The sequence below is a fragment of the Tasmannia lanceolata genome, unplaced genomic scaffold, assembly GCF_043159265.1.
Source record: "Tasmannia lanceolata isolate RefF3 unplaced genomic scaffold, GAP_Taslan_0.1 ptg000037l, whole genome shotgun sequence".
NCBI classification, from domain to species: Eukaryota; Viridiplantae; Streptophyta; class Magnoliopsida; order Canellales; family Winteraceae; genus Tasmannia; species Tasmannia lanceolata.
The window spans coordinates 6,070,407-6,141,488 of NW_027518714.1; the positions used below are offsets into that span (position 1 = coordinate 6,070,407).

Consider the following 71,082-nt stretch of genomic DNA (forward strand, 5'->3'; position numbering starts at 1 on the left):
GATGAACCGTGGAAACCAAAGGAAATATTTTTTATATTCTAATCCAAACTTTCTTTGCTTTTCTTGCAAGTTTCATATATTTATAGATCTTAACAACTCTTTAAATTTATTTGGATTGGGTCCCGCCGTGGTGGGGACAATTTGCAATCTCCATCTTGGTGGGGTCCCTCCTTTCTCGGATTGGATATGGCTCGTTGGTCATTACACTAATTTTCGTTAGGTCTGTATCCAGACCTTATAATAAATTTACTTTGGCACGTAATTTACTTTAATCGATTCTGCCTATATAGAAGTAAGGGCTCTTTATTAGATCTTTCAGTTACATTTTAAAATAGTTTGAAAAGTAAAATCAGTTACATGGATCCAATCAAGAGCCCTTTTTTGGCTCTTTATGCAAGGGCTCCCTTGTATCTATCATTCCTCAGTATGTTATAAAAACCTTAAAGTCATACACTTTTTTTTCCATATATTTGTCACCAATTTGGTAGATGGTGACATGCGTGTGTGTGACTGTGATCGTTCATCTTCTTGTCCCCGTCAAATGGGTGGCAATTCTAGCCACCTATTCGACCTTATTGAATGTAGATTGTTGGTCAACTTCTGTATAAGGAATCCAGGAGGATTCGTTTTGGATTTTCAGAATTGATTTTTAGTCCAAAGCTGATTATTGGGCTAAAATTCAAAAGCCAACTGTTTGTGAGTCCATTACTGATTATTGAATTCATGGTTGGAAGGCCACTCTCCTCAGCCGTGGAGATTTTCAGAGCTCATTGATGAGATCAAGGACCGGGTAGATAGTCACTTGGTTTGATTTAATCACGTCAGGAGGTTGGCGATTGGATAAGGGGATGCCTCGTCCGTGAAGGAGTATCTAGAAGATTGCTTGGGATATTTGACTTCCGTTCCCCCTCAAGAAATCTTGTAATTGTCTATTTCCTTTCTTTTGTTTGCTCTATATTATCTCCACGAATGTCATGGTCATGGTAGCTTCTTATAATAAAATCCTACCATTTAAAAAACAAATTATTGGATTCAAATTCATGTTTTGAGTTTAATAATTGGTTTCAGACTCACAATCAGTTCTCAAAATCGAAACAAACAGGGTTTTTGGGTTCGTGATAGTTTTTTGAACTATCAACATTCCATGATGGGGCTCACCATATCACCATTAGGAATTTTATGTGCACACTCGTACGGGTAGATATGGCCAATCTTTATATGGTGCATGCTCGTGCAGCCTAAAAACTTGTCGTCTGGACCACGTGAATGAAGAATTTAAATCTGTCGGTTTTTGCTTTTTATTGTAGATAGGCCGGGCCCCAAAATTGAAGTCCTAGGATTATACTAAGAGAGATGATAAATTCGCACCCCTGTAAGATAATTCGCGCCCCTTATAACGTGAATTGTGTTGTGGCAGACTTTCAACGCTTTTTGTCTTTTTGACGTCAAATCACGTTACAAGTGGTGCGAATTATCCCCCAGGGGGTGTGAATTTATCATCACCTGATATTAACCCTCCCATTTGTTGAGTTATTTGGCTACAAATTGAAACGTTCGTTGTTAGGCCCAACGAGAGAGGTTTTAGAGTGAAAAAAAAGATGAAGTGATATATTTGCCCCCTTTTCTTCCCTGGGCCAACCCCCTCAAGGAATAAAACGGGGCTAATCTATCATTTCCCAACACTGATGCAACATAACGACAACCAAGGACGTGGATTAACTGGTTAATGGACTGCCCATTTAAGGTGTTAGCTTTTCTTTTTTCGGGATTGATCACACCGCATTGGTAGCCTTAAACAAGCTTAAAACATAGGATTATTTTCTACCCTGTCAGTGGGATTCTAATCGCTATAAATAAGTAAAAGGAAGAGGAATACAAGCACATGCAACTAATGGGGAAATCCACTTGTTAAATGCCCATAGGAAATGACTTTGATAAAAAAAAGTTGAAGATTTTCATGATCGACGGTCGGCCCAAATGGAAGTACATTAACAAATTAATCAAATATTGTATTCAAAACATCAATAAAAAAAATTCCATCACATGATTAGAATAATAGTATCATGTAAAAACAAAAGTGGACTGATATCTGTCGTCATCATGTTTTTTATAATGGGAGTTTTGTTTTACATGTTTCAACCACCTATCAAAACCTAGTTTAATTTTACAATTATCAAAAAGCTCTAAGAAGCTAATTAGAGAAGTGTAAAAAACAAAATGAGTAATCCCATTATCAAAGCGTGGTCGTGCATAGGGCTGCAACTCGAGCCGGGTTTTACCCGACCCGCATCAACCCGACCTGACCCGAAAATAGCCTGGGTTGGGTTCAGGTTTCATGGGTTTCGGGTCGAGCCGGGTTGAGCATTCAAAAGCCCGCATGAATCTCGGGTCGAGCCGGGTTTGAAGGGGCCCGACCCGACCCGACCCGAGTTACATAAGTTATAGTATGTACATTTTTTTCTATTGTTAGTTAAAAGTTAAAAGTAAAAACCCACGTACCCACTGTTATTGTGTGTGAGTGTAATTTATGCTTCTATGAGTTGAGTTGATTCAAGTGTTTGATTCAACATTGATTGTAATTACAACATTGTTTGATTCAAGTGTAATGTGAGTGTAATTACATCATTGTTTGATTCAAGTGTAATTTCTGCTTCTATGAGTTGAGTTGCCTTGCCAAACAAGAATTTTCCTTAAAAAATTGCGTCAACGTGAAAAAACCCAAACCGACCCGACCCAACCGGACCCGAGATATTTCTCGGGTAGGGTTGGGTTCTCCAAAACCCGACCCGAGTTGCAGCCCTAGTCGTGCAGATATCAGTAGTCAAATTAAAAAAAAAGGAAAATAAAAGTGTCACTTTCCAAGACATTTATTAATTGCAAATTTTCACAACAAGAAGAAATTATTCGGTAGGTTTTTTCCTCTTACGTTCAACTCTTCTTTTCCTTGGTTTTTTCTTTACATTCCCCACTTTTTTCCCATTTTTTAAGCAAATAGTAGAGAAAGTGTGATGAGGTAGGTTTGTTTCCTTCTTTTGCTACTATCCTTAATTAGCAACTTATTGAGTTGTTAAGTTTTGGGTAGGATTAGAATGTTTATCATGTACGCTAAGTTCATCTATTTAGTATTCTAGATAAAGCCCTATAAGGAATAAATATAGTCTAAATTCTCACAACTTTGCATATTCTGATTTCTTACAAGGTATTAGAACCATGATTGGGGCTGAATCCTAGAAATTTTGCACCCCACCCACCTGCTGCTGCCTTCACTCTTGTTAGGACAAATTTGAATGATAAGAGATCAAATGGTGGAGATGCAAATAATCAAAGAAACACAAAGATAAATATAGAATGAGGTATATAAATGAGATGGGCAAGGCATGTCAAGTAAGGCTCTCTTAAAAGACTTATTTCTCTGCATATGGAGGTAGCTACCAAAAATTAAAATCACAGAGGACACAATGCGTCAAGGGCTGCACCAAAGTTCAATACCAACTATATATAGTATGCCCCTACTTAGAGGAAAAAAGAAAGAAGAGTTTTTCAATATAAAGAAGCTAGAGGAAAAATATTTGTAATTGCCCAAATTAAAAGATAACTTGAACCAATCCCATTCGATTTTTACTTGGATGGACCTTAATTTATAATGATATCCCTCTAATTTAACCAAACTCATTGATTTCCTTCTAAATTATGGAAAGCGTAAGTTTTCCTAAGAAAAATTGAATATTTTTCTGGCAATACAAACAGGGCTACCTCTCTCTAGCTATCTCTAAAACATGACACTTAAAAACTAACACCCCCGCTCTTAACATAAATAACTATCTGATAACTACTTTGAAACCATATCACATAAACCATAACAGGTACATATCACTAACATTATAACCTGCTTTCACCTTTGCTAAGCACATGGACCCGGTCTTCTCTTAGGACTTCAACCACACCAACTTCCCCAAAAAAGCACCCCCAAATTTCAAAGGCGACGACGGACCAACCGGTGTCTCTATGAAGCCGGCACTCATTTCCTTCATAAAAGATTACGCTAACATCCACATGAAGGACCTCACCCATGACATCATCGATCTCTCCTCTTCCATTACATCTTGAAAGAAGTAACGTGTGCCATTTGTGCATGTTAGATTGTTCACCATCTAGGGGCCTCTTTGTATACCCCTAGAAAATATTTGCATATAATTTTATATGCAAACGGTTTTGAAATTAAATATAATTATTCATAAATAATGATTAAAATAGTTTTAGAAATAATACGGTAAAGGAGCTCCAAAGAGCATCAGCAAATAAAGAGAGATGCTGCTTAGAGAATGAGATCGTGATTTGCATGGGTCCCATTTGCTTCAGCCAATGAGAGCTCCCGAAAGGGTGTCCCTTGAACCACCAAGCCAAAGTCTTCTTTGTCAACAAAGAAAATCAGAACTGTGCCAGCTTACCTTTCCAAATCTCCAATGGATAAGAAGAAGGGGATTTGAATCTTGTTTTCTACGTGAAATGTCATCGTGAACCTCGTGATTCTTCATTAAAGATAAAATAATAGAGATATACCATGCCCCAAATCTCGTTCTTTACAGTTCCCCATAAGATACGAAAAAAATATAATATAGCTTTTCATGGCTCTGGATCTAATCTACTCCAGAAAAGGTAAGAAAATATTTCAACTTACCTTCATTTAAATAAAGGACAACCAATTTTTTTATTTTTTGGCAGGTGAGATGGGGATAGAACCTCCGACCTCAAGGTTGAAGGCTATTGCCTTTAGCATTTAGCTAGAGGCTCAGTCCCACAATACTAAACTTGTAAAAGAAAAAAAAATCATAATTTACTAATTTATATTACAAGCCTCATTTTAGAGAAGTCGTTATGTGCAAAACATCATGATTTACTAATTTAGATTAGTAGACTCAACTTAAAGGGAAATGGGGTTTTATGCGAATAACATCATGATTTACTTATTTAGATTATTAGCCTCAATTTACAGAAGAACTCTACACTGGAGGGCCTGACTACATGTCAGTTTATTTTTCTCTAAAATGCAAAAAAAGATTTTGAAGTAATTACGGGTAACTATGCTTGAATTTTTTTCTAAAGGATTCATTTAGCCGACCCGAACTAGTTTGGGACTTGAGCTGAGAGTTGAGTTCTGGTAACTATGCTACACATTTTTTTTCTAGCTATGAAACACGTAAGGGATACTTGACAGCGTCTATGTCTATCAGTTAACAAATAGGATGTGTTCAATTCAAAAACCCCCAACAAACGACAACTTAAATGTCATCTTGTGTTGAACTACAAACATGTCTGAGGGCTTTGTTCATGAACATAAATGGACAAAGGCCCACACATTCAACGCCTATTCGTGTTTAGGTGGGCCCCACATTGCTCTTTTACCGACCATTCTCATGGAGAACCCACTCCTCGGATTGGACATGATCCAAAAAGTTGGTCTTACCAAACATTCCTAGCCATCTGATCTGCTAAAAAGCTTGCAAATGGACAGAAAAAAAGAAGGCTTACATCTATTGGCAGGAAACACATTGATTGGATGGTTAGCACTGCTAGATCAGCGCAATTATTAAATAATTGGCAATCTAAGTGGGCCCATGGAGATACAGTTTCTCATTTAGTACAGTTACCACTCACACAACAGAGGTCATTCTAATTGTTGTTATTACAGAGATGCTAGAAATATACTATCCGAGACTTTTTGGGACAGCACTAAACCAAGCGTGGCTTCATATCAATATATCATCTTCCAATTGTTTGTGTAGCCAGTGTCATTGTCTAATTCAAACAGAATGAGAAGGGGAATGCAGCCTTTTTCAAGAAACGACAAATAAAATGAGCGGAAATGCCGCCATTTTCAAGAAAATACAAACAAAAGGGAGTGAAAATTTTGGAAATGGGGTGGAAATATCAGTTACTATGTAATCATTTACAAATAATGTGTTTTATAAAGGAATGCTAAATGAGAACACAAAATATATTGGGGAGTGATAAATCGACTCCCGTATATCTTAAATCGACTTCCTGTGTGTCTGTCTCTCTCCTCTTTCTCTCTCTAATCCAGAGGAGAGAGAAAGACACATAGGGAGTCGATTTAAGATATTTGTTAGTCGATTTATCACTGGCACTGCCCAATATATTTTGTCTTTTCTTGGTAAATAAAATGAATTGAAAAATAAAATAAGCACCAAAAGACAAATGCTTGGGTCAAATAAATGAGATTAGAGAAACAATAAACAAGTAATGAGCAATAATGTAAGAAAAAAGTAGTAAATGAGAAGTGCTTGGTACTCCCATATGCGTGTGATATGTTGATCCGAGTATTCATCGTGGATCCGACGAAAGCGGATGTGAATTAAGTGAAGGTGGGCCACGTAGGCCTTGTCTGAAGATCAAGTTGGACTTGGGTGATTGTTGTGTTGCCCCAATTTGAAATTGTAGGGAAAAGAAAAAAAATGGTATAGTGGAATATTTGGTAAAGTGGAGGATTTGTAAGAGATTGAGAGGAGGTGAGGGAGAATAAGAGGAGCCTCGGTTCTTTCGGAGAAAATAAGAGAAGGGGGTGCTTTGGGAAGAGAGAAAAGAAAATCCTTGAGAGAGGAGCCCTTTTGTCCTCTTGTAAAATAGGAAAAAAGGGAAAAGGAGAATGGTCTCTTGTGTTGTAGAAGATGAGAGAATGTATCTTTGTGTCTTGTGGTATTAATTGGATGTGAGAGAGTGGTTTTGGGATTAGGACTTTTGTCCTTTTGTAGAGAGAAGGGGAGAAAGAGACGTTGGGGGAGTGCAAAGTTTTGGGAAAAGATTCCCTAATTTTTGAATTTGTGTGTATCTTTCCTTCTGGGGGAGGAGAGAAAGATATCTTAATTGCTAAAATAAAAGAAAAGAGATAAAGGGTGGGGAATGATTAGTTGGCAAAAAAGGAGAGTGAGAAGTAGACCTGGCAAACGGGTGGGTCGGGCCGGGTCAACCCGCGGGTGATGCGGGTGCGGGTCCACGGGTCGGGTGAGGAAATGACCCGCATTTTTTGTGGGTCAGAATTTAGGTGACCCGCACGGCCCGCGGGTGGGACAGGTCAACCCGCGCGGGTCACCCGTATGGCGATTGTAATAATTCTCTTATTTGACCGCATCTGTTTTTTCGTAATTGTCATAACATTCTATATTTTATTGGTATTTTTTTCGTAATTTTACAACTTTATAACCATTTGTAGGTAATTTTCCATTTAAAACTTTATAACTTTAGCCATTTTACTTTTTTGGTGTAATGATTACTTTTTTTTTTTTGTTTGCTATCAACATTTGCCAACATTTGCCATGCCATGTGGGCATCTTTGCACCACGATGGCCACATGCCGATAAGTTGTCATAGGAGAAGTTTGGTAGCAAATTCTTATAAAATAAAAAACAGAAGGAAATGTTATCAACACTATTGTTTCTTATGAGCACACTCTCACTTTATTAAAAGTAGGGTATGGCCCACACCATAGGATGATCCAAACCGTCCATTAGATGGGCCATAGCCTAAATAGGTTATGCTCCAAAAATCATTTCCATAGGATGATCCTAACCCTCCAATCTGAATGTTAGAGGGTTGATCCTAACCCTCTATAGATCGGAGGGTTAGAATCAACCAATGGAAATAATTTTGGGGCATAACCTATTTAGGCTATGGCCCATCTAATGGACGGTTTGGATAATCCTATGGTGCGGGCCATACCGTACTTTTTATAAAGTGAGGAGTTCCCTCGTAAAAAACAGTAGGGCTGATAACATTCTCAAAAAATACGGTAAAAATGCGGGTGCCCGCGGGTTGACCCAACCCGACCCGTGTTTTTGCGGGTTGGGTCACCCGCGGGTTAGATTTTGACGGGTCACTAAAACTTAGACCCGTGCCCGCAAATTTGCGGGTGGGTCGGGTCGACCCGGACCCGCAGGCACGGGTCGCTTTTGCCAGGTCTAGTGAGAAGAGAGAAAGTAAAGATTGCTTTTGAGAAATATTGAGTAGATTTTGAAAATAAATTATTCTTATTTATAGATTTTTTTTCAAATTTAGGTGTTTACATGGACACCCTTGCAAAAAGAAAAAGAAAAAGAAAAAGAAAAAGAAAGAAAAAAAAAAAAACCAGCCTGAAGGGCACACCACTGGGTCTACGTCACTCACCTGCTCGCAATAGCTGTAGTGATAGATGGAGGCGAGTCAAATAGGTCGTCCTTGCGTCTTATTTTTTTGAAAGAGGCCTTTCACTTTAGCATTACTCTGTGCTTTTCAACATTTTTCACTCTGTTTTTGTATTTTTTTTGGGAAAAAATGGTAGTTATAAATTTATAATAAGGTTAAATAAATATTTTTAATAAGACTAAAGCATTTCCACCCATTTTATGTGAGTTTTCATGAAAATGATTGCATTTTTGCCCGTTGTTATAATAGTTTTAGAGATGATATAGTTAGGGAAACCTCAGTCTTATTTGAAAGTAAGATGAAATTGAAAAAATATTTATTTACAAATAAGTACCAATTTTGGTGGCATCCAAAGTGGCCCTAAGGGGGCGATCAGTGCAATTATTGCCACGTCTGCAATCTAAGGTGAGTCGACATGGTGATTTGGTGTGTCACCGTATGTGGGTCGTGCTAGTAATTAAATTAATTATAAGAAATGATCTTGCTTTAAATATCTCATTTCTTGCCTTTTCAATCAATATGTAACAAACATAAATATATGCATTAAGTCAGCCTTTTTTTTTTTTTTTTTGAGGGGGGGGGGGGGGGGGGGATCATAAATGGGCCCCTTTTCATCACTTGGGACACCCAGCTGCATGTATATGGCAATCAGGTTACTTCATTCCTTCACATATGAAGTACATCAGTCCCTTTGCAGTCATAGATACACTGTAGCTGGGACTTCATTCCTTCACATATGAAGTACATCAGTCCCTTTCCAGTCATAGATACACTGTAGCTGGGTGTCCCAAGTAATGAAAATGGGCGCATTTATCATTTCCCTTTTTTTATATATAATTTTAGTCATCAAGTGACAAGTGATCTTAGGTTGTAATTTTGGGAATGTAAGCTGGGATTGAACCTTGGGTTGAAGAACGGAGCCTTGACCATTGAAGTAAAGAATAAAAAAGGATAGGAAGAGGAAAAAGCGGTTATTTGTATGGCAAAACTTTCTTTCTCGCTTCGAAGACCCTAGTGTTAAATGCTGAAATTATATGCTTCGAAGACCCTAATGGTAAATGCTGAAATTATATGATGCCCGACCGTCAAGTCCTGGGAAGGTAGCACTTCAAAAGTACCAAGCTTGATATTTGATCCAACAGCAGCCTCTTAAAAAGTGGGCTGCTGTTGGATCAAATATCACGGGTGGTGCCATTTTGACGGTACTTGAACGTCGGGCACCATATAAAAACTCTTTAAATTAAGCCTAACCATATAGGAAGGGATTTTCTAGGGAATTTATGACTTTTTCATGAGAGAATAGCCACAAAGGCTCACCTTTCAGCAGGTTTTGTCTTGTTCATTTAATTTATCCGAGGTGGCTGTTCTCTCATGCAAAGTCAGCCACATAATGCCTTTCCGCAAAATTCCCTAGCAAATCCCAAAGCGAAATGCTAAACCCAAGGGCACCCTTGAGAAAACCTAGCCGCAAAAGCGCCTTATTGAATCCATGCCACCCAACCACGTTTATGATTCCTTTTTTTTTGCATATTTCAGTGGGTTATATATTAATGCAGTTGGGGGACGCAGATCCAATGGAGATGATGGGTTTTCGGGAGGCTCCCTCGAGTTTAGCATTTACACTAACTCGGGAGGCTCCCTCCAATCCAAACGGGCTCTTGCGATTTCAATGAGCCCAACACAATCACCTTTCTGGTCGAAATACATCAATTACAAGGAAAAAATTGGATTTGATTAGCATGTGTGTCTTCCCGTTGACACCGCCCTTCAAATAGGCGTCTCGGACTTTCATCTAAAACTCTATAATCCATGAGAGATTGACCGGAAGATTATGACCTACAAAAATTAATGCTTTATCTGAACCCTAAGCCAGGCTTAATAAATCAAGAATCAAGGTGGGTCAATTGGCAATTTGAAGTTTAAAGTCGGTGGAGACAAGAAGATGTCAGTTAACACGCCAAAAGAAAGTGGCTTCATTTAGTTCATTTCCACCATAACTATAGCAGCCAATACCATGGTTCATTGAACCCCGGAGGGTGGCCGTTATGGTTAATACCACCTACTTGCCTTCTGATCATTTTCACTGTCTCATTCTTTGAAACATTTTCAATGGTGAGCGTACATGTTTATCAATTGTTAACGAAGAAAATCAAAATAAGAGGAGGAACATGCTACAAAGAAAGGGTGTGTTACACTATTTCCTAATAGACATTTATTGGGCCCCACTCTCCCTCGTGATCTGATCCGTTGATCCAATTGGCAACCATAAATCTGTCCAAATACTGTTGGGAACGCCTTGATGGGATGATCCTAGACCATTGATCCATTATACCTCAATTAGTGTTCCTCCAAGAAAAGCTAAATTGTTGATTTTTTTTATTGGCAAGCTGGGGCTAAGCTGGACCCCTACCAGATTTATCGGAAAAAAAAAGGGCAAAAGCCATTACAACCTCAGGTAAGTAGAGCCACTGTCGTCTTTTACATAAATTGTTGATTTTTGTAGTCTTCCTATTGCATGAAATGGGACGAAGATCATGTGGGTCACTCATGATGTTCTGTAGGAGGTGTTTTGACATTAGTGTCACCCAAGGTTTGAAATTTTGTCCGAAATCCGAAATTTCGATTGGTCCAGACCGAAACCGAAAATTTCGCCAATTTTGGAAAAAAAATATATTAACTTTTGATTCCTTTCCCAAATTTCGGCCCAAAAAATCAAAATTTCGTTTCTTTACCGAATTTCGGCTGAAATTTCAGTTTCGGCTAGGTCCAAAATTACCCCCGAAACTGAAATTTAAAACCTTGGTGTTACCTATGACTCTATGAGACCCAAAAAATTTCTACATATTCGTTTTCATATAAGAAATGAGTGGAAATGACCGAAATAAATGGGCAACGTTGCCTTTTACATTTTGACTTGCATTATAGGTTAATAACCGTAAATGTGAATGTTATTCTCGTCGTACATCTGATATTTAGGTGCTTTAGGAAGACTAATGAAGTGTTACGAGTTTATGAGTCTTTGGGCTATATGTGCTTTTGACAATTAAAGACTGTCAACATATTCTACTCTTGTTGTGCTTGTTTTAAGTTTTGATATCAAGGGTATCATGTCCTTGTTTGTTCGGCTCCCTTCCTTAGCCATTGTTCAAAGGATCAGGGCGTCGTCTTCTTCCTTTTATTGTATCATCTTTCTTTAATCAATATACTGGTAGGGGTCCGCCTAACCCCAGCTTACCGATAAAAAAAAACATACATATTCTATTCTTTCTGTCATAGTTTCCTAGAATTATACATTGAAGAACGTTCCTTCCTGTTCTTGTTTGAATTCAAATCTTCATTTGTCTTTTTTTATTTATATTTTTAGGGAGGTGAGTAAGGAAATCTAATTTCAAAATGGGGAAATATCATGCTTTGGACCATGGGATCATCTTATTTGCATGGCACTAAGGGAACAACACACAGAGATGGTAAACACCTATTTAATTTGTAGGAAATGATCGTCTTCAACTTATAGTTTATTTTGGATAGTTTATAGGTTGTTTGTCGTGCAACTATCTAAGATATGATTTTGTTACGTAGGGGTACGAAATATGTTCAAGAGGTGTAATTCAAAAGGATAATATAAAGTGTTCAAATTAACCGCGGTTGAAGTGTTAACTACTTAAAATTTGATAAAAATAAATTAAGAAAAGCAATTAGATTTGAAAGTTTATGAGGCACATCAGTAGTTGAACGTTACTGCCATCTATGTTTTTTGTACAATTGGGTTGCATAAGATGAGTGCAGCGGAGATGCGAATGCTTAGATAGATGTGCGGCCACACAAAGTTAAATCGAATTAAAAATGAACGCATCCGGAAAAAGGTGGGGGTGACACCAATTGAGGAGAAGATAAGAGAGCACCACTTAAGATGGTTTGAGCATATCCAACATAGGCCTTTGGATGCTCCAGTGAAAAGAAGTGACTCGTGCCAAGTTGATGGAATTAAAAGAGGTAGGGGCAGACTGAAAATAACTTAGGTATGAACAGTGAGGAAAGACTTGAGGGCTAGAAATATAACAGAGAACATGACCTTTGATAGGATAGAATTGAAGAAATTGACGAACCCAACTAGTGTCGGGATTAGACTTAGTCAGTTTGAGCCGGATAGATCCTTTCACCTTCTTCATGAAAATTTTCTAAAGGTTTCATTAACCGATCTCAACTAGTTTGGGACAAAGGCTTAGTTGAGTTGAGCTGAGCTGAGCTGAGATGGGTTGCTTGACCTATTTGTAAAACTCATATTGCATTGAGTGATAAATCATAAGCATGTTATTGAACAAAATAAGCGTGAGTAGAGATCGGTCATAAATACCTCTATTTTACTATTCTCAATCATAAATACCTCTATTCCAAACGTATGCAAAATGAATAACGATTTGGCAGTCTTCCACTTTCTGTACTTCATTATATGTAGTCCAATGGGAAGAACTAATAACCTTATGTGTGAGAGCAGGGACTAAAACCTAACAGTAGACACAACTAAAATATTTGCTTTAAATCTCTCAGGGCACCAAAAGAATGCCAAAATGCCAAACCCGGAAGGGTGTGGCTCTCTGGTGTAAAGTCATGGGTGTGCTATGAGCGTGGTCTTCCGCATCCGTAGGACTAGTGCCGCCCTACAAAAGTGGCGTGGGATACCCTATGTCAAAAAAAAAAAAGAAAAAGAAAAAGAAAGAAAGTATGAATGCCAAACATCCAATCTTACCACCGGTCTGATTTTCGTGCCACAGGAGATCTAGAGCAAGGCTTATCAAGTGGACGTTTTGGATCAATCAAAAGATGGGACCCACTATTCCCTAACAGGTGCGTCACACTGTATTATAATGCAACGTCGCCCTAACGAAACATTCTTCCCTCCTTAAGCCCAAAACCCCAACCTCTCCTCTTCCAATAATCTCACAATGGTTTATTTCAGATCCTTTCTCTCCATTCATTTTCACCGATTTCTCAAACCCCAAAATGCTTCACCAATGCCTCCACTTGGTTCCTTCATTCCCGCTTTTCCAGTTTTCCAAAACTTGGACTCTAAGGTTCGTTTCTCTTCCCCTTCTTTCATCTCTCAACGATTTTCATCTGCTTCAGCTCAAGAGATCGATATCCACGATGAAGAAACTGAAACCGAGTTAATCGATTCAGAGAGCTGTGAAAATTCAATGAAATCGGGAAAAAGTGAGAACGAATCGGGAAAGAAAAAGAAGAAGAAGAAGGTAAAGAAGCCTTTGGAGGTTTTGTTCAAAGAGTCAGTTGGATTGAGTGAGAGGATTGAAGAGAGTGAGCGTTCAGAAGAAGATCTGAAGTCAGAAGAATCAAAGGAAATTAAGGAAATAAAGAAGAAACTACGGGATTTGGAGAGAGAAGTAAGAAGTCTGAGGGAGAAAGCAAACCCTAGAGAAACGCAGAAGAAAGCAGGGAGTGTCGATAACAAAAGTCTGAGGGAGAAGGAAAAGCCTACAAAAGTAGGGAGTGTCAATTCCAAAACAAACAGCCTGCATTCTCTATTTGCTTATCCTTCCCATTTGAATAAGACAACTGTAGAATCAAAACCTTTGAAAGAGGATGCTAGTGGTCCGAAAGAACTTTCCCCTGAGTTGGTTTTGTTCGTGAATCATTTGTATAAAGAAGGCTACTTGAATAATCCGAGTTTCTTGAAAGCGGGAGAGTTCGATCTCGATCGCCTTTCGAACAATTTTTCGCAAAATTTGGTAAAGTCTGCAGTGGAAAAGTTTGGTCAGGACCATCAAGAGAATGCAAAGTAAGCAATTTATCTTCTAATTATTCTCTCTCTTTTAAGTTCTGTAGAAAGTTACGGTTTTAATCATCTTTTCTCTTGTTTTTTGGATACATATGCTAGAATTGGAATCTAACAGGATTGGTTTTTGGCTTTATAAGACCTGTTTTGGGTCATTAGAGAATTCATTTTGGTGTTGGAAAAGGGCCCATAACATGAGTTAGCGTCATCTATGGTAGACTAAGTTGCAGAGTTTTCTAGTTCTGTTTTTTTTTTTTGTATATGAATTGATTTGGTTTGTCTTTTCTGTAGTGTATTTTAATTATGATATATGCAAAATTATGCAGAATTATTATCATCTCAAATTTGTTATTGTGACTGTAGGTATGTATCTGGTCCTTTGTATTTACCCTCAACCGGTTATTAGTTTATGTTCATTTCTAGGGATATTGTTCCTCATGTGTCCCAGCGTAACTTCTCTAAAATAATACTGTAAAATCTTAGCATGAGAGACAATGTTAAGTCCCAAATTATATTCATAATCAAAATATACTCCACATTAACAGTAGGGGAACTTTGAGGAGTGTGAATTACTTCTCACTAATGTTCATCCTATATCCAGGCATAACTTGTCTAAATTATACTGTAACATCTTAACCTGATAGACAATGTTGAGTCCCAATATAGGATGAGTTAAACAACATGGGAGATGGTGTATTTATAGTGGCTAGCTCAGATAAGCTATTTGAACTTGAGATCAGAAACCACGCCCCCTATATATATATATATATATATATATATAGATAGAGAGAGAGAGAGAGAGAGAGAGAGAGAGAGAGAGAGAGAGAGAGAGAGAGAGAGAGAGAGAGTGTTTATGAGCTCTAGCTCAAGTAAGCTTATCTGAGCTTGAGCTTAAAAACTCATGCGGGCCCACATTTTTGGGGTGATCCAAAGCATTCATTTGAAAGGCCCTTACATGGATAGGGTGCCTACAAAAAATCAGGTCCATAGGATCATCCTAACCATTTCATTTGTGGAGTGAAACAATGGGCAGATCTGTGGAGAAACAGTATCTGTCCATTTTTTCCCTCCACTTTTGGATGGGTTAGGATGATCCTATGGACCTGATTTTTTGTAGTCACCCTATCCATATAAGGGCCTTTCAAATGAATGCTTTGGATCACCCAAAAAAATGTGTGCCCGCATGAGTTTTTGACGCTCAAGCTCAGATAAGCTATTTGAGCTCGAGCTCAGAAACACTTTACTCATACACACACACACATACTTGAGCATATTACATAATCACACCATACTCCACATAGCAATAGTGAAACCTTGAAGAGTGTGAATTACTTCTCACTTTTACAACAATATGTTAGCCTTTGTGTCTAATTGTATTGCATTTCTCTATTTCAGTTGTAAGGGTAGTTGGTATTAACTCATGTTGCATTTGTATAATAGAGTTTATGTTGCTCCTTAATTCATTGTGATCAATAAGGCACACCTGCAATATTTTCATTACATTGAGGTCACTTGTTCGCCCAGTGGATATGTGTTTTCATGGCTTGAGTGAATGTAAATTTATATATGCGTTCATCTTACAGACAACAAGGTAAGTTAACACTCCAATTTAGTTGAATATGTTGTAACCAGATGATGATTCTGTTGTAGGTCCTATCCTTTATAGGAAGTTAATCGAGGCCTTACAGTGATATATTTGATAATCGGACAGTGTACATGTGGCCCATGGCCCAGACGCTTCTTTTTTCATGAAATATTATTAATTAAAAACCAGAAGCTGGGGACAAGTTGTCCCCTGAAAGGCCCGGGGGCATTACAAGAATACAAGAGTTGATCAAACACACTCCTGGATTTGGACATCCACCCCAAAAATAGTTGATTCTCGGTCCACACCCGATTTCGCCAAACCATCCGCCAGACTGTTGGCAGACCTCCTCATATGAGACAACTGAGGCTTGATTAAGCGCACAATGTCCCGAATCTCGTCAATAATAGAGGCGAGTCTCCAAGGCCCACAACATCGATTGGATGCCCACGCTATTGTATTAGCTGAGTCTCATTCGACAATCAGTGGGCCCAGATTATGATCAGCATACCATTTCAGTCCACAAAGAAGTGCCTTAGCCTCAGCCTCGTTCGCATCATAGTGTCCTGCCTGCCCGGAGAATATGATTATGACTTTCCCCATATGATCTCGAACCAGCCTTCCAATCCTCGCCCTCCCAGGGTTTCCCATAGAGCTACTGTCAAAATTGAGTTTGAACCACAACTCCGGCGGTGCCAACCCTCTAGGAGAAATGCAGAGCTGCCTTTTTTTTCCACTAATGACAGTGATCCAATTTTTCAATGTACTCTCAACAGAGTAAGGGAAATCCCTTTTCATGTGGAACCAATCAATGATGGGTAACTTTACGTCAAGTGCAATGTAGTGATGCACACGTTCCTTCCCAGTAAAAACCCTATTGTTTCTCTCATTCCATAGATGCCAGACAACATCGTATGGATAGCCATCCACATCGATTGCTCGAGGCACCCTAAGAAATCACCGTTCCAATCCAATATGACCTTGGAGATACTGTTTGGCAGGACCCATGACATTCCGAAGAACTTAGATTCATCCAGACTTGATGTGCGAAAAAGCAACCCAAGAGCAGATGATCCAAAGACATTCTGCATTGTAGCATAGTACGTATCTACTTGCCATGCAGAACTCATGCCTCTGAAGTCGATCGCAAGTGTTAATTCCTTGGTGTACCACCGTCCACGAAAATGCAATTATACGTGGTGGGGCAATAGGTTTCCATACCTTGGCACGAGGAGATGTCCGTAGGTTGTCGTCAATGATCTTTCGGAAGAAAGATCAAATCAAACAGAGAAACCACCCTCCAGGTCTGGCATCCACACCCATCTATCCTCCTCATTCAGCGATAGGTAAGTCTCGGATGGAATTCATATAAGATTTTGAAAATGATCTATCTCCGAATCCTTTAGGTTCCTCCTCGAGCGGATATCCCAAAAGTAACTATAGGATCCTTCACTTCGCAATCGATAATTCGCAATTCTGGATTCCCGGTTCGCTGCCAATAAGAAAAGATCGGGAAATATGTCAACAAAAGTATTCTCTCCAAGCCATAGATCGTACCAAAAGCGAACGTCTTCTCCTCGACCCACCCGATATCGGATATTAGCCAAAAAAAAGGTCACGAGTGGAGCTAATAGATCTCCATGCACCGGATCCAATTCTAGGTGACGGCCTTCTACACACAAGGTTTTAAATTTCGGTTTCGGTACGAAATTTCGGAAATTTCCGAAACGTTTCACCGAAATTTCCGAAATTTCACCGAAATTTTACCGAAACGAAACGTTTCGGCGAAGTTTGGTACTTTTCCGACTCACTGTGAATTTCGTTTCGTTTTTCACCAAAACCGAAATATTTCGGCCGAAACGAAACGTTTCAGCCGAAATTTAAAACCATGTCTACACACCCATTCACCCCACTCAGCCCACTCAGCTCCATACTTTTCGGTAATGATATTATGCCATAGAGAGGTCTTGTCCATCCCAAAATGCCACAGCCATTTGCCCAACAATGCCTTGTTCCTTTGACGAATTCTACCAATGCCGAGTCCTGCCTCCTCTTCGTTTTGCAAACCTTACTCCATCTGATCAGATGCTTCATTAGTGGCCCAGAAACTTATGAAGTTCATTACTAATCCTCAATGACCTCTCATGACATTAATCCATCAATCAAATATCAGGTGGGCATTTTGGACTTTTTAAAACACATAGGTTTATCTCTTTACTGTGATACTGTCCAAAGTTTTCAAGTTTTTATTATTATTTTTTTAAGAAAAGATAGGGCGATGATAATTTGACCTCCCTATAGTACACATTCGCTCCCTTATAACGTGAACACTTATAACGTGAACAGGGGGCAACTTTAACGCTTTTTGACGTCAAATCACATTAAATGGGGGGCGAATGCGTACTGCAGGGGGGTGAAAATATCATCGCCCAAAAGATAATGCAAAAAGTACGAGTTCCATCAAGATCCACTTCCCAATCTTTTGCCACATTGTTGACATGTAACCATATCAACACTTAGTTTTTCTTTTTCCTTCATTTTTTTCCTTCCCAAACATGTTTCCTCTTCTATGTTTCTTTTCATTGTTTGGGAAATTTTCTCTGTTGCCACACCTCCTTTCGGGTTTCTTATTTTTCTTGCAGGGAGATGTTCTTTATTCTGTCTCATGGGACATTGTTCTTTAGGCTCGGCCTCATGGGGCAGCGTCTTGAGTCCCCATACAGTTAAAAATTCTCTAATTTCCACCGTACACATGACCAATGTATGGTGTGGAACTGTTTCAAGCAGTGGGATCAATTTTGGATGAGCAACTGTCACCCTTTTTTGTGGCCCATTCACTATGCCACCCACCCAATGCACAAGATAGGTACTTTACAACTTTGTTCGGTGGTTAGGATCAATAATTCTCGTGTTTTTGTACTTACTGTTTCCATGGCCAAAACAATTGTTAGGGTCATTACATACCTTGCTGAACCAAAGAACTTATGCATTGGTTACCTTGCTGAACCAAAGAACTTACGCATTGGTTAAGCTTTTACATCAGGAAGATGCTTTAGCAGCTATTACGCTGTCTTGATTGAAGCTTTATTTGGAGAACACCCCATAAGGAGAGATGAGGAATAGCTCTTTCATTGTTGGTTACCACAGGGAAGGCGGGCACGGCGCCATAGCTCACCCACGGAGCCACAAACACAAAATGTACTTCTAAGTAATTGCCCCATAGCTCCTATATCTATCTATATGAAGAAGAAATCAAGTAAGGAAGGGATTCTGATTTGTACAGACGGTACTTAGAACTTGAAACGAGCATGAAGAAATTAACGAGACGGAAGCTCATAGGAAAGGCGGTGTTAGTCACTTCTCTGACTCGGCGGACAAGGAGAAAGGATGGCGCTTAATAATTGGTCCCATCTTACTAATAATAATAAAGGGTTAAGGGCCTCCAACGCCTATAAATAGAAGCTTCTTTCAGCCTCTATTTGGCAAAGGGGGACGGGGCCGAACTTAGAAGTCAGCATAAGTACCTTTGCCTTTTACGGTATAGGGTTCGGGTAGGTAACTGTGTCCCTGTCGGCTCGCGTCGGCAGGGTGTCTTCTTTTCATGAGGTTGTAGTTTTTTTAACAAGAGACAAGAGAAGACTACCTCGGCCTTAGCCCTCTTCTCGTGAGAGGAGCAGAGTTCACCTAAGGGCTGCCCATGGCGGATGTTGTGAAAGAAGCACACTGGGCGGGCGTGCTTCGATCGTGTCTCCGGGGCACAGTTGAATGTAGATATCACCCACTTACTTCATCCATTTCCTTACTGATGAAATTCAAAAATGATGTCGCTAATCCGATGCCTTCATCTTGCTTGTTGTAAGCGACAGGAGCAGGTTACATGTTGGTGATGTTCTCACCCTCTGGGGTATTTCCCCTCTATGAGCAAACACTGCCCACTGAAGCAGAAGCAGGCTGATGTAGTGAAGGATACACTTTCTCTTTGGTAGGCTCAGATTTGGGTAAAGTAATAAATCTGGATAGTCATGAGAATTTGTGTATAGGACTTAAAAGTTGTTTGGTGATTGTTTAAAATAGTATGTGACAGACTTAAATGAATTAAAATAAGAGGTTATAAGGGTTGGTTCCAAGTATGTATAGAAGGATTTAAAGGGTTTGGAAAGAGTAGACGATCTTTAAGTTCTGAATAAGGTTCCAAGTTTTTTGTTTTTTTCTCTGTCTGGGCGTGTTTGTAATGTGGTGTGTGTGGGGGGACTCTCTCGGTCTTCCCTTTTTAATGAAATCAGTTACTATTCAAAAAACAAAGTTCTGAATAAGGTGCGAGAATTTACAGGTTTCTAACAGGTCTAATAGTTTGGTAAAGAATCTGTTACAATTGTAACAGAAATTTATAACATATCTAATCAGATCTGTAATAAAATATGGAAACACATTTTGTAACAATCAGAGGTAAATACTATAATGGAAAATCTGGCATAGGATCAGTAACAGGCTTAGGGTAACATCTGTACTAGAGTCTATAACAATTTAGTAGGGGTTTCGATTTACAATTTGATAGGGGGTTTTAAGGCTCTATGGCTAAGGATCTATAGACTTTAGCAATTAGGTCTTCTTGATCTGTGCTTGTTTGTGTGTTGATCTTTTATTTAAATGTGTGGAAAACCGAGAGATCTTCATACGATATGCAGCAAACGTCAAAAAGAGATGCAAGAAACACAATCACACAAAGCAAGGAACAAGATTTGTGTGGTTTGAGAGTGTGCCTACGTCCACTGGAGAAGAGTTTCACTATTTCGGTTTAGGGGTTGCCTTTCCCTCAGGTCAGAAAACTCAAAGAAAAACTAAAACCCGTAACCCCAATATGTGACTTATATCAGTTCCACTACATCAAGAAAATTACCGAAATACTCTTTAGTGCAAAACCAAAACCTAAATTTTCCTTCCACCAGGGTTTTGTATCACTGCCGGATTACATGACATCTGCACAGCAGAATGTCAACTTTTTAGTTGGAATAAGAATGTTTTCCTAGGATCAGATCTATGGTTGTAACCGACCTTGATATGGTTTCTTGTAGCCGCAAATACCATATCCCAGGCTTTTTATTTAAGAAACTTGAGTTGCTGTGAGTTGTTCTCTTTGTCGTAATATTTATATTCTTGGATATTGTTTTCTGTAAACATTACATCGAATTTGGTAACTGTGCATCTATAGTAGATTTTGTCTACATTAATGGAATACGCTAAATTGATGATACCCAGATTGAGAAGTGGCCAGCTTACGGAGCTACGAAAGCACTTCAATATACTCAATTGACAATTTTAATTAGTGCAGGTTCTGGCTTGAAGCTTGAGCCACCAGTACCTGACTGAAGCCTCGGTCCCAATCTCCACCTTAGCAGGTGACTAGCGGTAGTGGCTTTACATTCCATTATCCATCTTTCTTGACGGGTGTGTTTGGTTGCACAAAAGCCGGGATGGCTTAGTGGTTTTGCTTGGCATTTAGGTGGACGTATATATCATTGACATCCCAAGAGACTCCCGGGGATGTCTCATGGATAATAATTGCATGTCTGGTGATGTGTCACTCGTGTCCCCTCCATATGATATCCAAGCCAAAATCCATAAAAAAAAGGTGGAATTTTGCTTGAATTTCTTGGGAACAATTATTGTTCTCTATTTCGCTCTTGTTTTTGAGAAGGTGAAAGAATTTATTACATGGGGGACGACCAAGATGGTCTACCAATAGTACAAGATGGATAAAAAGATAGAAACAAATACAATACAATCAAGGTGGTAAAAAATCAAACCACTCCAACCTCACTCTACCATCCCCAAACATAGCTAAAGAATCCACTATTAGCCGATCTTCTGACATGTCTGAAAACAATAGACGATCTAAAAGTTGGATTAGAGATCTCATCGAAAATAGATGTAAATCTCCACGGTGGAATCATCGACCAACCTAGCCATCTCACCATATTATTCGAGTCACCTTCCACAATAACTTTGTCGTACAGATCTCTGTGTAGTCGTTTTATGCCCTGATAAACCGCCCTGACCTCCGCCTCACTAGCATCACAGATACCTATAGGGCTCAAATAAGCCCATATGACAGAGCGAATAGAATCACAGCAAAGATCACCAATACCAGCAGGTCTTGGGTTACCCAAGCTCGAACCATCAAAGTTGAGCTTGAACAACCCCCCCCTAAACTTTGCTACCAAACACTCCTACTACTACTTTCTCTTACCTCTCTCTTCTCTCTCCATATTGGTAATAACACCCCTACTCTTTCTTACCTCTCTCTTCTCTCTCCATATTGGTAATAACACCCCTACTCTTTCTTACCTCTCTGTTCTTGGAAGAGTTTGATGATTTGTTATCAATGGGGGGCGTCTTTGGGATTGGATATGAGGAGGATTTAGGGGCGACTAAAGAAATGTTCCTGACTATGGCGGCAAGAGACTTGGAAGAAAAAAAAAGGAAAGAGAGAAAGAGGCTGAAAAGAAGGCTGGGAGGGGGCTTCTTCCCCAGCCTTTTTGATAAGCAACAAATTCCCTCTCCGCATTAATCACTTGGTGCGAGTTCAGGAATTAGAAATTTTGTTGATTAGGGGAGACAGCTTGAGGGCATTGGCACAACAGAGTTGAGAAGAGTTCTTCTAAGTTATGTAGTAGTTTTGTTAGATGTGTAAATTTGGGTGAGAATTGGGGAGAATGGTTATAGTTTCTTGATTATAGAGGGATGAGTGTCATGGTCACATAGCAAAGAGAATGTATTCGATCTATATCCAAAGGAATTGCAATTTCAAAGGTTTTCGCTTGAGAGACTATGTCTTTCGTTTAAACTAGTCTTAATCTAGATACTCTTGCTTTGCTTCTTTATCTCCTGGGGTGTGGTGATTACTCTAGAGCTTCAGAATCTAAGCTCTTGTTAGGATTATCTGTCTTATGAGGGTATGGGTTAAGGAGAGGTTTCAAGAGGCTAAAGGTCGCACTTCGAGTTATCAAAGATAGGTTGTCACTGGTAGGAAGTAGGAAAGGAAAAGACTTGTAACTGTAATTGCTTATTTTTATGCTTTATTACTGGTTTTGCTATGCCCACCTGCTATTTTATTATCAATAAAATACGCCATTTTTCAAAACAAATAACACCCATACTACTACTCTACGAGGTTGACAACCAAACACTTCTTACCATGATTATCCGAGGTAAGTTCCTGGCAAATCCAATGCTTGTCTCCTCCCTGTTGACTTCTTATTCAACTACTATCTGAGTCCATGCCTTGCAACCAAACAGACACGAGGGAAATTCTGCAATGTTCCTTATAAGGATGTAATGATATCAAAATATTTTTGAACATACAAAGACATTTTTGATAAGTCGTGTGCCTTTTGGGAAGGAAATGACTCTAAAGCTGATGTTTTCCCTTTTTGCTTCTCCATTGCAGTTTTCTGCAGTGGTTGTACTGCTTTCCAGGTCTTCTTATGTGATGTACATCTGAATTGTTTGAATGATGACATGCAAACCAATTATTGTTTGGAAGATGGAAAGCAGTTTCGTGTTAAGCCCATGGTTGCTGACTCAGAGTGGATCACTTCCATCCTTTTTTTATATTTGTGTATGCAGTTGTAATTGTTTTGATAGGGTCTGACAGTGTTGAATTGACAGGCCTTCCCATCCAACATGTCCGTGCAGTAGAAACACAAGGATAACTGTGAAATATTGTCTAGCGCTTAATAACTATTGTGGGGACTGTAGTTTCTTTACTTGTTCAAGAAATTGGGAACTTCAAAATAATTTGGATGAGCAAGACACTTCTATCGTGAGTAATAACTCACAATACATTCATATATATGTGGTAAGTTTTCAGTTCTTGACTTCTTGTATAGATACAGTCCGTCAAATGTCTGTCTTGATTATGATGTAATCGTGACTCCCACACAAGGAGACTAAAATGGGAAGTTTCTAGTTTTCAACTCACAATTGTTATGATTTATGCTTGATTATGATGTGCTCTGGAGGATCTTAGGCTTGATCTGAAAATATTCCCTATAAATTGGGCAAGAATCACACTCAAGGTTTTTTTTTGAAATGGTGAATCACACTCAAGTTCTTTTACAGCGCTTGTGAGCTTTTGGTTACATTTTCATTTTTACCATGCCTTTCCCCTTTATTAACTCAACTCAACTCAACAAAGCCTTTGTCCCAAACTAGTTGGGGTCGGCTAAAATGAATCCTTTAGAAAAATTTCATGAAGAAGGTGAAAGGAATCTACCCGGCTCTAATTAGGTTCTTCTACGTGGATCATGTTCTCTGTTAGGTTCTTCTACGCCAACCAAGGCTTTTCCTCTTTATTAATGATTCAAATATTAATGCATTATTTGTGGCAATTGCTAAGGATGTTTGCACGTAAAAAAAAAATGCAATACCCACAGTCCGATTGGTTGGCGTCTCGTCACGTGCATCACGTAGGGTGCTTGCATGTAAAAATATCCTATTGCTTGCTGTCTCATCATGTGCATCACATAAGGTTTGGACCTTGTTGCAAAGATCATACAATTTTAATCACGTGTGACTAGCACTTCTCATTATTTTTACCACGGTAGGATTAAGCAAATCCCACCTGATTATGACAATAATTTGTTACAAATATTTGAAATGGTGTAAGTTGAAACATATCGTTGCAACTTGGATCTTTTCAAGCATTTAGAACAATTGGGTATGCTTTCCTCTTGGTGCCGAATTGGAGATGGTCCAGCTTTTACTGCTTCCTAATCCTGGCCTCTGTCACAGTAACCTTAAAACTCCTCCGTCTACAGGTGGTTGTCAGGCAGTGAGTTGAAAAAGCTTGCCCTTTTAGGTTGCCCGTCTGTTGAAAGGAAAACCGTTTTTGCTGCTAAAAGTTTACGTTCCTTCTTCAGCATTCAGGAAGATACTGTGAGTGCAGCCTTAACTTTATAATTTTTTTTGGTAGGTAATTTGGGATCGAACCTGCGACCTCAAGGTTGCGAAACAAAGCCTCAACCATTGAGCTACAGGCCTTAATTTTATAATTTTTTATTCGCTTGTAATATTCAATATTCCGCTCAAAGATTATTTCCTGTTGTTTTCTCTTGCATTCAGGTATGTCGTCCTTGCAAATTGAAAAGCTCGTGCAAATTCGCGAACCAAAAAGTAACCACAAGGGAGAAGTTGATATTATCAGATGCACTGAGAGTCGTTAATGTGTATGCATTGGGCTCGGTGCCTCACCAGTTGGCAGTATCTGACGAAGTAAAGGCTTCAATCAGCAAAGTGCTGAAGGATGTAGTCAATCTCAGTAAGTAATGCATCATCTTGAAGATCCTGATCTTGATGTTTCAGGTATGATACTTCTCCAGAGCTTTGTATGAATATTGCTTGCTCTCTTCCCATTCTCCTATACTGCAGTGTTTGAGCTAGTGCCATTTTATTTAGGGCAGTGAATCGACCCCCAAATATCTTAAATCGACCCCCTATGTGTCTTTCTCTCTCCTCTGGATTAGAGAGAGAAAGAGGAGAAAGAAAGACATAGGGGGTTGATTTAAGATATATGGGGGTCGATTTATCACTCCCCTTTATTTATTTCGAAATTGAATAAGCTGATGGTGGAATTTATAGAGAAGTCGAACGAAGATGAGAGGAGGACTGCCGGATTTTCATTATAGGAGCATTTGTCATGCACAATGTATCAGTCGTGGAGAAAGATGGGACGAGAAATTCTTATTTACAGCCTGAATATCACGGCGGCAGCAACAGTGCTATGTGAGAGGTTTTGAGACAAAATGATTTACTGTCTTACCCTTTTATATTTGATAGGTACTTCATTTGCTCCATGAACCACAGGTTATTTCTTTTAATTTATCACTATTGGATATGGAAATGAGCTGTGCCCATACAAAATTCAAATGATTTTGCGACTGTTCTCTAGATTAGAAAATTGAAGTACCCTGTGTAGGCCAATTTTCATTGAATTCTGTCTTTTTATTAAATCTCAAGGGTTTTCTGGATACGCTTTGATCTTTCTGTTTCTGAAAATTTCCAATTATGATTACCTACTTTGGAGGAATGCTTCAGTAGACTAAAGCATAGTGCAGTCTACTGAAAAATGAAGTACCCTATGCAGGGCTATTGTGTTTGAATTGTGTCATTGTTTTGAAACCTCGAGGGTTTTCTGGATACACTTTGATCTTCTGTTCCTGAAAATTTTCGAGTATGATTACCAACTGCAGAGGAATGCTTGAGTATACTACAACATAGTGGATCCTAGCTTTGATTGATCCAAACCGTCCATTTGATAGGCCCTGCTCTGTATCTTCTATACCCCTAAAAAGAGCCTGCAAGTGGGCCAGACCACACAGGCAGGGAACAAACACCTTCTGTGCCATGCTTCCATCTGTTAACTTACCAACTTCTCCAAAAGCTTAAGCTGTTGGAGAAACGCGTTATTTATCTTTTATACTTTAACACTCCCCCGCACATGTGGCCCACTTGGCAAACACGTGGCACATGTGGTCCTACTTTGGGCCGACTATCGCATGTGGATTTTTGCCATCCGGGAGGTTTGAACTCGAGACCTTTGGCTTTGATACCGTGTTAACTTACCAACTTCTCCGAAAGCTTAAGCTGTTGGAGAAAGGCGTTATTTATCTTTTATACTTTAACACCATCCCTTCATATTCCAGTTGATTGAATTGTTCTTTTTCAATTGATTTCATCTTTCATGAGATTAATTAGTTAACTCCTCACTTTATCACTGCACATCTTTTATTTTGTCTTCTAGTAAGTTTTGTGGCCTGGATTTCTTGTCGCCCAAAAGCACCTCCACAGTGATTTTATGCTGTGAACTTACCATACCAATGGACCTGTTTTTGATATTGTTGGGGAGGGGGTGAAGGATGTTGTGGCTGTGCTGAGGAGAATGAATTGCAATCATTTCAGGGATTATTGATAGTTTGAATCTTTGTTGTGTTAGTGCATGGCATTATGCTTCCTTTTCCTTTTTAGCAAAAAGGAGAAAAAGTGTAGTCATCACTTGCAAGTAGTACCACAGCAAAAATAGGTGGGCCCACCCCCTGCAAGTACATGTTTTTTAATCTCACCGAAAAAACATGCTTTTAATCCAAGTGATGTTGGCTCGTCATCTGTCCTGCCAGGAACGTAGGGTTTATACTGTTCGATGGGCCCTGTTTGTTTTGGATTTTGTGAACCGATTATGAGTCCAAAACTGATTATTGGACTCATACAATTTGTTTTGGATTTTTGAACGCATTGTGACCAAAACCAATTATTGGACTCATGCTGTTTGTTTTGGATTTTGAGAACTGATAGTGAGTCCAATAATCTCTCCTTTTAACTAATACTGGTAGGGCCTAGGAGTCTGCCTAACCCCACCCCAGCTTACCGATAAAAAGAAAAGAACTGATGGTGAGTCCAAAACTGATTATTGGAGTCCAATAATCAGTTTGGACTCAGAAACGGTTCTCAAAATCCAACCAAACAGGGCTGTAATTTTGAGTAAAATAGTAGTTCTCGATGCAGAACCGGTTCTCAATAGGCAAAACAAACAGGACCTAGATAGTTTAAAAATGGATCTCAGGGTGAAGAAATAGAATGTCGAGGTTTTATTTAGGGAGTGATAAATCGACTCCCCATTTGTCTTTCTCTCTCCTCTGGAGGAGAGAGAAAGACACATGGGGAGTCGATTTATCAATTTGGGGAGTCCATTTATCACTGCCCTTTATTTATTGCACGATAAATGCTAGAAGTGCCGAGTTCTTTGAGGTACTGCTTTTGTTGGTACATGCAATAGAAATGAGAGGTCTAAAATTGGATTGGACAGGTCCGATTAAACTGGATTTGGACAATAATTTTAGGGAGATGATATTTTCACCCCTCTCCAGCATGCATTCGCCCACTTATAACGTGAACAGTGGGCAACTTGAATGCTTTTTGACGTCAAATCACGTTAAAAGGGGGTGAATACGTACTGGAGAGGGGTGAAACTATCATCTCCCTAATTTTAACCGGACAAATCCTTTTATGTAACTACAGGTGTGGCTCTTTAGCTTAAAGTCTTGGGTATGGTCGAGACGAGAGATCGAATCCCCTGTGCTTACCAGATGCGCGTGGTTTACGGGTGATTGCGCAGATCCGGAGGGAAATAGTCCCACTCTACAAAGTGGGGTTGGGACACCCTATGTCATAAAAAAAAATATTCAGGATATGCTGACGTTTGTGGACCCAATTAGGGCCCAATAAATTACAAAAATGCCTCTCTGTAATCATGGTACAAAATTGTTTTTTAATTTGTTGTTGGATTCTAGACGGTCCGATGGACTTGAAATTAAAACTCCACTCTTGACGAATTCTCAAATTAGGATCCAAGTGGACTGTGACATGTGCATGGGTACGTCTGATCCATTCTTTGGAGCAATTTTCTAATTATCTGCTCTAAAATTTGGGAAATAAAAATGGAATGTCCTTTGAGAGAAAAAAAACAGGAGGGCCGAGACTTTTTTATGAGGACCGATACCCACACTACCATAGTTTGATAATGGCACTACTCACTTTGTTTTATACTTCTCTGATTGGGACGTTAATAGTAGGGGTGGACATGGTTCGGTTCGGTTCGGTTCGGTTTTGGGCTAAACCCAGAACCAAACCATATATAATCGGTTCCCTGAAATTGGAACCAGAACCGAACCATATATGTATGGAACCGAACCGAACCAGAATCATATATAATCGGTTCGGTTTTGGGCTAAACCCAGAACCGAACCATATATAATCGGTTCCCTGAAATTGGAACCAGAACCGAACCATATATGTATGGAACCGAACCGAACCAGAATCATATATAATCGGTTCGGTTTTGGGCTAAATCCAGAACCGAACCATATATAATCGGTTCCCTGAAATTGGAACCAGAACCGAACCATATATGTATGGAACCGAACCGAACCAGAACCATATATAATCGGTTCGGTTCGGTTCTGGGTTTACCCAACCTTCACCAATGGCCCTGTAACCCCTGTTTAGTGTTTATATATGAATAATGAATTACACTTGGTTGCTATTTCAAAAAAAAAAAAAAAATGAATTACACTTGGTTATTCTGTTCAACATGGGACTGAACCCAACACTTGGTTATTCTGTTCAACATGAATTACACTCGGTTCGGTTCCAATTACACTTGGTAATTGGAAGATCCTAACTGTCAATCAATGGAATCTCACTTGAAGATGATTTCCGCGGCACAACCAATTTATGTTGTGTCCCAACAAATGAACGGTTTGGATATTCCTATGAAGTGGGCCGTACATTACTTTTTTGAAAATACTAGATTTTAGGGCCACACCCCACACCCTATAAAATCTCGTGGAAATGATATTTCCATCCCCTGCATGAATTAGAACTTATAAGGGGGTGAATTAAAATGGGTGTGGGGTGATTTTATCAAATGAGGAGGTATGGAATTTAAGGACTTAAGGTGAGGGTCGGTTCTCGGTTCGGGAATCCCAAACCCAGAACCGAACCGAATTTGCACCGGTTCCCGGATTTCGGAACCGGAACCGAACCATATAGAAATGGAACCGAACCGAACCGAACCATATGTGCCGGTTCGGTTCGGTTCCTCAGTTCGAACCGGAACCATGTCCACCCCTAGTTAATAGTATGTTGAGTTATAACGGGCGTGAAAAGCTACTTAAAATAGTTTAAAATAAAGTGAGTAGCATCAAAATATGGTAGTGCGGGTATCAGTCCCTTTACTACGGAAGTGCTTATATTATATTTGTTGTGTGGATTTTACACGTGTGTGGGCTTGAAGTCCTATACTTTTCATAAAAAGTACACTGATGCCACTTTATAGGATGATCCAAACCGTTCATTTGTTGGCCCCAAACAGGTCGTGCCTCAAATCTGATCTGTAGAGGGACTTTAAACCATGGAAACCTCTATAGATCAGAGGGTTAGGATAATCCTATGGAGATGTTTTATAGGCCTCAGCCTATTTACATTGTGGCCCAACAAATGAATGGTTTGGATGGTGGCCCAATTATACTTTGGCTCCGTTCCTTTCGACGTAAAAATGGAAGTAAAATTTGTTTTATCTTCTTTGGCTCTGTTCCTTACGACGTAAAAATGGATGTAAAATTTGTTTTAGTGTAACTTTTTTACTCGGATTATGGTTATGTTTTTATAAAAGGTCTTGGTTGTAGATATATATGACGTAAATTTATAAGCTTTGAATAGCATAAGTGCGTGGACGCAGGTATTATTGCCTAACCATATAAAATATGTGTATTTAACTTCTCTGTTTATTTTGTGCTACAATCTAACCCTAGATCTTCGTTCTAACAACTGCAAGAAAGAGCCAATAACAGAAGCCAATACAAGTTCTTCTATAGAACTAAAATTAAAATAAGGGTGTGTTCCATTGTAGATTATAGCACGTGCCCAATGAAATATTCATTCAAGGTCAACATTTAAATTAAACCTTTGTACACCTGGCAATATTAGATTGGGAAATGAAATATTCGCCCCTGTTTTCTTACTCGGGACACCTGCTGGTGTCTCACAAATACACGGGAGATTGGCCAGGGAAGAAAAGGGGGGGCGAATATATCACTTCCCCATTAGATATTGGGGCTATCCTAGGACAAATCCCTCCTCGTGTATCGTTTCCACACGGACATTCACTACCAGTCTCAACACGTTAATGAGATGCGACAAATAACACTGTTCCCTTCTTATTTTTCAGCACAAGCTTTTAATAACACCACAGTGACCATTGTCTAACTCTAGAAAGAATCATGCCATCAGCAAAATCAATCCAACGGTTTATATTAATTTCTTTCAACAAGGCTGACATCCTACCTACCTACGCTACGTAGTCTCACTCACATTAATGAAACTCATCGTTAAAACTTTAAAACTAGGCCACATCTCGAACCACGTCAATTTTCACTAAGTTTCGAGCATTTTAACCTATTTATTTCTAGTATTAAAGCTTGTTCCACACAAGATAGCATAGAAAAGCGTAAAAGATATTTAAAAAAGTGTAATTAGTTTGGCATCATGTGGAAAAATAAATAAAAAGGAGAGAGATAAGGGGGGCGATTTTGTTTCTTTGACTTTGAAAAGATGTCCACCGGGTGCCATCATCATCATCATGCAACCCACTTCAAATATTAAATTTGCCCCCACAAAGATCAAACATATTAAAATAATAACCGATTCTCTAAAACCCTCGTGACTCTCATGTTCCTTGCCCTCTATTTACACACTAAATTACCAAATTAACTCTATTCCGATTCGGTGTTAACAAAACAAAATTTTCTTGTCCCATTCAACTGCTTTGGAGTTCCGTGGACAGACTTTCTGATCTCGGTTGTTTCGCGTGCGACAAAATGGTATTCTCGTAATTTTCTACCCTTTTCCTCTTTTTGCTGCTTTTTTGTTTCCACCCCCGTTGCTCTGCCTCGTGGGTGGCGAGCATATCGGTCTGCATGTGACCCACCACAGCCTATTAAAAAAAAGGGTGTGGGCCCCACGTTCCCGCAATCCATGCCGCGTAAACCATAACTGGAAAAGCGATTTCGGACCCTCTATCCAATCGAGTTGGTTTTTGCTGACCCATCTAGGTCTTTTCGTGCACGTGCGGATAAGGCCGGGACCCGCTCGAAAGGGCCCCACCAGTCACGTGAAGAAATCATATCCATCGCATGATCGTGCGCCACTATGCTGACAAGAAGCGCGGCGCGGGTACTACTGAGACTGATTAGCCGTACACGTGGCAGGCTGAGGGCTTGCCAAAAAAGGTCCGACTAGATACACGTGGCAGGTGCTTTCGCAGGAAAGACAGCACCTACTTTTACCGTTGCGCGGCAAACACTGAATAGATCAGCTGGGTTGCGTAAACGGGTTTACATGGCAACCAGAATTTCTACCTATTGACCGAAATAACCTTTGGAAGGCTATAATAAGCCTCTATTAAGGAGATAAAGCCAGAAAGGGAAATGGTATATTCGCCCCTTTTTCGTCTCCGGGCCACCCCTTAGGTGGCACAGAGAAGTAAAGGGGGAGAATATATCACTTCCACCCCCATTGGATCTGATGCATCCAATGGGGTAATAAATGACATGAATTTTTATTGCAGTAATAAATTACATTGTGTGACGTATATCCAATGGGGCGCCCTTGCTGCTGGGCTTTTGGAACGGCGATCTTGAGCTTAGCATTGTTCTAATATTAGATGCGGATATTTTTAAAGTTAAATATGACTTATATTTTGGAGGAATGATAAATTGAAGGTCGCTCTATTGGTCATTGTCAGTTGCAAGGGCACCCCTATTGGTCATTGTCAATAAATTACATTTATTATCAATTTAATTCTGCATTTCTCAACGCCACTTCCATATTTTTCAATGCCACTTTCTTGAGTTGGATCAATCAGTTCGCCCTTCAGTCTACCATGTGCGATGGACGCTAGCAAATCCCTTTATAGTTAGAAAAGAAACTCATAATTATAAAGATATTTTGAGATCCCTTTTGATCTTTTGTCTATTTTGATTGACCACTCCTATGGGGTTGAATATTTCAGGTTGGGGACCTGGGGTCTGCCTAACCCCAAATTACCTATCAAAAAAAAGATATTTTAATGTACGGCTATTATTTATAGGGCAATGATATTTTCACCCCATCCCTCTTTTAACGTGATTTGACGTCAAAATGCGTTGAAGTTGCCCACTGATCATGTTATAAGCATGGTTTAAAATTTCGGTTTCGGTAACCGTTTCAGACCCCATGGAAAACCGAAATTTCAGCGAAATCCAAAATTTCGGTCTGAAATTTGGTATTAAGTGTTGAAATTTTGGTCCGAAATTGGGTAAGCGGCGAAATTCGGAATTTCGGTGAATTTCGGTTTCAGTCCCCATCGAAATCCGAAATTTAAAACCATGGTTATAAGGGGGCGAATGCGTTGTGCACAGGGGGTGAAAATATCATCTCCATATTTATAAGGTTTTAAATAACTAATCTTATAAACAATTTTATAAGTGCATCTCCTTGTTAAGACCAGTAAGAGCGAAGTGAAGCGAAGATAGTTCCTTTGCCTTGCTAGTTGCTATGGATGTATAATGGAGCAAAACCCACCCTATGGGACGATTCTAATTTGCAACCAGGAAAAATTTAGAAAAAAAAATGGCATGTATTCATATAGAAAGCCTCTACACAGCTAATAGTGATAGAAAGGGACCCATCTTCACACGGTCGGTGGCTTGTCTTCAAAGCAGATAGTCTTCTACAGATGAAAACTCATTGTCCTTGTCTTATCAGGCATGATTAATCTAAAGAAAATCTAATTTAAGTAATGAATCAGTAGTTCTACACAAAAAGTCAAGTTCAATTGGGGGTATTCATATTTCACAGCCGTTGATCAAGCAATTTAGATGATTCTAATCAGTAGGACCCACAAATCAGATCATTTCAATGTTAGATTCCTACTGCAGCATGGTCCACCGGATGGATTGTTCTAGCCACCTTACTAATTCAGATGATCGAGCATGGTCTACCCCCTCTTTTTCTCTTCACAAAGTTGTTACTAGACCTGCAAGAAAGCGAGTTTAGTTATTTGTCTGTTCGTGGTTATTATTACAGGGAGATTATGGTATTTTCAATAGCCGAGTCAGATAGGTGAGCGTCTCTCTTTGTCTCTGAGTTATACTTTCTATTATTTATTCTATTTGTGAATTGACAACTCTCCGGAGAAACCAGTTTCCACTTGCGGCTACTTCTACCCGTGTCGATCATAATCTCGAAAGTAACGAAATATCCTATATTTACCCAACTAATGATACTTTAATTTCCTTATTTCCGCTTTTATCCTCCACTCTCTCACCATATTACCTAATCAGATCATCACTGTCCCTCTCTGATACTAAGTGGCATTTCCGTAGTTTCATTAATAAAAATGTCTACTTTATGACATATACCGTATTTAACACACCATCTCCCCAAACCCGTCATTTATTTGTCGTTTTTTGCTTTGAGAGACTCTTCTGCTTTTTAATAAAACTCACCTTCTAGTTCCCCGATTTGTTTTTTGACCAGCGATTTTCAAAACGCAGTTCCGTCATCTTCGAATCATCTGAGCTTTTAAATCTCTGATTTTTCCACCGATTGTATAGGAATTGTATCTGAGGGATTTTTATTTTTTTTTCTGTAGAAGACAATTCACTATTCCTTTCTTCTTTTTTTTAGTGAAAATCATCCTCCTAAAGAATCAGATCTGGTCTTCAGACGCTTTAATCATTCGAGAATTTCTCCGTGCGATTTCGTTTATGGATTTTCTGGCGAGTTTATCAGCTCCGAGCTTCTGAAAAGTGATTTTCCAGCTGAGCAAGTTCTACTTATTTTTTCAAAAAATTATTTTCCCCTGTCTGGGAGGGATAAGGAAATGACGTCTGGAACGAGGCTTCCGACATGGAAGGAGAGGGAAAATAACAAGAGAAGGGAGAGGAGGAGGAGAGCGATCGCGGCTAAGATCTACGCTGGCCTGAGAATGTACGGAAACTACAAGCTTCCAAAGCACTGCGATAACAACGAGGTCTTGAAAGCTCTCTGCGCAGAGGCTGGTTGGACTGTTGAAGAGGATGGAACCACTTACAGAAAGGTAAAAACCCCCCAAACTTATCCTCGGTAATCTGTGTCTTACGTTTGGCTATCATGCTTCACCGGCGCACGCTAGCATTATTTTGGTTTGGGACGCTAACATGCGCTGTTGGATTCTAGAAGCAAGATGGCTGACCAGATCTAAGCTTTGACTGTTTTTGTGAATTCCGTTTTGGTATTTCCGCTTCCGGCTGTCCTGGAATCTTTCCGGTTCTATTTCGGTGTATTTTAGAATGCGTTAGGTGATTCTACTAGAATGCGCTGGTGGGGCCAGTTTCAGGGAAACCGTTGGATCTGTTGGAGCGCTGATCCTGGATTCCTTCCCTCTCTGGAATTAGTATAGATCTAGGGAAAATCTATTGATTTTTTTTTTTAATTTTTTTTTGCACTGAAAAAATCCAGGATCTAGTTGGTTTGTATTTTTGTTTTTTTAAGTAGGAAAATGTTAGGTTTTAGGAAAAGATTATTTTGAAAATGAGTTTACCAAACTGGTATAAAATTCTTTTTTCATAGAAAAAATTCCAATAATTTTTTTTTATGCATCCATGGAGCGTTGATTCCGTTGGGTGCCATGAGGCTACCGGCGCACGGTAGAATATTTCAACGTTATTTATTTATTTATTTATTTTTGACATGGACTTCAATGATGAAGAAAGCATTTGTAAAAAATATATATAAAAAAGAAAGTGTTTCATTGAAGAAAATTTCTATCTGAACTCCTCATAAGTCATAACAGTCTAGAAATCAGTGTATTCATAGGGGTAATTCCGCCATATGTGGTATATAACGCCCTGCAAAATTCGTAGATTCAATGTAGTAGTCCCTTGATTTTTTTATTATTGGTTTTCATTGCTTTTTGAATGGGTTTCCCATCCAAAATCTTTTGTCTCTGTACTTTGAGGTTAGTTTCGTCATTTCATTACTCTGTAATCTGAAGTCTAAAGACCCGCCTGATTATTATACTTTAATATATCACACTGGCGAGATTCCCGGGCTCGGGATTCTAAAGTATTTTTAGCACTAAAGCAGTAAAGTTGTGGGATTTTGAGCTGTTCTTTATTAGGAAAGGGACTCCCACGAGAATGCGATTCCAAATGAACTGAAATGACGATCTTGAATCCGCGAAAGCCCCTCTTTTTGTGTCGAACCCAAGACCGCCGAGGATTTGTGTGAACATTGGAGTGGTAATCACGAAAGCCATTTTGCAGCTGACTTTTGCATGAGAGAACAGCCACATAGGCGAACTTTTTAGCAGAATTTGTCTTATTTATTTAATTCATCTGAGGTGGTAATAGGGCTTTCCAGCTGCTAATTCCCTTCCCTAGGATTACTAAATCTTATCCCCATCGTCATGACGACATTAAATTGCCAAACTGCCACTTTCTTTATTTTCTAGGAATAATCTTTTGGGGCTGATCCAACGCGAAGATAGTTATCCTGGGATAGCTATCACCGAGCCAAACTGCTCAGTTGTGAGTTTTGGAGTTGGGACAGTTGTTAGGATGCTCATTTTTTCTTTGCTCACAACTGGCATTATTGTGATCTTCTGACTAGTAACTACTGACTCTCTCAAATATATAGGATTTTCTCTCTCTTTTTTACCATGGTTTGAGGAATGATGAAGCTTGTGACCTGCTTCACCTGGAACCATTGGTATGATCATACCACAATGTAGACACTTGATCGGTTGATCCCACAGGACCTCACCATGTAGGGCACATATCCTGAAAACCACTCTGATTCAACGATTTTATTCGATCAGGGTGCTTGAAGTCCTCTCAACTTCTTCATCCATTTGCAGACCAACAGTTAATACTGTCCAGTGAGACCAGTGATTAACTTAGAGCCTTTTTGGATACCCCTAAAATTTATTTGCATATAATTAGCTTACATATAGTCTTACATGAGAATAATGGTTATAAGAGTTTTATATCATCCAAAGTAGCCAAAGGGCTTGTGTTGAGCTTATTTGCAAATGAGACATTAATGCCCATTTGGAAGCCATTAATGAAGATATTGGACTATTGTAACTATTACTATGTTCAAATAAGGAGCAAGAAGGACGGAGCAAAAACGCTATGAGACTACAGACTACAGATCCATCAATCTGGCTGGGAATGTATATAAGATATTGGCCACGGTTCTAGTCGATAGAGGCAAAGGGGTGATGGGATCAATAATCTCTCAAAACCAAAACACCTTCACTCAAGGAAGATAATTCTAAACGAGGCCCACATTTCAAATGAGCTAGTTGATTTTTATTCACAGAACCATCTCAAAGGAGTCATTTGCAAGTTCGATATGGAAAAGGCATGTGACAGTGTAGAGTGGAGCACCTTAAACTACATACTTGGTTGCATAGGGTTTCATAGATAAGTTGTGATCATGGATGCAGAAGTGCGTCCCTTGTCCTTTGTTCTTGATATTAATCAATGGATCTGTCCTTTGTTCTTGATATTAATCAATGGATCTCCGTATGGATTTTTTAAAGGCTCCCAAGATTTAAGGAAGAGAGACCCCCTCTCCCCTTTTTTGTTCACAATATTGTCAGAAACGTTGAATTTAATGACGGACAAGGCCAGGAATCTCAGGCTTGTTCAAGGTTTCATGAGCAGACATTAAGAAGTCGAGGTTTACATCTGTAATGCGTTGACAACACCTTACTTTCTGGTAGTCGGAAGAGGAGACAAAGAACCTCAAGGCAATTATTAGGTGCTACGAAGCGACCACGGGACAACGGTCAAAACTTCAACAAGTTCATGATCATGGATGTTCACCTACGTGAGGTCGATGGGGAGGGGTTGTCCAAGATCTTGAGTTGTAGAGTGGGAGGTATTCTTAACATCTATGTTCGCGTCCCTATATGTGGCAGTAGCCCTCGTAAAGCCCTATGGGACCCAGTCATCAAGAAAATTGAGAAACGGCTTTCCTCGTAAAAAAAATACCCTATCATTGGGAGGTAGAATAAAACTCACATCGAACAACTTCAACAAATATATAAATCGTCCTTTAAGAAGTTTTGTTGAAGTAGTTCGATGTGAGTTTTATTCTACCTCCCAATGATAGGGTATTTTTTTCACGAGGAAAGCCGTTTCTCAATTTTCTTGATGACTGGGTCCCATAGGGCTAAAGAAGATACCATCTGGTGGAATGTAAATAGGTTTCAGGTTTGCAAATGCAAACGGTTAGGCGATCTGGGATTTAGAAGCCTAAAGATGATGAATAGGGTCCCGCAGAGAAAATGGATATGGAGATTTGGGGAGGATCACTACTAAGCTTAAAAGGTAAACGGCATCAGGTACCAGTAGAAGTACTGAACTGAAAACTCTCTCCCATGCCTCGTATTGTACGCACATTCGCCCAGCCTGCATTTCCCAACAAAATCCTGACTCCTCACTAAAGTAGGTAGAAATGGGCGCGAAACGGTCCCATGTTGAAGAATAGTGCCTTCGATTCCACCGGGGTCTTAACCTCGCTGAGAGAGGGGAAAAGTCCCTAACTAAAAAATAATAGTGCTCTTTCTAAGAGTAGGCATGGAGAGCTTTTTGTGGGACCACCTGCGAAGCCGGAGGATGGATAATTGACCATTGTGCCTTGTCTTGAAGTAGAGAGATGATACACCATCTGTTTATTTATTGCAGTTTTGCTAGGGAGATATGGTCTTAGGTATTCCTTTTGTTCGACATTGCTTGGACCCTTCCGGCTCATATTGAGGATCTCTTTGAAGCCTAGTCCTATGCGCCATGGCCGAGGAGAGGACGCATTCTTTGGAGGCTTTAGAAAGAGGAACAGTCAGGTGTTCATAGGAAGCTCTAAAGGCAGACTCTCAAGTGCCAATGACACATTCAATCCCTAGTGATTCAGTTGGCTTGTGTCTTGTCGGAGTTTAAAGGGATTGGTGAAAGTGAGTTAAGAAGAATGAGCTTCGCTCAAGTAGAGTGCATCAGAACAGATTAACCCCCATATATCATTTAATATAATTCATTTCCATTGCATTCCCTCTTTCCTTGTTGTGGTCCTTCACTCCACCTTGCTAACTTCTGGCGTGTAACCAATCAAACACCACCGTCACGATTTCCTTGTTCATTCCCTTTATTAGAACGGTTATTCTAGCAGTCGTACTTCAGAGGGGCCCCATAGGAGGGAATCCCAGACCTCCGTAATCTCCTTATTTGGACAAATAACCAAACCAATGGCCAACGAACCTTGGGTTCTAATCGGTGTTTGTTGGATCACGCTGATGCATCCCCTAAGCACCTCGGTTGGTGGTATGAGTGCACGAGCACGCCAAAACCAATCACCGTTCAACGAGTTAGACCAATTTCAACCTGAAGCACAAATAGATCATGTGATCGCTCACAACCAAGGTTCATTGGTCGCTGGTTTGCCCAATTGTCCAAATCAGGCGATTACGGAGATATGTATTCACCTCGTATGGGCCTCCTCTGGAGTGTGGTTGCCAGAACAACCGTTTTAACAAAGGGAGTGAGCAGGCAGGTCGCGACGGTGGTGTCTGATTGGTTACCGAAGTACGAGTCTGCAAGGTGAAGTGAAAGATTGCAACAAGGAAAGAGAAAATGCAATGAAAACGAATTGCCTTAAATGATAAGGGTGAAAAAAGATACATCTATATCTTGAACACTGATGGTGGTTGAAAGATTGCACTACAACTATATTGCGCTCGGTTTTGGCCTAGGGAATATTTTCTCTAGCATGATGGTACCATGAGATGGGCTTAGGCAGATCCGTTGGGGTGTACAAACGCAACGATGGCATAAGTTCATGCACTTCTATCAGGAATTCGTTTGATAGAACTAGCCTTACCTGTACCGAGTCATCGTAGTAGGAGATTCTAAAAATGCCATCAGTTGGATGAAGCGTGTATCTAGTTACCCGTGGAGGTGGGCAGATGTAGTAATGAAATCTGAGATAGAATTGAGGATCATGAAAGTGGCCTTTCAGCATGTTTTGAGTTCCACCAATAGCGTAGTTGGACGACTGGCCCAGTTGGGTACCTTCAGAGCCGATTTGGAATGGTTGCAGATCATTCGACCGTGATTGTTTTTGCATGCTTTTGTTTGTTTCAGACCACCCTGATCCCTGACCTTTTTGAGCCTTTCTTTTGAATGAATGATTACCATTCAGAAAAAAGACTGCATTTAAAATCATATGCAAATAATTTTGGGAGTATCCAAAGAGACGTAATCCCATTTGGAAAACAAAATTTATTCAAATAATCTTATTTGCAAATATGGTCTGATTTTAGCGGTATCCCCTCACAGGTTAAGGGTAAGGGCCCTTTGGCTACCTATAGTCTGATATTTAAATGATTTGAAGTTAAATATGATTATTTGCAAATAATGGTTACATAAGTTTTAGCAATCATATAGTTTGTGGCTTTGAAATAAGCCTTACTGTCCCATTTGCAAATAAGATCAAATTAATATAATCTTATTTGCAAATTAGAACCAATTTTAGTGGCATCTAAAGAGGCCCTAAGCTTGAGTTTGAAACTCATGAAAGAGCCCAAAATAAAAAGAATGTGTCCCAAACAAGGGGGTAAATATCTGTTACTTTGCTATTTCTAATTATTTTAGTTTTGGGGCTGTCAGTGGGAAATTAATCTGTTTAGGTTGGTGAACTCTTAACATTAGATCTTAATGTATCCCTGCTAGTTGTAATCGATTTGAAAAAAACGAAAGAAAAGAAAATCTGCTGAGACTTTATATGAGTATAATATGTTATCCCTGCACAATAGGCATAAAGTAACCAACTAAAACAACTGTCAAATTCAGACTGGGTTTAAGAACTACTAACTTCACTTCTGGTTTTTTTTTTTTCCAGGGATGTAAGCCGTTGGAGCGCATGGAGGTGGTAGGTGGCTCAGCTTCTGCAAGTCCCTGTTCATCTTACCATCCAAGCCCTTGTGCATCCTACAATCCAAGCCCAGCCTCATCTTCCTTCCCCAGCCCTGCCTCTTCTTACATAGCCAATGCAAATAATACCAACCCTGATGGCGGTTCCCTCATCCCTTGGCTCAAAAACCTCTCCTCTGCCTCTTCATCAGCCTCCTCTTCCAAACTCCCCCACCACCTCTACATTCATGGTGGCTCTATAAGTGCCCCAGTCACCCCTCCCCTCAGCTCCCCGACTGCTCGAACCCCTCGAATCAAGACTGATTGGGACGACTCAACCACCGCTCCCTCGTGGGCTGCTCCACATCACTATCCCTTCCAGCCATCTTCCACCCCTCCAAGCCCTGGACGCCAGATCCTCCCTGACTCTGGATGGCTCATGGGGTTCCGAATCCCAAATGGTGGCCCGTCCTCTCCCACATTCAGCCTTGTCTCTGCCAACCCTTTTGGATTTAGGGAGGAGATGGTATTGGGCGGAGGCTCCCGGATGTGGACGCCGGGGCAAAGTGGAACGTGCTCCCCGGCTGTGACTGGGGCACCGATGCAGACCGACGTACATATGTCAGATGGGGCGTCTGATGAGTTCGCATTTGGGAGCAATGTGACTGGGCTTGTGAAGCCATGGGAGGGAGAAAGGATTCATGAGGAATGCGGGTCAGATGAGCTTGAGCTCACTCTTGGGAGCTCCCATACCAGGTGACAAGTGACAACATGTGACGTGGGTGCTACAGTTTCTCTTCGCTGTTCTTCTTTTTTTCTTTTTCTTGTTTGTTGTGATCCATGATTTTCTGAGTTAGTTTCCTCTTCTTTGGAGAAAGGCAGCAGTTGTGACTTGTTATCATTTGTGAAGGTGTTGAATTTGGGGTGTTTTGGAGGGAAAAGGTTAAGGAAATGGGATTTTAGAAAGTTGGGAAGGGGAAGAGTGGTTAAGGAAGGTAAGGATAGGAGTAGTTCTTGTTTTTTTTTTTTTTTTTTTTTTTAAATTATACATATAATATTGTGGACTGCACCCATTTTTTTCAAGGCTACCGAAATGTACATGGTTTTATGCATTTATGTGGTTTGGACATTGGACTTGGCATTGAGGTTTGGATGAGTAGTGTTTCTTACATTTCAATTTGGTGTTTTTGTTCTCGCTTTTTGTTGCCAGTAATGCGAGTTGTTGGTATGCAGTTTGTAGAAGTGTAGATTATGCCCAGATCATAAAAGAGAAATTGCTATGGTTTGTTTCTTTGGTGTGGAATATTTTGATTATGTTCAAATCATCCATTTGCAAGCACTGTATCAGATAATTGGGATTTTAGATTTTAGAGCAGAATGCGGGATCTTACTTGGCCTAATATGGTAGGGTGGCGCCTAAGGTCATGTTATGCCCCTGTATCCAGTAGGATCTTACTTGATCAGCAAGGGATCGTCGGTATCGGCAATGAACTATCCTCTAGTGAGTACCTAAGCAATTCGGGAAGAGTGACAAATAAGAAAATGTGAGAAGCTATGTACACTGATCAGAAGAAACGTGCGGGGAGTATTTTGAGAATTAATATGAAGCATATAGAGCTTGTAAATAAGCCTCATTAAAAGCAAACAAGAATTGCATATTAAGATAGTGTTATAACAAGTTAGGGAAGAAGGATTAATATTAAATTAAATCGTCATTCATGTGACAACCTTGGGCTTCAGTGGCGATACCTAATCTGTTCTTTGGTGGGGAGATGTCTGAGGTTATTGGTAAACACAATGGGACATCTAGAACCAGTTTCTACTTTGAGTCCACTTATAGGTTTTGGGCTTACAATCGGTTGTCATAATCTGAAACGAACAGGGCCTTAATGATAATGTGGCACCCAAAAATTTTCTTTGAATCATCTTGGGCACATCACGATTTGCTATAACATGCCGTGCTTTTTTTTGGTCCTCATACTTGGCAAAAGATAAAAGGAAAAACAACAATAGGCAGGTTGAGTTAGACTAAAACTTTTGATGAGATGAATCCTGGCAATTAAAATAAAATTTCTTTCTCTGTGACCAGTAAGAGATCTAACAGCACACAAGCAGAATTTTATCCATAAAAAAGTAGATCAATAATATTAGCATTTATAAGAGCAACATCTGCATAAATCAGTCTCGTATGTGACTAAGCAATTCTATATACAAGTAGAGATTGGACGAGTATTTCTCAGTACCTTTGAATAAAGAGTCTATTTACGAATGATTTCAGTGTATTTATCCACACTGTACAAACACTTCAATTTTTGTACAACCATTACTTAGCCAACTTCTATACATGGAACAAAAGAATATACAGATTGAGGAATAAAACTGCTTGAAAACTACAATTTGGGGTGTTCCAAGGGCATGGAAGCACCTTCAGTTGTGATTGTTAACTGGAGCTTATGTTCAAATAGACCAGTCACTTTTCGACCTTCTGGAATAGATCTGAAAGCGCATGGTATAAAATGGCTGCAGCAGGGGGCCTAGGTAATGAGCCCAGAAGAATATCTGATGCTTCAATGGAAGAACTACCGTAGAATAGAGAGTTCTCTGATGTGCGTGTCATCACCATACTTCCTTCAAGCGAGCATCCTACAAAGGCACCTGCAAAATAAACCTACACCTTATGAAATTTTGAAATAGAATGAGGACTGAACTGAAATAAACCAACAATTTACAGAATAACAAAACTAGTGATAGGAAGAAAATAGATGAGGCATCATATATGTGCTTGGGGAGAAAATTATGAGCAATAGAAGCAGAGAAGCTGTAATTATCTGAAGAGTAGTTATCTGAAGAATATTAATTGTGCCGAGTTTCAAGATGCTTCATGTGGAGAGATGAAAATTCAGGAAAATTACCATGAATAAAAGTTATCGGTCAAATGGAATAAAACATTCAAAAAGAGAAAATGCCCTAAATCATTGAACGGCAAAGGGAATGCAGAAGGTACCGTTAATATGCAAGATAGATTTAATTAAATATTGAAAAAAAAAACCCTCACATAAGAATTAGTAGTGAGTACAAATGAGACTTGGGATTTAAATTAATTCTCAAATGTTGGAGATAAGCATGTAGAGGAGACTGCTGGAGTATATTTTTTGTGTGCAAAACTGGAGAACCATATTAGTACGTGTGCTGTAATAAGAGCACGGAGTAAGATCACAATGATGTGCGACTGCGACAAAGGCTTAGTTGAGTTGAGTTGAGTTGAGTTGGTATGAGGAGCACAAATGATGTTCGAAAAGTATAGTAGATCACCAAAGAAGTCATATAAAATGGATAAATAAAAGATAACATCATAGTAACTGGAATTCTGTTTAAAGTATCTAATCAGCCAAAAAAGAATGTCCTGAAACAGCTAGCTAGAGCACCCTTTAGATTGAGTCCTTTCACTTTATCTTGCTACTTACACTTCCCAAAAAGGTAATTAGTTATCGTATCTTGTTCAGAATGACCGGCGCCCTTAATGAACAGAATTAAGTTGTAGATACATATTTGGGAAAAGAAGTGAATCCCAATGTATAAGGAGCATTTGGTAAATACCATTAAAAGAAGGGGAGGGGGGGTGCGCGCAGGCATTTCATAAAAAAATACCTTTGCTGCAGCTGTAAGTATAACAAGTTGCATAACCACCATCACCAACATGAAAATCGGCTTCAGCAGCACGCCCAACAGTACCAACAGCTGCACTTAAACCTGCACCAGCCGAGAAATGCACATTTCCAGTAAATGTCTTCACAGCATCCTCTGTCCTCAACACAATGATGAAGTCAGTCAATTCCCCTCCACCCTGTAAACAAATTAACAATTAAGATGAAACTAAATAACCACCCAACAATAAATTGACCCAAGCACTGAATCCTATCAATAGACATGTTAGTCAAATGAATCGACTATCCCTGACATAAGCATGGTTATAAATTTCGGCCGAAATATGAAATTTTGGTCTAAAAGAGGATTTCGGTTGGGACTGAAATCTGAAAATTTCGGATTTCAGTTTGGATTTCGGCCAAAATTTTACTATTTCGACCGAAATGACTGATTTGAAAAAAGGAAGTGACTTTCTGTAGGGACTGAAACCGAAATTTAAATACATGGATATAAGCTGTTGAGATTGCTTTTGAAAATTCAAAAGTGTATTTATCCTACTATTTTGGCTTATGGCATTTTCTAGTCCTCCCTTTCTGGTGATCGTAATAAGGTTGGTTTACCTTCGCAGCCACCTCAATGGGTAACTGACTAATGATGCAATGGGATGGATGGAGGGACACCAAAAGGACGAGACATATAGTGACTTTTGGATCTTAAAGATCAATTATTTCATTCTTTTCACGAGAGAAAAAAAAAATAGAGCATACGACGTAGTTATGATAAATATCTTTTTGTAACTTCTAAGAAAAGTTACTTCATTTATTTCTGATAGATCATGGGAGTTCAGACTGCTTGGTTAACCTCACTCTTTAAAAATAAATAAATAAAAGGATTTGCTAGGGACCACTGCAGAAGGCATTTCAATGACCGCCTGTTGCAAGAGAGAGCAGCCACATAGGCTCAGATTTTGTCTTATTCATTTAATTTATCTGAAGTGGTTGCTCTCTCATGCCAGCCGGTCCGCGAAATGCCTTATGCGATGGTCCCTAGCAAATCCCATAAATAGAACATTAGATTTTTGTCATTTCTGGATTTTCAAAATTACTTAATCAAATCCAGTAAAACAGGCATATTCTAGCTATTTCCTACAAAGAGTGGAAGTATTATCCAGTGATTCACTACAAGTACACTTAGAGGCTTTAATTTTTAAATAATCACGAAAAGCATAAAAAGAGAGTTCATACTCTCAAATCGTAGAGCCTGATGAACTAAGGGTCAGTAGCATATAATTCAATATAAATAAATGATTTACCTGAGGTCCCCATCCAAAACCAAAAGAAGAAATGGCAGAGGGAGGAGACCATGACCCATCTTCCCTGCGAGCGATAACAAGCCCTGTTCCAACATTACATGTAAACCCCAATCCAACCTTCACAACAGTAAGTATAGCAAGGCCTTTTGCTTGTCCTAGAATTGCATCTGGAATCGACCTTTCAGGTCTTAAGGAACCCACCTGAAAAATTATTTTATGTCAGTTGTGAATCTAGTGAAAATGCAAATTGAGGCAGCTCATTAACATATCATCACTTTTTTCCAACATCAATAAAGCCCTAATAGAACTAAAGTTGTTTTGCTGATTCTTTGAGAAATTTTACATTAACAGTTTTTTGTTTCAGCCTTGTTCTACGAAATGTCACAAAAGCATTTCGGTCAGATCAGAAAAATATGAAGTCCTAAACAGACGAGCCGAACTTTTAAGAAATATAGAAAATATACAACTATCAAGGCACCGGCAGTTATTGATATAAGAAACAGTAAGGGGAGAAAGATGCAGCCCACAAAACTGTCAAGAATTTTTCAAGATTTCAGAAAGGTAAGAAAGCCTGAACACATATTGTTTGACCATTTTGAGAATTAGGTGTTGAGATATCTGGCATCTCGCATACTGAACTCCAACAAATTACAATATTTGGTTGAAAATAAACTCAGTACTTCTTTGGGAGAAATTATATGGTGCCCGGCCGTGAAGTCCAGTGTGGGTGGTGCCACCCTTGATATTTGATCCAACAGCAGACCTTTTTTAAAAGTCTGCTGTTGGATCAAATATCAAGGGCGATACTATAATCGTACCTCCCACACTGGACTTCACGGCCGAGCACCATATAAAATCTCACTACTTAGGTGCCTTTGAACATGGTCTGTCTCCCTTTTACCAAAGACCAAAGGATCACAATTAAGTCGGTTAATCACTTCTCTTGGCTCTTGTTCGCATTTCACAACTTTTCATATGAACCTAGTTTGTTAGGGCCAGGTTTCTTGAGTTTGCTCTGTCACTCTTTAGTTGTACTTAAACTAATCAAATCCTCCTCAATTCCCTAAATCTATGGGAGGTGGAAAGTCGAGACACATGTACAGGTGAACAATATGGGAGCTGGAAATAAGAAATTTGAACATCTAAACAAGGTATCGAAGTGCTTGCCTTCTGTGCAGTTATGCAATTTGCTAATTTTGATGAATTATCTTCAAACAATACTGCCATTAAAAATATATATATTATCCTGAACAGTATTGCGAGCCATCAGTTTGCAATATGACATGGGTAAGAGTGAACCTATTAACCTAAGTAGCCACATAGCTTACAAGGAAAATACATAAATACCTCTAAACTAACAAGCAGGAGTCTTGCAAAGCATCTCAAGAAACATGTCCATAATCAGCTTAAGCAGCCCGTGTGTCAGCTTAAAAGTTGATTGATAGGAAGGAAACAGATGTGAAATCCAAATGTTGAAGTGAAATGCACTTTCAAATAGTCAAAAATTGAAGTTAATGAAAAATTAAGAACTTACATGTGAAGCCATTAAAAAAAAGAACTTCGATGTGGAGAGAAAATTGACAAAATGATAATTAGTGTTAATGATTAAATCATTGTATGGTTTTGCTTAGATTTCATCAGTAATTAGCCGAGTTATGCTTCAAACTACAAAGAACTGTTACAAAATGACAACACAGTCAGGTGCAATTGTTTGATAGGATAATATTGCACAGGATATCATGCATAGTTTCAGTAACCACAGACTAAAACATTCTTAACCAAAATCACAAGCAAAATGTTTCAAAGATTTCACTGGCAGGATCAAGATTCATGCGAGCAATAATCAATAAGTTGAGGGCATGGAGTGAACCTTATTATAGCCTCGAATAGTATTTGTTGCCTTGTAAATCTCATATTCCATCGACTGTCCCCACGGAAAGTTTACCCAAGACCTCAAAGTACTAAGGTCTGTCAAATCATGGACCGGGAGCTGCGCCGCATGACTTACTTGATCCATTAAGTGTGACTGAATGGACTCAAGCCTCACACAGCACACATCACAGACTCGCTGCGGATTACTAGTGCGGAACTTCACCGGCAACAAACTCCTACCTCTAGAACACTCGCCGCAAAATATTCCACCACAAAACCGGCAATGATGCCTAGAGCACATGATTGGATGGAAACGCACACTACACAACATACAAGCAGAGGCAACACTGTCAGCCAACCATTTTGGAGGCTCTGTTTCGAGAATTTCCTTCATGTTACCAAGATTTGCCTCCGTGAGAGTCTGAGCCATCTCATTCCAAGCTTGCTCAAGGAGATGGGTAGATACCCATGACATTTTACATCTTTGAAGCTCGCCCGATGCAAAAGTACTCATTTTCCCTCGAGCCACAAGCAACATTTCGACTACCACATCCCACATTGTCAGCTCCTTATCTTCTCCAATAAATTGGCTCCACCCCATGTCATCTTCGGGAAAGTACCCGCCGTTACATCCAAAGCCTCTGCTCCATTCCTGATGATCACTTTCCAACATAGGAGGGACAGACACTGGTATCCACACGCCAGTTTCTTCATTGAGAGGAGAGTCATAATAGAAGTATTTGCCTTGTTTCTGATACCCCACATCTTTCTGTTGGCAATTCTTCTCGATATCTCGAGGTGTTTCGGAATTGCATTCATGGGACGGATTCGTTTCTTGACTCGGCAAGTCACATATCGTCATGGACGCGCTCCCCTCGTGTTGTTCCTCGACCTCAGACACCTAATTACAATCTTCAGGCAATTTTATCATTCCGGAAAAAAAAAATCTACAATTCTTTTTCCATGGCTGAGAAGTAAAAAACCAATCCTAATTACAATTTTCAAGCAATTGCATCCAATTTTATCATCAGTAATTGCGTGGAATTAAGTCGGAAAAAGAAAAATTCTCCAATTCTTTTTCCATGGCAGGGAAGTAAAAAGCAATCCTAATTACAATTTTTCAAGCAATTGCATCTAATTCTGTCATCAGTAATTCTGCAGAATTAATTCGGAAAATAAAATATACAAGGCCGATGAAAATTCAAAAGAGCAATTAAGCGTATCCTACCCTCTGAAAATACGCTTAAAAGAAAAACAGAGCCTTTTTACATGATCCTTCTACTTTAATACAAATCGAAATGAATCAAATACCGAAAACCGACTCAGAAATGCCCTAGAAAAGTAAAAAAATTACCGATTGAGAAGGTGATTTTTCGATTTCGTGATCAGCTCCGAGAGTTAGACCATAAACCCTATCGCTCCAACTCGCTGGCTTCAATTTTTTTATAGATACTTTTTAGTTTCTTTGTTGAAACGTTTATCCCACTGAGAGAGAGAGAGATGTGTAGGTCAAAAACAAGATTACGCATGGTGCGTATGGTGCTTTGACCTCCGTGGCGAGTTAGGCGCACTCCATCCGTCTATGAATGAACTTTTAGGCTGTCGTTTGGATGGCCAGAATCAGGAATCAGGAATCGGAATCGACTTCATCTTCTGATTCCTATTCTGATTCTTCCTGGACAAGAAAAAATCAAAATAAAAAAATTTAATTCAAAAAAATTCCAATGAAAATTTCATTGGGTGGAAACAGAATACTTACCTCTTGGAGCAGGAAGCAAATTCTGACATTTTCTCCCTCTAATTCGCCCCGGTGTCAATTCCGCCTCTTTAATTTCTTCCTTTTTTTTCTTCTTTTAAACCAGAAGTTGGAATCGAGTTCTTATATTTTGGATGCGTAATATTTTGATGTGGGAAATATGAGCAGCCAAAAGGTCTACTTTCCGGATTGTTAGGGTTCTATGCAAAAGCAGATAGTCCCAAATCGGATAAGTGAAATGGATGGAGATGAGTTATAAGGGAGCGAGTACCCTCCCTCTAACAACTAGCTTTTAAGGGTAGGGTGTGGTAACCCCGGTTTGCCTCCGATGACAGAAATGTCCCTCGGGAAAGATCTGCTTCCGCATGGAAGGGGCGATTGTTGGGGTTCCACCCAAACAGTTTGAGGGGCCCACGAATCTTTATAAAGCACATTGACGATAATTTGGAAGCCCACACACCTTTACAAAAGCACATTGAAGATAATTGGGAATATTTGAGACATTCGATGGCTCTACCATCCTATCTACTTTCGTAAGAGCCAATGATGAAACGTTCACTTTTGTCTCCACAAAATGTCCACCATTGACTCATCCACAAAAGAACGAGTACCCTCCCTCCAAAAGCCTAATACCTTGGAGGGCTTTTAGAGGGGCATTCCCTTGATAGATGATAGCGGAGTGTGACTCCTCCAGACATAATTTGGTGGTTGGTGGGGAGTCTATCCCGTCCTTGGTTGTTTGTACATTGGTTTGATGAGATTATGGATCGGACAGAGGGCTCACATATATCTTTCAATCATGTGAGAAGGTCGGCTAATTCGGATGGCGATAGCCTAGCCATAGCATGGTTGGGAGAGAGTCATTTGAATTTTTTTATTTTCTTCTTCCATGAGGTCTCGATGTTACATGTTTATTTGTCTTCTCGCTCATTATATTGACCATCCTGGTTTGGCTGCTGCCCTTTGTTCTTGTTTCCTTTATTATCTTAATCAAAGGCAACAACCATTAGGATTTTCATTAATTCTCTTATGGCAGTGGTCGTAACTACATATAATAGGTGGTATTTTGAAAGTTAGAAAGTGATCAATGATTTTCCCAAAAAAGGAAGGATAAACAACTTCTTGTTTATCAATGACGCCACCAGTTTAGGCCGCCATTCGTGATTTTACACTAACGGATATACACAGCCAGCGCCAACGTGTATGAATAACCTTCCGATTCAATTATTGCGATGATAAATTCGCGTCCCCTGTAGGATAATTCGCACCCCCGTTATCAGACAAGCTAAGACAAGAAGTCCGTTAGAGGCGTCATTTGACTACTACAAAAGAACTCCTCCTATCTGCTTGACTGCTTCCCCTTTTCACTCCATTCAATCATAATTTCTATTTTCACATTGCCATGATCATCTCAACTAACCCCTTTCAGCTAGAAAACTAAAAACCCTAAATTCCTTTTTTCTTTTAAATTAGAAAAACCCTAGATTCAATCTGTTCATGTAAGCCCCTGCAAATTCTCGTTTGGGAAAAGCACACCTATTCTTTTCTTTCGAACAGGAAACCCTAATTTCCCTTTCGAATACTCTCTCTCTCTCTCTCTCTCTCTCTCTCTCTCTCTCTCTCTCTCTCTCTCAAATGTCTGTCGAACGATCGTTTGAGGCATGGGAAGAGATGCAGCGCCACGGCCAGGATTTCGCAGATCGATTGGCGCAAGGTTTCACTGGCTTGATTCAATCTCACATGAATCCTTCCTCCTTTTCGTGGCCAAATCATCATAATCTCAAACCCTTTGATCTTGAATTCCCCAGTCAGATCACTGCAAAAAGGGATTTTGACCTATCCATTGATAATTCGACAATTAATGGGGTTTCTGCAATCTTTGATATAGGCAATAAGTTAGAGCAAGCAGGGGCGGAGTTTGGAGCTTGCTTGAATGGAGTCGTTCAGCAGTTTTTTCGGCGATTATTGCCATCGCCATTTCGGCACGATGAGAGTGAGGTTGCGTCGATTAGGGCAGATCAGGGTAGCAGAAAAAGAGAGGAGGGTTTTGATCGGTGTAAAGAGGGTTTTGGATTGGCAGGGGAGCAGTTTAGGGATTGCGGATTTGGGGATTCCACTGCAGTTTTGGATGGATTCATGGATGAAGAGATTTTGGGTTCTAATCTGAAGGCTTCAGGGCATTTTGGTAGACCACAGGTATTGTTCTTATGCTATTTTTGTTGCATCTTTGCGTTTTGGGTTTGTGTTAGTACTTTACATTAAATCTTTTTATTGGTTTTACCATGGTATGAATTCAGATAAGATGATTAGCCAGCCATCATTCAAATGGGTGTGATCTGATGATGGACTTCTCACTATTACAACCAAAGACCTTGGATTTACATTATGTGAGCATGTGAAATGTTAAAAAATGTCAAATGTTAAAATATCAAAGTTTACAACATTTCATAACCTATTGGAAGTTTATGAAATGTTAAAATGCCAAAGTTATGAATTACAACATGTGAGCATGTTGTTACCCTTGGAAGCTTATGAAATGTTAAAATGCCAAAGTTATGAATTACAACATGTGAGCATGTTGTTACCCTTGGAAGCTTATGAAATGTTAAATTGTTAATGTCTCGTCTGAATAAGTCTGAGAACTCCTACACCAGGTGCCCAACCTAGACTGATCTTCACTCCTATTTTGAACTCAATGTTTGTTTGTTGCAATGAATATACTCGGAAAAATCTCGCTTCAATATGACTGCAGGATGTAATCTGTCACATTCCTGCTGCTGTATAAAGACATTAAAAACACATATAATCTTCCTAGGGAGGTCACACTCCTTTGCCTTCTGGGTCACATTAAGCAAGTCACCTTCCATCACCACTCAAAGGGAGTGTTCCCACTTTCCAACCTCTCCAATTCCAATGTGGAGATTTTGAAAAGGATTCCGTTGTGCGTAGAAAAACCAGATTTCTATGCCAAGTGCCCACTGTGATTAAATCTCACTTCCACTTCCAATGGAATATCTATTGGTCCTTCATGAACTGCTCAACAGTATTCTTCAGACGCAACCATAAAGAAAACTGGTCAACTCAAGATCGCCCTGCCTGTAATTCTTGCCTTTCACTGTATTCTGATCTCATGGTGAAAAACATATGATTCTAGATATTGGCATGAATACTGTTGTTGGGGTTCGAGATGTTTGATTGCCCCCCTCTTGATCTCTCTTTCTTTTCTTTTAGGTATCTTTGTATATTTTAGTGTAGCTCTCTTTGTACTTTCTGGTGGACCATCTCGGTCTTCCTTTTTCTCAATGATTGAAATTGCAACCATTAAAAAAAAGAGAGCTACACTGGGGAGACTGGAGATGATCGATCTTGTAAAAAAATCCCACGAATGTGACAAAGTACAAAGATAGAAAGGTGAGACGAAAGAAATCATGGAGTCTAAACTCTATTCTAAATTCATTACTTTTGAAAGGGAGAGATACAATGATATTTATACAGAAGAAGGTCAAATGACCAAAATATGCTCAATTCAACCATTTTTAAGACTCCTCAATCTGATGTGTTTTAAGGAACATGTTCAGGTTGTTGATAAATAATAATGGTGATCAATTGTGAGTGCATTTGTGAAAACATCAACAACTTGTTCTTTATTTGCCACATAGCTTGTATAAACTTCACCATCCTCAACCTTCCCACGAATAAAATCATTATCTGTGGCATGGGAAAAAAGATTATAAGATAGTCTGATGGTACTCTAATTGTTGTAGTTAAGAGATGATTCCTCCCTTCTCTTCTCGACCACCTTTAAGAGGAAGAGCTCCCTAAATGTCGCTTGTAGGAGGGATGAATGTTGGAAGAGAATTGTAATCTTAGGTTTTGCAATTATGTCTTTTCCAGGATGATGATAACAACATAAGGTCCAACAAAGGTATTTTTCATCCAATGATGGCTACCATATATCCATTGGTTCCATGTTGAATGTCACATTCTTCTTTTTTGCTTGTCTTTGGTTGCTTCTACCATTCCCTTGACATTGAAAATTCTTGGATATTAGTTTCCAGAAGTAGTGATCTTTCTTCAGACAACTTGCAATTGTGATAGTTATTGGCCAAATATGTTTTGTACTAGTTAAAAACTTGACTCATATAATAACTTGCTCTAGGTAAAGCTAAGTCAACTCAGGCAAGTCCATGATTGGTGCGACACGATTTTTATTGACTCGAGTGACTTAATGGAGTTTTGGTTAACTTAGAGGGACAGAAAATGATTCGATTTGGTTGAGTCAATGATTGACTCAAGGAGTTAATGATTGATTGTAAGAAAACTAGGAATATTGTTTATGATTGGAAACTGTGAAGAGTATTCAAATATGACGATCTATTTTTTTTTGCACGGAATGCAGGGGAGCTTTAATATTACATCAACGTATGATAGTAGAGCACATGACATTGAAAGCTCATTAGTTGCAAGAGGGGACTTGTGGAGAGCAGAGGCATCACATGGGGGTTCCACTTCAGGAAATGAGAGATCACCTCTATTCCTTATTCAGCTTGGACCAGTGCTGTTTGTTCGGGATACAACACTTCTTTTGCCGGTTCATTTATCAAAGCAACACTTGCTTTGGTATGGTTTTGATCGAAAGGTAAAGCCGTTACTATTCTAGATAAAGTACCTCATTGGAATGGCAACTGTTCTTGGTGGATTGTCTGCATGCACATCATTTGTGTTGTGGTTATACATATTAATTTGCTTTTAGTCAAAGCAGTAGACTTGCTTATGTTGTCATAGCTGGACATTAGCATCCCTAAAAATTTTTTTTTGGAAATTCTTCACCTCAACGACTTGAATTCTACACGTACTTGTATACAAAATGTACTTGTATCTCATTTTTCTGATGCCATTTATCATTTGAGTAATTAGAATATCACTATTCTACCTTTTGATTTCTATAAGCTACTATTCTTGTGTGGACTGATTCATCGATACTTATTGGCTTAGTGTGAAGCTAATGATTAGCATTGACACTCACTAATATTCATGCAGTGTTATTGATTTATACATGTAGAACATACACAAGTTCCTCTTGTTGCATTTGATGCATATTATCTGTCCATGCTCAATTTTCTAGGTCATTTGTTTCCCTCAATGCCATATCATATTGCAAACTGGTACGCCTCGAACCGGTTCGTGATAATTTGCCGAAACTAGAGAATTACAAACTGGCATAAAAAGTAACTGTTTCCCCACCAAGTTTCAACTTTCCATTTTCTTATTTTCATCTCCCACATATATTTTTCACTTTCCGCTTTCGTGTTTCAACTTTAGATGTCCAATAGATTTAGGAATTTGAGGGGTTAAGTAGTTTTCCTCAGTATAACCAAAGATCATACCAAATTAAACCTCACTAGCGAACCAAATAAGCCTGTCCCTAATGAACCAGGTTCCTGGTTCACATGTAAGTTGCGAAGAGAAGCCCAAACCTGAACCAAGTGAACCGATGAACCAGGTTACAAGGCTTATTTTTGTAATCATATCATATTCAAGCTTTATCTGTAGTAACCATTATTTCCCATTCCTATTATCGTTACTGTTGAATTGCTTCCAATTTTCAGTTATGTGCGAAGAGAACAATTATCTTGCATCATTGAGTCACATTGACTTATTGTTTCAATGTTTCTGATATGTTTGTGACAGAATGGAATGCATTCTCTTTGTCCAGCTGTATGGTCAAAGCATAGGCGATGGCTCTTGATGTCAATGATCTGTCTCACCCCATTAACCTGTGTAAGTTTTAATCTTGTATTAGTAATATTGATATCAAGTAAATTTGTAGACTCCCCACTTCTGCACCTTCAAATTTTGCTAGGATCTTTTGCATGTGGTAGGCACCCCATCATGGCAGCCACAAATTCACTTATTCTTCAGGTGACATTTGATTACCACATGCAAAGAATCCCGCAAATTTTTTTGGAAGTGGCTAGACTCTCCCTTTAATCTAGGTTGCGTGAGCACGGATATGATTGTCATTTTCACGTGAAAATAAAGACGATGGTGAAAGTGACCGTTGATATGGTCATTTTCACGTTTTTTTTACATTTCGTGGGGATGAGAGCTCGCTTTCTTTTGTCTTATTGCACCTGTGTCACTTCAATGGATTCCGTTTTTTTTATCCCAAACGAAATCCCATTTTGCTAGCAGCCCTCTAATTTTTTATTTCTATATAAAAATCTTACTAGTGGATAGATAAAACTCAAAACATGTGAAAATTGCATAGTACCTAGAGAAAAAAAAGTTCGAAGTGAATCCCAAAGTATTGGAATCTGACACTTGTCCAACATGGGTACTTTATCTATTTAGAAGAATCCATGTATCATAGCCTTTAATGCATTGATATTCTTCTTTACACATTGTGCTTGGGTGCCAGTTTAAATTGTTTAGTCAGCCAATACTTTTTTTTTAGTAATTGCTAATGTATATGTCCAATTTTTTTTTTTTTGAATGGCAAGGGATCAGCACATGTATTAGAAGTAGTTTAGAACACATTTTAGCTTTTATAGTTTGTCTTTGCCCTTTGCCATTTCTCTGAATAAGATGGCCCAGGTTCTATAATGTGTTTTTAGTGGATCTATTTTTTGAAATCTATTTTCCTTTCTGTAAATCTTTTTCTTTGAGCATCTTCACAATTTCTAACTAAACCCTTTTGTTTCAGTCTTTCATGGATTTGCAGTGCCCAAATGGCCAGTTTACATATGTATCTGGTGAGGGGCTTACTACAAGTGCTTTCCTACCTTTTTTTGGTGGTCTGCTTCAAGCTCAAGGTCGATATCCTGGACAAATGAGATATAGCTTCTCTTGCAAGGTTAGGTAGCATGTCCATGTTGACCATAGTTCACCAGGGACTTCTGATGCTTAATAACTATTTAAATAACTGCACTGCAAATCTCTCACAGTTACCCCCATCTTTTCTTGCAGAATAAGTGGGGCACACGAATTACACAAACAGTGCAGTGGCCTGACAAATCTTTTTCTCTTGGACTTGCACAAGCCTTGGCTTGGCAGAGATCAGGCCTAATGGTGCGACCGACCTTTCAATTCAGGTACACATCAGATGTTTAGTTATTTGGTAATATTCTATAGAACTGATTAGGTCCCACTTCCTGCCTTGTATTCCTCCAGTATTTTATACTCTCAATTTACCTATTAAGTATGGGTTCATAGTGTGTCAACAATTTCTTTCCTTCTTTCATTTTGAATTGCTTAGCAATTTCTTTCTTACTCCTCAATATTCATTGAACCTAAGAAATAGGTCGGTGCAAATGAGGCATGGCTTGGAGCTGACACTATCTGGTCGGCATTGACATCAATGTGGGTGCTACTTGTTTTGTGTCTTCTTACTTTTAAATGGCTTAATTTATTAGAAAGCTTGAGCAGCATAGGGTATCGACTAAAATTTTTTTAGGTTGAGAGAGCTACCTGAAATAGGATTTCAACTAAAATGAAAGGATAACCCTTGGTTGTCGAGAATTTGCATTACAGTCAATCTTACTTCCAAAGAATGGCCAGATTACAGATCTTTGTGCACCTTTTGTTCTCTGCATTGGTCAGTGCACTCTGCAAGGTTTAGTTTGTATTCACCTGTGCAGTTTTGCATCATTCTCCTATTATTTAACAATCTACGTCATTAACTTTTTTTCTAAAAAAAATCTGGTTGATTATTTAAGGTTCTCACTTTTTGCTATATGTTCTGTGGTTGGCATTGAATTTATGAAATTTATGCGTACTACTTGGATCTCATTTTCTTGTTTTGTTCTGCTGGTCAGCATATGCCCCACTTTTGGTGGAAGCAATCCTGGGTTGCGGACTGAGATCATCCATTCTATGAAGGAGAAACTGAATCTAATTTATGGCTGTTCTTGTACAGCACATCCTACTGCATTTGCATCGATATCTGTAAGTGCAATATAGGTTCTTAATTCTGTATAAATGTTATTTGGTCGTGGTATTTCAGAGAAAATTTGCTACATGATTTGGATTTTCACCCTCTTTTAGACCCTGTTTAACCGATTGCGGGTAAAAAACTAATTATTGGACACAAATTAAACATGATTTGTATCCAATAATCTGTTTTGTTTAATTTGTATCCAATAATCAGTTTCGGACTCTCATTCGGTTCTTAAGTTCCAGAACATGCAGGGCCTTCGCTTTTCTACTTCCAAATAGATTCTTACTCTCTCGATGGCAGCAGCTTTTAAATTCTTGGATAGTCATCCTCTTTCATATATGTTTTCTGTTTTTCCATCACAAATTGTAATTTGTGATTTATATATTTGTATCTAGGAATTTTAACCTTTTGGTGAATTACAGCTTGGGAGGTCGAAGTGGAATGGGAATGTTGGCAGCTCTGGAATAGTTGTTAGAGTGGAAACCCCTCTGGGCAATGCTGGCAGTCCGTCTTTCTCTATTCAGCTGAATAGTGGTGTTGAGTTCTGATCTTTTTTTTTAACCCTGCTGTACAGATGAGTATGCATCATCTCAATCTCTCAACTAACATATGGTATGTGAATATTCTCTTAATATTTAAATTAATATTGTTAAACTCAACTTTGATGGGTCTAGTCTTGGCAACCCTTGCCAGTAGGTATCGGGGGAGTTCTCCGAGATCCAAGGGTGATGTCTTCTGGGCGTTCTCAGGGCCCATTGGGTTTGCTGATGCTACTGAAGCTGAAGTTTGAGTGGTACATTAGGGGATAAAGAGCTTGGAGAAGGAAAACTTGGTTAGGGTTGTTGTTGAGGGTAGCTTCCTTAAAACTATTCGGTGGCTTAGAGGATCTTTGGTCGCTCCTTGGAGATTCGCCCGTTCCCTTGATGAGATCAAAGACAAACTTGAAGGCTCTTCGATCATTTTTTCCCATGTCAGATCGGCTAATAGCGCAGCCGACCATTAGGCTAGGGAGGGGGTAAATAAACCCGGCTTAATGTTGTTTAATTTTTCGCCCCCGTGAGTTTGGCTTTTGTTTTATTGTATTTTGTTTTTGGCTGGTTGTTTCTTACCTTATTGTACTCTATGGGAATCTTGGTCATTTATGTTTGAATGAAATTTGCTACATTAAAAAATTTAAATTTAAATTGATATTGTTCTTTATTTACTTTTTTTTAAACCTTTTCTTCATTATTAACTTCATGTCCACACCATTGATGATAGAAATACCAGCTGTTGTTTCTTTCTTTTTTTTTGATTGGTAAGCTGGGGCTAGGCAGACCCCTACCAGAATTTATTAATAAAAAGAAAGATTACAATCATGGAGGCTCAAATGCCAACAATTTGGGGATAAGAATCCAGCACATCCCACAACAAGAGATATCAATACAATAGAAAATAGCCAGTAGCCAGTCAAAACTAGGCAATCCGCACCAAGAGGGAGGAAGATAATCCATCAAACCAAAAGCTTTAGCAGGGAGCAAAGATGGAGGGGAAGATAGCAGCTTCTAGAAGCGGGACTAATCGTTATAACCCAATGAGGGGGCACCATGATATGGAGCACAGAGGAGCAGTTTTCCAGCAGCATCATCAACAACAGAAGAAGTAAATTACATTTACATTCTATGGTATACATGCCCGTCTCTATCCAAATTTAAACAAGATAAGAGACTCTGAGGGCAAAGAGGAAGAAGGATGGAGTTTCCTTTCCATGGACAAGATCTTTTAGATAAAAGATCAGCAGCAGCATTAGCTTCTCTCCGAACATGAGAAATCCTCCACGAACCGAAATACCTGCGTTGTTGTTATGATATACTGGCCAATGTTTGTATTTATCACCCAGTATTATCATCTTAAAAAAAAAATTGATTTCTTAGGCCCTGTTTTCGCTTTTTGAGAGTTGATTTTCAGTCCAGTTATGCCTCCATTAATAAGTTTTGGACTCAAAATCCAAAACAAACAGGGTCTTAGTCAATAAATACAGAGGGATTTTGGTCTCTAGAGCAGGGGTAGTTAAGAGAGAGAAAACCTTGAAATCAGGATATCTATACTTCCGTAGGCTGTTTCTCACCTCTGCCGCGAGCCCAAAAATCAACCATTCATTTTTTTGAAGGATAGAAATCAATTTTAGTTTAAAAAAAAAAAACATATTTTTTAATCTCGGCCAGTCACAAAGAAGTGGAAGGCTTATTTCTCTGGGAGGGAGGTGAAACGATATCTTAATTCAAAGATGTTAAGAGGCCTTTACACACAAATTTGGCATTAAAAACCTCTACCAGATCAGAGGGTTGGGATCATCAATATGATTTTCAAGGGCCCAACAATGAACCGTCTAGATCGCCAACTATAATGTAGGCCCCCAGTGTAATTTTTTTTTTCCCACACTTGAATGCCAAGCGTATAAGAAATTGAAAAGTGTGGATGGTGTTAGAGGTTTTATTGTTAGTTACGTGTGATTATTTATTTTTCATAGGGCAGGGATTTGGAATTGGAAAGGGAAGACATTTCAGAGGGAGGGATTGGAAGGCAAAGAATCTTCTTCTATCCGGGGGCCTAACTAAGAAGAGCTTATAGGAAAGAAAAATGCCTTCACGAGTAGGATATAGAACTTAAATATTGAAATTTTTGGTTGGTAAATTGAATCAGGGTAGGTTGCTGAGCCATGAACTTACTATTGACAAAGTTCAGTGTCATGCCAAGAAATAACACATTTTAGTTTATGATCCTGCTTTGAAGCCATAGAAGCTACATTTGTAAGATCAGTACATACAGAACAATCAATGATTGAGATTTTAGGACCATCCAACCATATAATCCTATCGATATTAGTATTGCTGATCATTAAACTTTGATGAGAGAACGAAGATGTTCCTGCCTTCCTCACAAAAATCAACAGTTTGGCTTCTCTCTCTCTCTCTATGACATAGGGCATCCCCACCCCATTTTAGAGCAGGACTAATCCCTATGGATGCGTGCAATCACCCGCTCATCGGATTACTACAGGGGAATTCGAACTCTTGTCACTGGGAGCATACTCATGACTTTAAGCCAAAGAACAACATCTTTAAAGTAACATTTTTATCAAGGGGTAAGATGATTCAATCACTGTGGGGCCAATGATAATAGTGGGTTTGATTTATAGCCGCCCACCAAACCAAAGGACCTTATCAAGTTTCAATTTGACACGTGTGAGCTCAAGGTTGAATCCCAACGATGAAGAGTAATTTATTATCATATGCATAAGAAATTCAATAACAATTAATAAGTATTACACCCCATAAGTATGCTATGTAGATATATAATTGAATCCTTTTGAATGCATGACACCCCATGATTTCCTCACCGACACTAAGGATGATCTCTATTGACGACTTCTTTTCACACAACAGGGGTGGCCCAGGAAGAAAAAGGGGTGAATATATCGTCCCAGGTACCAAACAAAACGTCTGAATCTACCCATGATGTACACTGTACTGAACCTTATCAACGTCCCTATCCTCCCAACAGTGTGACGTGGCTCACCTACCTCAACCAAAGGTAAAGCGCCATAACTCGTGTGCCACGTCGACCCCAAATTTTTCGGCGATGATATTTTCACCCCGCTGCTGTATGCATTCGCCCCACTGTTAACGTGATTTGACGTCAAAAAGCGTTAAAGTTGCCCACTGTTCACGTTATAAGTGGGGCGAATGCGTACGGCAGAGGGGTGAAAATATCATCTCCCCTTTTCTTTTTCCTTTTTTTTTTTTTTTTTGACTCGTAGCGTTCTCCACCGAAAAAAATCTTTCCTAAAAAGTCCTGTCCCTACTCCGACCCCATTCGCAATCACTTCATATCGTCATCCTCTATGAAAAAATCTTTCCTAATTTCGCCCTTCCTGTCTCCTTTTAATCCTATCACTGACTCAGAATTTCTTCTTCACAAGTCACAACTCTCTCTTTCTCTCTCAAAACTTTTTATTTCTGTTTTCTGTTTTTGGGGTGTGAGGGTTTGAGTGATCATGGAGACTGAGGTGGTGGAGAGGAGGATGAACAGGATCTTGGCTCACTTCTCCCTTAACCAGGACCTATCCCCTAATCATAATCCCTTCTCTATGGTAATAATCTTTGTGAACTTTTTCATGTTCTGCAATCGTATGGATATGATTCCTCTCCTTTTATTTTGATTTTTTTTTTATTGTAATGTTTACATGTTTCATATGGGTAGTTTAGAAACAAATTACGAATGCTGCATTATTGCTTTATTTAATCAAGGGTAAGAAACAAATAGAGATGTTCTATGAGAATTTGATTCAGGTCCTGCCTCACTTGTAGCTTGACTTTGGTCCGGAGTTGTGTTGTACAACTACACAAGTAGGTTTTGGACTTCTATAGGTGCGTGTATTTTATTAGAGTTCACTTTTGCAAATTTAGGTTTGACCCAAATCACAATTTGGGCTTCTTTAGATTGCAGTTTGTCCCAAATTTTAAATTTCGGGTACACCCTAATGTACACTTTGGTTAGTGAATCTTTTCTGTATATCCTGTGTAATGAGTGTATGTAGTTTTGTTTATAATGGCATCGTTATAATGAGTATTGGTCCCTATAATCGAGTCTACAAGATTGTCACCACCAGGCCACAATTATCGCTTGGATCACAAACTTTTTGTATTGACTCGACATTGCCCATTCAGCTTTCTGGATGCCTACATTTGTTACTCTTCATCCGCGGTTCTGCTAGTTTCATAAGGTCCAGATGGGGTGATTGTAGGCCAGCTATTTCCCACGAATCCCCACCTTGAGTATCTGAACTATACTCAAATCCTACGTAAACGTCCAAGTTCAATGCATTTTTGTTACAAATGGACACATAATATTCTACTTCTTGTGCGGCCACTATGGTACCAAACAGGATTCTTTCGTCTCAATAAGGTCCACTTGTTTGTTTGGCTCTTTAAGAATGCATAGTTGAACTTTCAGCTTTAAAATATACCTTCCCCCAAATGACTTGATTTAATAGTGGTACCCCGATGGCACGATCGACCTAATAATGCTATATTGCATTTGGATTGTATACTCTTTTCCACAAAACATGATATTTTTAGCTAGTTTATCTTTAAACTTGTCTATTTCTGTCTAGCATTAGTCTTAGTAATTGGCTGTGCATACCTAATACTCTAGGATTGGTTAGTGTTAATAAAAAAGCAGATGCCCCCCTCTCTCTCTAGTCTCTGCCCTCTTATCTACCTCAGGCATATGTGTCTTTTGATGGATTTCTCATGCTCTCTTCAGAACTGCAGTAGTAGTCTAAACACTGTTATCCGAAGGTGTGACAATAGAATGCTTTTTGCCCGGCAAGGGTCTCTCTCTCAAGCTTGTTTTATGAGACAGGTTTCAGATCAACAGGTACATAATAAGTTGTTACATTATTTAGTATCTAAGTTGCTTACAAGGTGAACTCTTTAACTGATCATCCCGAGTTGTGTTTTCAGGATTTTGGACATGGCAGCTCAGTTCAGCAGGTTGTACCTCTCAGTTCCCCTCATTCTGAACATGTGAAGTTTTCTTATGAACATTCTGGAGCACCCATGTTCTCTAGACCAGCTCAAACAGATCCAAATGTATCCCCTGTCAATGATGTTAAACCTACTACTGAACCTCCTAAGTTTGCCAGGCCGAGTGCAGGATTGCGGGGACAAAATAAACCTTGTGTCAAGAAGATAAGACATGCTTCTTTCTGTAATGGTACATAATGTTCGATTTGTGGTGGCTATGCTTCCAAGTTTTTCTCTTTTATTTTCTTTTAAATTCCTTTTTTTGTTATAGGTATAATTACATCGATTAGGAAGCAAATGCGATAGTTTCTTGGGCATTGCAAACCGATTCCCTAAGTTATGCATGCTATGTAGATTACTACCCTAGAATTAGTAATCAGTGCATGTTCATGTGCTATTCTTGTTGTCTCTAGAGATTATCAGTGACAAAAGGTCTATAGAAAATCAAATGTTGTTATTTGAGTTTTTGTCTATTTATTTTTTTCTAATTAGGTGAGAAACATGAGCATGTGCATATGGTCAGCAAGGGGCTGATGTTGACATGGATAGAACAATTCTTATTTCTGTTTTGTTTTATATTTATCTTTCAATAAGAGGGCGAGCCTTGGCGAAACGGCAAGGTTGCTCCATTGTGACCTGGTGGTCACGGGTTCGAGTCACGGAAACAGCCTCTCTGCAAAGCAGGGGTAAGGCTGCGTACATCTAGCCTTCCCAGACCCTGCAATGGCAGGAGCCTCTTGCACTGGGCCGCCTCCCTTTTTTTTATTTATCTTTCAATACAATGATGTAATGAAGAAGCTAAATACAGGTATGGAGTGGTCACCACAAACTGATATTGCAGAGTCTGGGTGTAATTATGTCATGACAGTAGAACTTCCTGGTGTCAATACCAATACCATAAGAGTGAAGGTGGACGATAAAAAGTAAGAGTCCCGTTTTGGAGAATTTGCATACAAATATGGCCTTCTAATTCCAGCTTTTTTATTTTTCGAAGATTAAACTGAACGTAATAAAATTATATGATTTTCTGATAGCTTGATTGTGACGGGTAAACGCTCGACACAGTGGTGGAGAGTTGCAAATGTGTCTGCAGACTCAAATGCCACGTATCTGAGAAGGGAGATTTTACAAGGACCATACCAGGTTATTTGGCCACTTCCTAATGATGTGAACAAGGATGGTGTTACAGCTGAGTTTGTGTAAGTCATCTTTCCATGTTATCATTGTCTTTCCTGCTGGTTTCATAGATTGCTCCCTTTGGAATATGTTCTGTTTCATATTCTAATGGAGGATTGAATTGTATACTCTACTGTGGTAGTTTTCTTTTTAAAATTGAAAAATTCTTGGATCTTTGGTTGGCATCATAACGCATTCTGCTTGAAAGAGATAACTTCCAGCAAACAGTATAATAGAAATTAAATTAAAATAGAAAAGAATAGCACTGACCTATTCGTACAGATGCCTATTCTGAAAGCAAATGAAAAATAAGCTAATAAGAGAAGACTCAGAATCCATATTCAATCAATCTGCTGAAATCACATTTTCTTGACCAACATAAAATCAAACTCAAACCCCTTTCAAAGACAAAATCAGCTCTTAATCTGAAAGAAATATTCCCGAAAATCAAACCAAAGCACAACTTCTTAAAACAGTGAAATAATAATTACGATCCGACCCTTTAAAGGACTCGTACATGGGTTGCATCTAGATTCAGTTGAAAATCACCCAAAGTTCTAATAGTAATAAAGCCCAGACTCTAGATTTTTTGTGGTGATCAACCATGGGAAGTTAATGTCAGTATGATGCCATGATGAAGCCATAGTAATGACCTTGCTTGACCCATTGTTTCGACCATAAACTTTCAGAGATATAGGGACTTGTGCTCACCACCCCTGGTTGTCATTGGTGTAGTTGATGGGACCATGCCCATCACCTGAGAGATACTGAATTACTGATGTTCAGATGATGGGACTCATTGCTTGCACCTCTGACCTGGCAGAAAGGCTAATCCTTTGCCGTATCAGGTGAGCGATATTGTTCAACATTTGACACATCTGATGCAGAGTTAACACAGAAATCAGTAAAAATCATAAATTCTATGAGAAAACAGTTCCTGCGCTCGAGTGCATGAAACAAGGGTGGTCCCACATTTATTGGGTGATCCTAAGCATTCATTTGACAGTCCCCATCATGGATGGGGTGTGTACCAAAAATCAGCTCCATTGGATCATCCTAACCCTTCCATTTGTGGGGTGGAAAACTGGGCAGATTTGTTGACAAACAGTATCAGTCCATTTTCCCCCTCACAAATGGACACCCTAAGATGATCATGTGGAAATGTGAAGTAGATGAGGCACCAATGCCGTTTGTTAAAGTGTCCTCAACTTCCAGCATGACTTCCTCCAAAAGTCTAAACATGGGGTCATTTCTGTAAACAAGCAAATAAATGATAAAATAAAACAAAATAAAGAGAAATAATAAGAGAACAAAATTGAAAATGATCTGAAGAAATATCACTATGGTTTCAAAGTTCAAACAAGGATTCAAGGTGCAATATCATAAATGTTCTCTACATTGTTAGAGCAGCAAACATGGGTTCTCACAATTTTTCAAGGATTCAGGTGGCTTTTACCTTCGCATTTCCAATAACTTTTGTTGCTAGCTTGCATTGCATAGTACATATAGCTAGAACATGTTTCCGGTATAGCATTCTATTTCTCTGATATTAGACCCCGTACTCATACAAATACTTTATTGGGTGATGTTCTATACTTTGAAACTAGGATCCTTCAAAATGTGTGGGTTACCCGATTCACAATAGGATATGATAAGAATAAAAGGTGTGGGATAAGTGTCGGATATATCTGAGCTGTATCCTCGTGTTTGGGACAAGTGTCGGATATGTCTGAGCTGTATCCTCATGTTTGGGTTTTGTTTTCTTCGCTATTGTTTAGGTGCTGGTCTTTCATATAGACATAAGAGAAAGAAGATGACTTTTTTAGTACAAATCTTCTTTATTTATATATATATATATATATATATATATATATATATATATATATATATATATATATTGCTCATTATAAAGAAAATGAGAATCCTAAGCTGTACATCCTCTATTTTTTCTTTTTATATTCTACATCATAAAGGAAATGAGAATCTTAAAGCTAGAGAGAGAGAGAGAGAGAGAGAGAGAGAGAGAGAGAGAGAGAAAATGAGGTGCTGATTTATTGTACGATGCTTGTACTTTTAAAAAATTCATATCATATTTTGCTTAAACTACTTTAACATTTTCTTAAAATATTCTTACCCAACTACCTTCTTCATGAAAATTTTCGAAAGGATTCATTAACCAACCCCAACTAGTTTGGGACAAAGGCTTAGTTGAGTTGAGTTTTATTCTTACCCATATCCCATATTTGCATATTGGATCCTTAGCGTATCATCTCTTAAGATTTTGAAACTTGGAGAATCCTCATACTTATACATTTAATATCTGATGCCCGCATCAATATCCAATTAAACTCTACTATGCCATGGCATATATCATACGATTGGTGTATCGTTTAATATTCTATGCTGTAGCATTTATCTTATTGGTTGGCTAGATGGCCTCATAAACTATGTTACAAATTAATATATTTGTTGATTAACTGTACTTTTAGATTAAAACATCTATCAGCTGCGCATATGTTTTGAAAGAGGTTTCTGATTTGAGTGAACTTGGTCTTGTGGGTGCAGAGATGGATTTCTACAAATCACCCTTCCTAAATTCTGAGAGGTTGAGGAGGCAGATGCATATTTCTTAAGATGTAGAAGATCGTGTGCTATCTATTTCTAGCAGTTATCTAATGTTGTCAGTGTATTTGAGTAAGTTATTGATATGTAAAGCGCCTTAAAAGGCTCTCTATTAAAATAATTCGAGTCAGAACTCAAAATTCTGAGTATGAACAGTATATATAACATAAATGTAGTATGCTTGGTGTAGAAACTGGGGCTGTCAATTGCAGTTATAAATATTCGTCTCAGGAATGTATTTAGTAGATTGTTATTATTTTCTTATTTTTGGGTCTAGACTTTGTACTGGGAAAAAAAACTGGAAAAAAAACTACTTTAGGCCCTGTTCATTTTAATTTTGAGTCCAACAATCAGTTTTGGGCTCAGAATCTATTCTCAAAATCCTAAACAAACAGTGCGTAAAGATATATAAAAATATAAATTGTAAGAAAAAAACTTAAAAATACCTTGAAGTTAACTCAATATTATTTCTGTAAAAATAAGAATTAGAATATCATATTATTTTGAAACTATCAGGATAACTGCAGGGTTTTGTAATTTTCTCAAAATATTTCCAAAAGTCCATGTCTGTTTTGCGTGAACTATGGTCTAGAGGAAAAAAGAGAGAGAAAAGACAGCTTTTCAATTCTCAGAGTAAAAAAGATTAATTCTCAAAGTGAATGATTAAGCTCCAAATGATTCTGTTCCGCCTGTTTTGGCTCCCATCTGCAGATAGATAGGGTGGAAGAAGCCATTCCTGATGGGTTTACTCATGCCGGGGATCACACACATTAGTGTGCTTACAGCTGATATAAAAAAAGAGCAAAGCTAATGTTGGGATCAATGCTAAAGATCAATTCTAGGGTCTCATAGGGAGCAAAGTATATGCAATCCAGACCGTTGATCATGTAGGACATCATGAGGCACAACCCACATGTTCCCATACCATATTGATATCCCATCTCATAAGATAAAGAACAACAAAAAATCAACTGTTTAGCTTTTGTTAGTAGAACCCTGGGCCCTGTTTGTTTTTCGATTTTGACTACTGTTGAGTCCAAAAAAAAACATACCTAAGTTTTGAGTCCAACAATCAGTTTTGGACTCACAATCACTTCTTACAAGCAGGGCATCGAAAGTGTGTTTTTGGTTGCCCATTTTGGAGGGATTGTAGGAGTCTAAAATCCTTGAGATCTTCCAAAGATCATCTGATCACGGTGTTCTCAACGGTTACCATTCAAAAAAAAAGATAAAAGTATGGAATGGTGTGTGATAGTTTCCAGAAATTACAGATTTCAGGTACTTTTGAAAACAAGCATCAAACACGGGTGATTCTTCATAATCGGGTAGAAAAAAGACACTAATACTCTTCAGACATGATCAGAGTCCTCATATGTTACCCTTCCATCAGGATGAGAACGTCAATCATTATCTTTAAAAATTTTGAAGGATGAGAACGTTAATGCATGGGGAGTGAAAATATCATCAAAAAGCGTTAAAGTTGCCCACTTTTCATGTCAAATCATGTATGTCTCTTTTGGCTTAGAGTACGCCGCAAGAATATTAAGGGGTACGCCGGCGAAAATAGGATGTAAGCGAAAATAGAATGTACACCGGCAGAATCTCATACAGAGAGGCAGTATTATTAGAAGACGCCACCGTTCCATATTGATGTCCACGTATCGTGGATCCGACCGCCTATGCATATTGAGGACGGCCATGATTTAAACGAACCCAGGGGACTCTGGGTTCAAAGAAAGATTTCAAATCCAAACCAAACCGGTTGTGTATAGAGGCACCTGCATTCTAAAAAGATTTTCAACATGTGTTAAGCATCCATCCGTCTCTAGTTATTTCCGACGGCTAAGATAGAAACGAACCCAAGGTTCTGTCGGTTCAAATACACATTCAGACGAACCAAAAGAAGCCTTGTGAAGCGCGCCAATTTAATGGGCAGTAATGAAAAGGATATTTCTCTTGATGTCAGAAGGGTATGAGGGTCTTTTTTCCACCTGATTTTGAAGAATCACCTGTGTTTGATGCTTGTTTTCAAAAGTACGCTAAATCCGTAATTTCTCGAAACTATGGGACACATTCCGTACTTTTCTCTTTAAAAAAAAGGGTTTGGCACGTTCAAATCAACCGATCTGACCATATAAGTACCGCCCTTGATATCTGATCCAACGGCATCCGATTAAAACCCCGGCTGCTGCTGGATCAAATATCAAGGTGGCATCTTGATTACGATCATGACCGCCCGGACTTTAGTATAAAAACTCGATGCCCCCAATATTGCCTACTTCCCCCTTTCTTCCGTTTCTAGGGTTAGCAAATGATGGTTAGGGTTAGGGTTAGGGTTTTGCCGTCATTTTGTATAATTCTTCTTCTGATTCTCCTCTCTATCTCCTCTCTGGCATCTGCTTTCGATGGAGTGGGTTCGAATCGACATCCTATGGGCGTCTCGAAGAAAAATCAGTCTCCGAATTGCAGAGAAATGGCTTCAAAAAGTGAATGCGTGAAGACTTCTAAATGTCGGTGGTGCCGCAGCGAAGCCATTGATGACATGTGTTTCTCCTTTTCAGAGGCTTGGAGATTGCCTTTACAGGTCTTTTCTTGCGATTAATTCCCCATTCTCTCTCTATATATATTACATGTACCTTTTTCTAGGCTTATAATTTACTTTCACCTTGATGCGATTTTTCGATTCGAATTTGTACTAGATGCGTGATTTTTGTGAATGAATTGAGAAGATTTCGCTGTTGTTGCTGCTGATTTGGGTTTTATGTAATTGAATTTCTTTTTCATAATTTCCCTTAAGAGCTATGAGATAGTGGATGTGTTATATTTAATGAATCAACCTCAAAATACAAGAAAGTATTAAAAAAGTTCACAGATGGTTTGGTATATGATAAAAAACAGATTATTGATGTTAACTTTTCCTGGGAGTGGATAACTGGCATTTGTTTTGGTTGATTTGCTAAATGGGATTATGTCGCAGACAGAAGAGGCTGGGATCTGCTCATTTTTATTTTTCTCAATATGGTCTGTTTGTAGAATTTTTTTAGTGTTTAAGGATTGACAATCTTCTAGTTTTTTATTTTGTTAAACTTCAGCTACGCCTTTCAACCAATTTAAGATGATTTGCATTCTGAAGAGTCACTGACATCCCCTTCCAGCTACGCTTTTCAACCAATTTAAGATGATTTGCAATCTGAAGAGTCACTAACATCCCCATCATAATAAAAACCAGTCAGATTAGTATAATCCTAATAGAAGATTCCTTGAAACCGCTGATAGTGTATTTAACATAATTATTATCAGAGAACTTCTTTTGGGTTGAGAATATTCAAAGTCAAACCATGATTTACGACTTAGTGGTTGCTCTGTATATCCATACCATGAGTGGTGGGTTGTTGCTGTTAAACTATTCTACGCTATCAGAAGAATTCTTGTGGTGAATCTTTAACGAATAAAACGTAGGTTGGCTTGATGTATTCAATGTTGAGAAGGTTTATTCCATGCCCGGAAGACGCTGGAGAGAAATGAATTAGGAATTCGCCTCTTACTTAGCTGCTTCTGCTGACTGACTGCTTTCATATCCCTAGTGCGGACCAATCAAATTGAGGACATCTTTTGATAAGCTCGAAGTTAACAACTCAGAGCTGTGAGTTAGTACAGGTTTTTATACTGGGTCTTATTGGAATTTTCCTGTGTTTTAACAACCCTCCCATTCTTTTGGCACGGTTAAAAGACTCAAGTGGCTAGAAAATAGCCACCAAAAGGCGAAAATGGATCCCCCCTCGGAACCCACCGCAGCCGTAACTAAAGCGAGTCTTCATAGGGAAATTGTCATTGCTTGCTTTCACATGGCGAATCGGTTTGAAGTTTCTGTGATCATTTTACGGCATTCTTTAAGCTTGGTCACCAAACAGAGTGAGAACTGCTCAGCTTGCTGTCTGTCCGAGTGGAACAGGTAGATGGGATGGGTTACTCGAAATCTTTTTTATGTTTCACTAACTTGGAAGTCGGAAAGCTAGTCGTGCCAAGTCCGGAGTCTGCTGTCCAGAGCTTTGATTAGTTGAATTGGGCACTTATGTAACTACCGTTATCATTCGTATGTTACGTTTCAAAGGATCTGAAGCTCTTTACTAGGATTGGAACAAACGAGGAACACGAATTGGATTTGAACAAAAAAAACACAAAATTGTAAAGTCAGAAATTCGGCACCATTCTAGGCAGAACCTGTTCTTGCCAGAGTGACTGGAAAGTGGTATAATTTTGTTTTTTTGAAATAGTGCAATCTATATAAAAGAGGAGAGGGAAACCCCAAGAACGAGGAGGTCAAGAGTACACTGTGGGAAGAGAAAATACTAGAACATGGCATAATTTGCAGACGGAAAGCATCTGTCTATGAATGCTTCGGTGTACGTGATTAAAAAGCATCAAAAGACCTGCCTCAATGATGTGTTTGTGTTTCCTCTCTGCAACTCCATTTTTTGATGGAGCGTGCAAACTGCACACAAGGAAACTTCGGCAGAATATCACGGGTGAAGCAAAAGTCCCTGAATGCCTGAGAGCTGTTCCAGGCATGAGAGCTCATCTCCTCCATCTCTTCCAAGTAGAAAATGCAACCATCACAGTGATGCTAGGTAACGAGAGTATAGAAATTAGTAAACCTAGAAAGAAGATTAGAATTAAATTTTAGAAAATATATTTATGTAAATCGAGTCACGGAAACAGCCTCTCTGCAAAGCAGGGGTAAGGCTGCGTACATCTAGCCCTCCTCCTCGTTCGCAAATTCTTCACAAGAATATATTGGTGTGTGAAAATAATACGACACTAAAATTGGAAAGTAGGATAATCGAATGTATATCAAGAGAGATGACAAAAATCGTATTGAGTTGCAGCTTTATATTCATCCATAATGATATGTCAATGCAAGTCATGTACATACAAGTGGGGTTTAGTTAGAATGGCCAAAATACCCCTATCGCTAAACGACCCCTTTCTAACAAATATAACATATACTGGTTCGATGTTTGATGTATTAAATGTTGTGAAGGTAGAACATCTTTTGATGAGTGTCGAGTT

At 39.0% G+C, this 71,082-nt stretch overlaps 5 protein-coding genes across 11 annotated transcripts; 4 read left to right on the plus strand and 1 right to left on the minus strand.

The window, feature by feature from the left end:
* Positions 1–12,913: 12,913 nt before the first annotated feature.
* Positions 12,914–25,612, plus strand: LOC143862522 (craniofacial development protein). Its single transcript, XM_077373587.1, has 4 exons — positions 12,914–13,990; positions 24,392–24,509; positions 24,696–24,935; positions 25,212–25,612. The coding sequence occupies exons 1-3, from the start codon at positions 13,140–13,142 to the stop codon at positions 24,897–24,899; spliced, it is 1,173 nt and encodes a 390-aa protein (XP_077229702.1). The 5' UTR covers positions 12,914–13,139; the 3' UTR covers positions 24,900–24,935; positions 25,212–25,612.
* An 8,026-nt stretch (positions 25,613–33,638) lies between these two features.
* Positions 33,639–41,243, plus strand: BEH4 (BES1/BZR1 homolog 4). Its single transcript, XM_077373020.1, has 2 exons — positions 33,639–34,266; positions 40,110–41,243. The coding sequence occupies exons 1-2, from the start codon at positions 34,051–34,053 to the stop codon at positions 40,878–40,880; spliced, it is 987 nt and encodes a 328-aa protein (XP_077229135.1). The 5' UTR covers positions 33,639–34,050; the 3' UTR covers positions 40,881–41,243.
* Positions 41,244–42,237: 994 nt separating this feature from the next.
* Positions 42,238–48,901, minus strand: LOC143861836 (RING/FYVE/PHD-type zinc finger family protein). 2 transcript variants are annotated; one of them, XM_077372777.1, is made up of 6 exons: positions 48,709–48,901; positions 48,304–48,624; positions 46,948–47,861; positions 45,078–45,278; positions 43,769–43,964; positions 42,238–42,775 (listed from the first exon to the last, which is right to left on the minus strand). In XM_077372777.1, the coding sequence occupies exons 3-6, from the start codon at positions 47,809–47,811 to the stop codon at positions 42,591–42,593; spliced, it is 1,446 nt and encodes a 481-aa protein (XP_077228892.1). In that variant the 5' UTR covers positions 47,812–47,861; positions 48,304–48,624; positions 48,709–48,901; the 3' UTR covers positions 42,238–42,590. The 2 variants fall into 2 exon arrangements, with proteins under 2 accessions (XP_077228892.1, XP_077228891.1); XM_077372776.1 differs by having other exon boundaries at positions 46,948–47,850; positions 48,709–48,898.
* A 951-nt stretch (positions 48,902–49,852) lies between these two features.
* On the plus strand, positions 49,853–57,844 carry LOC143861711 (uncharacterized). 6 transcript variants are annotated; one of them, XM_077372602.1, is made up of 8 exons: positions 49,853–50,901; positions 53,105–53,344; positions 54,397–54,486; positions 55,412–55,561; positions 55,675–55,799; positions 56,523–56,652; positions 57,067–57,222; positions 57,341–57,844. In XM_077372602.1, the coding sequence occupies exons 1-7, from the start codon at positions 50,341–50,343 to the stop codon at positions 57,190–57,192; spliced, it is 1,422 nt and encodes a 473-aa protein (XP_077228717.1). In that variant the 5' UTR covers positions 49,853–50,340; the 3' UTR covers positions 57,193–57,222; positions 57,341–57,844. The 6 variants fall into 6 exon arrangements, 4 of the variants coding, with proteins under 4 accessions (XP_077228717.1, XP_077228715.1, XP_077228716.1 ...); XM_077372600.1 differs by having other exon boundaries at positions 49,854–50,901; positions 57,319–57,844; XM_077372601.1 differs by having other exon boundaries at positions 49,854–50,901; positions 57,338–57,844.
* A 2,677-nt stretch (positions 57,845–60,521) lies between these two features.
* On the plus strand, positions 60,522–66,257 carry ACD32.1 (alpha-crystallin domain 32.1). The gene is made up of 6 exons (XM_077372866.1): positions 60,522–60,776; positions 61,952–62,065; positions 62,152–62,404; positions 63,023–63,137; positions 63,249–63,413; positions 65,956–66,257. The coding sequence occupies exons 1-6, from the start codon at positions 60,681–60,683 to the stop codon at positions 65,990–65,992; spliced, it is 780 nt and encodes a 259-aa protein (XP_077228981.1). The 5' UTR covers positions 60,522–60,680; the 3' UTR covers positions 65,993–66,257.
* The last annotated feature ends 4,825 nt before the right edge of the window (positions 66,258–71,082 follow it).

Coding starts and splice junctions, on each gene's coding strand:
- LOC143861711 (XM_077372602.1), top strand. CDS start 50,341: ATGTCTGTCGAACGATCGTTTGAGGCATGGGAAGAGATGCAGCGCCAC. Junction 53,345..54,396: donor GGTATGGTTTTGATCGAAAG/GTAAAGCCGTTA, acceptor TGTTTGTGACAG/AATGGAATGCATTCTCTTTG. Junction 56,653..57,066: donor CTGCATTTGCATCGATATCT/GTAAGTGCAATA, acceptor GGTGAATTACAG/CTTGGGAGGTCGAAGTGGAA.
- ACD32.1 (XM_077372866.1), top strand. CDS start 60,681: ATGGAGACTGAGGTGGTGGAGAGGAGGATGAACAGGATCTTGGCTCAC. Junction 60,777..61,951: donor ATCATAATCCCTTCTCTATG/GTAATAATCTTT, acceptor TGCTCTCTTCAG/AACTGCAGTAGTAGTCTAAA. Junction 62,066..62,151: donor GACAGGTTTCAGATCAACAG/GTACATAATAAG, acceptor TTGTGTTTTCAG/GATTTTGGACATGGCAGCTC.
- LOC143862522 (XM_077373587.1), top strand. CDS start 13,140: ATGGTTTATTTCAGATCCTTTCTCTCCATTCATTTTCACCGATTTCTC. Junction 13,991..24,391: donor GACCATCAAGAGAATGCAAA/GTAAGCAATTTA, acceptor CTCCGTCTACAG/GTGGTTGTCAGGCAGTGAGT. Junction 24,510..24,695: donor TCAGCATTCAGGAAGATACT/GTGAGTGCAGCC, acceptor TCTTGCATTCAG/GTATGTCGTCCTTGCAAATT.
- LOC143861836 (XM_077372777.1), bottom strand. CDS start 47,811: ATGACGATATGTGACTTGCCGAGTCAAGAAACGAATCCGTCCCATGAA. Junction 45,279..46,947: donor CTATTCGAGGCTATAATAAG/GTTCACTCCATG, acceptor ATAATTTTTCAG/GTGGGTTCCTTAAGACCTGA. Junction 43,965..45,077: donor GTTTTGGATGGGGACCTCAG/GTAAATCATTTA, acceptor ATTTGTTTACAG/GGTGGAGGGGAATTGACTGA.
- BEH4 (XM_077373020.1), top strand. CDS start 34,051: ATGACGTCTGGAACGAGGCTTCCGACATGGAAGGAGAGGGAAAATAAC. Junction 34,267..40,109: donor ATGGAACCACTTACAGAAAG/GTAAAAACCCCC, acceptor TTTTTTTTCCAG/GGATGTAAGCCGTTGGAGCG.